The sequence below is a fragment of the Cryptomeria japonica genome, chromosome 3, assembly GCF_030272615.1.
Source record: "Cryptomeria japonica chromosome 3, Sugi_1.0, whole genome shotgun sequence".
Lineage (NCBI taxonomy): Eukaryota > Viridiplantae > Streptophyta > Pinopsida > Cupressales > Cupressaceae > Cryptomeria > Cryptomeria japonica.
The window spans coordinates 536,781,481-536,853,569 of record NC_081407.1 but is presented as its reverse complement, the minus strand read 5'-3'; the positions used below and the strand labels follow the sequence as shown (position 1 = coordinate 536,853,569).

The window sequence follows — 72,089 nt, the reverse complement described above, 5'->3', positions numbered from 1 at the left end:
TGAGTATGACAATGATATCTTTTTCATTTCTGATCATACTACATTACCTGACATGGATGCTTATAGAAACATTCCAAATGTTGAGCACATGGACACTACAAACAACAATGATACACACAATGACAATATGGACAACTTTTCAGTACATTCAGCATAAGTGGGAGACACCATTATGGATCCCCGTTTCAATCGATTGGTTGAGGAAATAATGAGGAGAGATAGACAATATTTCTTACAAGTGATGGCACAAAGTGGAGCCAAGATCCCTCATGATTTTGACATGTCTCAAATAATGGAAAATCGACCTTTGCAACAAACTCACTCCAACATGGATCAAAGGAGGCCTAATAGTGGAGGCAATAGAGGACCATATCTTGTGCCTGAATCACCATCATCTTTGTTTCAAAAACCAAAGGTCCCATACACACATGGTCAAGCATATGATACTCACCTTCGTAAACCATTATGGAAGTCTTATGCAAAAAAATATACTTAATCACATACCAATGCTAAGGACCAACCACCAAAGCAATTGGATATTCAAAGGCATGCTCAAAATTTGGACACAAGGAAACCCCGCGTCAAATTTGGGGGCAACACACTAGAACAAACTCATGATATTCCCGTAGAGTATGGTATACATGGACAAAACAGATATTCTATTCCTCATCATGACTCTATACCAAATGGTCCATATACGCAGCATCGTTATATACCTCCTCCATACGAACATGTGTATGATCAATATCATCCATATATGCAACATGCTCCTCCTCCACACATTGGTTCAGGCATGGGGTATGGTTCAAGAAGTCGGTCTCCACCTAAGAACAATTCGGAACAACAAATTAAGGATTTACAAAAGAAAATGGAGGACATAAATACACCAAAGCCAACTTACACAATGAGAGACATATGTCCCTATCCATTTGACAAAAGCATTCCAATGCCTCCATTTCCTACACACTTTGTGATGCCTAAGTTTGATAATTATAGAGGAAAAGGAGATCTTAAGGCACATATAAGACATTTTTTCATAGCTTGCATTGAGGTAGCAGCAGAAGAGACATATTTGATGAGATTATTCCCACAAAGCTTAGGTGATCAAGCTATGGAATGGTTCTCCCAACTTCCACCTAGAATTAAGTCATGGGGTGATTTAGCAGAGGCATTTATTCAACATTTCTCATACAACATAGAGACAGACATATCAGTCACTACTTTGTGCAACACCGAGCAAAGGGATAGAGAATCTTTTTCATCATTCTTACAAAGATGGAGGAATTTAGGCAGCAGATGCTCTTGTGAAATTCCACAAAAACAAATGGTAGAGATGTTCACCCAAAATGTTAACAAAGACATTGGTTATGACCTAAGAAAAGATTGTTTGTCCACCTTCAAAGACGTCATTGAAAAAGGCTTAGCAACAGAGAAGGTCCTAATTGAACAAGGAGTCATTAAGTTATTCAAGGAAAACAAAGATGACTTTAAAGGAAAAGACAAGCCAAGATTTTGGAATAAAAACAAGAACACAGTCAATGATGGTGTTGTGGATGCCAATACAGTGCGACCCAAAATCATTTTTTCTGGATCAAGCTCTACAAACAATCAGGTGAATACTCAAACAACTTCAAAGTCACGAAGGAAGTACACTCCATCGGGAGAACCACTAGAATCAGTTTTCAAGAAGCTAGTGGCAAACAAAATAATCACAATTCTAGATTTTCCTCCATATGAGCCAAAGGTTAAACCAAATTGGTGGAATGATGATGAGTATTGTGAATTTCATAAGAGCAAAGGTCATAAAACAGGTAATTGTCATCGATTGAAGAACATCATACAAGATCTTATTGATAGAGGTGACATTGAGATTGAAGGACACTCATCCAATCAAGAACATGAAATGTTTAAGGAACCATTCCCAAAGCATAACAAGGGAAAAGCTACAGCCATGGATGACCAAACCAACTATACCAGAGCATCCTATAACTATGATTCCACTATCAACCACATTTCGATGGACAATTACGTCTCTACCATTATCATCAAGGACAAAACGCCTGAGAATTCTACCCAAAGACCCAAGATCGTCCTGAAAGGAATTGGATCTTCTTCTGAACCTACCTCTGAATGCAATGTTACAACTCGTCGAGGTAAATTCACTTTGCAAGGTGCTCTGGCTAAAAACATCACTTCCTCATCAACCAAACCTGAATATGACCTTGTAGAACAGTTGGGGAAGACACCCGCGCTCATCTCCATCCTTGAGCTCTTACGCATATCCCTCGCACATAAATCCATTCTTGACAAAATCTTGAGAGACACTATTGTCCCTATTGATCTGAACGTGGACCAGTTTCAAGCCATGGTGGGATACCTTTCCGTTCCACATTCCCTTACATTCACAGAAGTCGATGACGCCTCCATAAGTCAGCCACATAATGCACCATTACACATTGAAGCCTTCATACACAAGCACCAAATAAAGCGAGTCCTGATAGATGGAGGAGCTGGTCTCAATATATGTACTTTAAACACAATAATACAATTGGGATATTCAGATAAAGCTGTGAATGCTACAAACAAAATTACCATCAAAGCATGTGCTGATGAAGAGCGTTCATCCAAGGGTACAATCACCTTACCTATCAGAGTTGGGCTAGTTACAAAGGATGTGGTTTGTCGAGTCCTAGACCTTGATCTCACATACAACATATTGCTAGGACGTCCATGGATTCATCAGATGAACGCGGTACCATCTACATATCATCAATGTATCAAGTTTCCACACAATGGAGTTGAAGTGACCATCAAAGCTAACCCAAATCCATTCATATATTGCAATAACCTACAACATAGATCAGAAATAACAATTCCAGTTAATAGAGAAGCAACTCCATCCTTGACATATGTGGATCCAGAATCCTTGAAACCTTTAGCATCAAAACAAACAGAGCTCAAAGAAAAGTTTAGGGTTAAAGACATGGGATGTGGTGAGTATATCTTTCATGTTGATCAACTCCCACTATCTCCTAAGACATTCAGTCAAAAGGAACAATCTATAAACAATTTGCAATGCCAAGGAATTGGGTGTGAACCACCTAGTGTTGTGGCTACTAATTCTGAATGCAAATCTCCTCTAGTGGTGCAAGCAACTCTTGATATCAATAGTCCTAAGAGTGGTTCCAACGAAGATTCTATTGAGCGTATCGCCATCCCTCTTGAGAATTCACATAGCTTTACCATTTCATCCACTCATTCCATTTCTAGTCCGCTCCTAGAGTTGGGTCAACAAGAATCAGAAAAGCCCTTACTCATTAGGGATCACAAATCAAGCTATGAAAAGAAAAATCAAAAAGTCAAAAATAAAGAGAAGTCCTTCAATCCAAATCAAAATCAAAAGCTATTGGACTCTGAAAAAATCAAGGTCAAGGATGAAAATCATATGAAAGCAAAAGAATAAGAGTTGATCTCCCCTAATACCAAAATAACTGGGGGCAAACTTTCTAAAATTTCAAGTAAAAAAGAATACTTGTTGATCCTTAGTCTCTATCATGTCATTCTACTTTCACTTTTTTTCACAATCATAAGCCTTCATCACTCATCCACTTGTTATAGACATCCTTTCCCTTCTGGAGATACAGCATGGGCCTTTAATGGAACTTCTTTGAAGGACTTTTTTATCAGGGATGCCCAAACTTCTTTAGGTGACACACATATGGGACTGTGTAGTCCACATGCTAGTAATTCTATCTCAGTTCCTTCATCAAGGAAGACAGTCACTCGAGCTATATATCATTCAGTCAAGGAACATTGCAGTTACAATCATAAGGTTCAGCCTCACACATTTGAGGTGGGTGACTTAGTTCTCACAGAAAATCCTAAAAATCAACAAGACAGAGAGAAGAAGGGAAAGTTTGAACCAAACTGGCTTGGTCCTTACATCATCACAACAACATATGGATCTGGTGCATATCAACTCTCAACCACAGAGAGTGAACCTTTGGAGGATCCTATCAATAGCATGCACCTTCGCAAGTTTCACACATAGCTCTTCAGAGTATCCTAATTCAAAAATACAAAAAAAAAATTCAAAATACAAAAAAATATCAAAAAATATCAAAAAATAAATAAAAATCGTTACTTGGTGAAAACTTGGCAAACAGGTGCCTTGTAACACAAAAAAAATTTGAAAAAAAAATAAAAATTGAAAAATAGAGAAATAAATTTGTCCAACGGTGAAAACCACTTTGGTGGCGCCCTGGGCAAGTACCATGGTGACCGGGTCACCGACACCATGTGTAGGGACATTGCTCCTCCCTCCTTCAGAATTCCATTTCATCCTTCACTTGGCACACACTCACGACCTATTCATTATAACAAACTTACCCATTCCCATCATGACTTGTTATTGATCTACTTAAGATTGCTTAGCCATTCATAATAAACTTTCCTTTTCACCATTTCCATCCATAATAAATCAGCTCCTATATGTGGCTAAGGCAAATCCTACGTCTAGTGATGGGTGTGAAACTGAGAGCATCACATGTTTCGAGGAGTACAGTTTCTTCCAGTTTTCTTCAGTCTATTCGCGCACAATCCACAATAAAGCAACATTTGCATCGCCAATCCATAATAAAGTTCTGTCTTCTCCGCAATAAAGTATAAGTTTCATGGATTCAGTCAGTTTTAGATGAGACACAACAGCAACAATGGGCTTCAACAAATCAAATCTTTCAGCAGACTCAGACAACATATGGTTTAGTGTTATCTATCATTTTTGTGAAAGTAAACATTGTGACCACAATCAAATAAGACTTATACAAGTGATAAGAGACACTAAACTTGGGGACTATAGTGAATGTTGGTGTCGAGTCTTGGTTTTATTTTGATTTTATCTTTTGGTGACATGTCTTTGAGCTTTTCCAAGATGTCTCTGACTAAAGATTCTATCTCCAGGATGTCTTTGACTAGAAAGGCGAGGATGGGATATCGTCACCTATTTTTCTTTGTTGTCTGTGGATTGTCTCTTAGTAATGCTATGACTTGTCCAAGGATATGAGGACATTGTGATTCTAGTGTGAACTGGGGCATTCCTTATTTGAGACTATCTTATCTCCATGCAAATAGGTACAATGACTTTCTGGGTCGAACATATGCCTTGATTGTCATAACCTACTTGCCATAATAAAGCTCAATGATGATAACGCACAAGAAGCTCTTTTCACTTTCATATCTTCTATCTTCCATTCCCCCTTTCTTGATTGACTTCCATCGTCCTTCTTGAGTCCGTGTAGCTTGCTATCACATGACTGAGTATAATGACGCGCCAAAAACATTTGTATTTCATGTAGTTGCACCTGCATTACCACATATAAGCATTTCATACAAACATACATATAGATATCACAATTGCATCACATCCTGCACACAACACATATTAGCACATTTTACATTTGCACTATCATATTCATCTGCATTTCATACATTCACAATTGCATATGCATAACATATTAAAAACATAAAAAATAAAAAATATTGCATTTCATTATGTACATATTTGCATCCATAACATAAGCATCACATAGAAACATACATCATGAAACATCTCATCACATAGGTACACATGCATATAGCTGCCGAAAAGATGAATCATCTCATATATATATAATCATAAGTGTCATAATACAATGATGTCAAAATCATATGGCTACAAATCACTCGAAGGTGTCTACATCATCATACAAAAATGGTACAAAACTGATACATAGGGAGCCCTCTAAGGCTAAGATGAACTCCCTCCCTTGGAGCTGCCTGGCCTCGACGGAGTCTGAGCCCTGGAAAGACCCGCCCTAGGATCATCTCTCATGTTCCCTCTATCTGGTGGTGGTGGAGGACCCATGACCCCACCACTAGACGCCTGTCTCCTGTGACTCCCTCTAGTGGTCGTTGCTGTCTGCGATGGTTTGCGGAAGCTCCTCGCCCGCTGCTCTGGTGGCACTACCCCATAGAATAGGTCTCACCAATAACCTATCTCCTCCCTTGCCCGTAGAACATAGGCGTATCCAGCCCTTGTGTCCTCTGTCGCCTGCCTCCCAGCCCTTAGTGCTGTCTCAACCTCAGTGTAATGCTGGATAGCCTGATCTCGCTCCCGCTCAGTGTCCCTGAGCTATCTCCTGAGTCGATCCCTCTTCCTCTCCAGCTCCTGGATCTCATCTGCCTATCCCTGGCAGATCTCCCTTAGCTCAAATAGCTCATCCTCCTCCTCCTCAGCCCCCTGTACCTGTGGCTCTACCTGTCCCTGCCCCTGTAATGGTGGTTGTACCTGTGCCTGTACCTGTGGCTGCCCCTGCCCCTGTCCTGGTCCCTGTACCTGTCCCTGCACTTGTCTGGGACCCTGCGCTGCTGGCACCTGTAATGGCAACCCACCTCGGCCTCTCACCACCCGAGTTTGTCTCTCCTCTCCACCCTCTCTCCGTGGAGCCACCCTCCTCTCTCCTACTGCACCCCACCTCCTCCGTCGACCTCTACCCCCACCATCTCCATCATCATCCTCATCCCCTTCGCCATCTCCATCTATCAACTCTCCTGAATCTGTCAGGCGTGGAAACGGATGCTCTGCCTAATATGCAGTATACTCTACATCCATCCTTGCATCCTCAATCTCAGTCCACATATCCCATGGCATGGGCACCATCTCTACCAGCTGCATCATGACCTGATCATATGATAACAGTGGTCCAAAGTGTGCCTGGTCTCGCACTGTCCGTGCATACATACCGGAACCTCGTGGCATCCGCTGGATCCTGCCAAACTGCATGCATACCCTGTCTACCAACTGCCTCTCCAGTACATAGGGCGTCCGCCCAATTAGATATCTGCTCCTTAAAGTGTATGGCAGATCCACTGCGTCATCCTCCCACTACTCACACTCTCGATACGACCTCCATATCACAATGTCAATCTCATCAAGGACTCGACGCCAGTACTCCAACCTGCCAATCCGTGGTTGTGATGTAATCATATCATATAAGTGCATAAAGCTGCGTCCGTGACCCCTGCCTCTAAAATGTATCGGTCGTGTCACTGGCAGATGCTCATATGCCCACACCTGTAGCAATGTAACTCTGCAGCCCAATCCTACGGATCCATGGTAGACAAACTGATGGAGCTCATAATATAAATGTGCTAGCATGCATGGTCCCCAAGCATATTTGGTATGCTGTGTCACCAGTGTCTCCAAGGTGCTCCCCCAGCCCACAGCCAACCCTCTTGTCGCCCTATCTGGACACAGGAACCCGCTGATCACTCCTCTTAGCACTGCTGGTAGCGCCAATCCTGTCACTGTCATGGTGTCCCAGGCGACATGTCCTGCCCTCATCTCCAATCCCGAATCCCAGAACACTCGTCTCAATGCCTCCCTGTCTCCATCTCGATTATAGGGAATCAACTCCCCATCAATCGGTATCCTCAAAATCCTGTACACATCCTCTAAGGTGACTGTCATCTCACCCATCGACAAATGGAATGTGCATGTCTCAAAGTGCCACCTCTCAGCAAGTGCAGTTAGCAAACCCATGTTCGCTCGAAACTCAGGCACATACATAATATATCGCAAGCCCATAACCTCAATCGCGACTCTGTCCTCAAATGTCAGCTGTGGTCGTAACCTCTGAGTCGATGGGAATCTCTCTCGTGATTCCAGCATAGGTAGATACTCCTGCAGTCAAGCAAATCAATCATGTCAGTCATAGTGGCATTCCCTGTTCATCACAAAATGCTATTTTTTATCTCAATACTTATGATACTCTATCCTAGTGACACTCACTGTTCATCACAAAGTGTTGCTTCTATCCTAATGGTACTCCCTGTTCATCACAAAGTACTACGTGTTTTGCACTCCCTGTTCATCACAAAGTGCTGGTCATATTTGCACTCACTGTCATCATAAAGTGCTGCTCTTTTTAGTACTCCCTGTTCATCACAAAGTACTATGTCTTGGTACTCACTGTTCATCACAAAGTGCCTTGATCTATCTTATCCTAGGGCCTCTTCTTGAGTGTATCCTCTTGAGTAGTTTCCTAATTGGCAACGTATGTTCTATCACAAAATTGTCAATCCTAGCCCTATTTGCTATTCTAGTCTTCCCTAGAGGACCTGTTTGAGTGTATCCTTTCAGCAACTTATCCAATCGACAACGTATGTTCATCATAGAACTGCCGATTTGCCCTAGAAGACATAAATGCACATTTTTGACACATAGACGCCTTTTCATTCACAGACGCGCCTCGATATTTTTTTGACATTGTTTGACATATTCTAAAATGCATTTATTGCGTTACCTAGCATGCATTTATGACAATAATTAATGCAACAAAGTACAAGGAGGTTTTATGGTACTCACTGGCTCTCCTGCATCTGCTGGCCTCTGAAATCGGCGAACACGATCGAATCTGTGAACCAATGCCATTGCTGCTAACTGCTGTTGCTCTCTACTCTCTCTGCACTCTGATCTCTTGGATGTGTGGATTAAAATGAGGATGTTTTTCCCTCGTGGTCTATTTTATAGACTGCCCTAGCCCTAGCCCTAGCCCTTGTCTCCCGAGTCAGTCTTCTTTATCCCGTGACTCTGTCACTCTATCCCATTCGGTCAGTCCATTCTAGCATTTCTCTCTTATCGAGCGATTGTCTGCGATCTTTTCAGACATTTTCGTCCAATCTCTCGAGGGGGCATATCATTCCCATCTTGGGGCAACTTTGTATCAGTTCATATTATCTTCTTTGAAACAATGCGACAAGTTGCATTGTCTCAAAGAGGGACAAAATGTAGACACCTAAAATTGTCATGTCTAATTAAATAAATATTTTATTTATTTAATTACTTTAGCCTAATTCTTCTATTAATTAAATAAATCTTTATTTATTTAATTAATTTATTTATCCTCTTCTAGCCTTATTTCTCATTAAATAAATACATTTATTTATTTAAATTACCCTTTTCCCAAATTAAATAAATATCTTATTTATTTAATTGATCCCACTTCCTCTATTAATTAAATAAATCTTTATTTATTTAATTAATTCATTAACCTTTTCTACCTATGACACATGTCATTCATCTCTTAATTCCTACACTACCTACCCTCTCATTATTTTATTATTTCTTTTACCTACCCTTTAATCATAGCCGACCATTTATCTTTTACACCTCTCAATCTTATCCCTCCATTTCATATAGTTTCTTCTATATAAGAGGATACTTCCTTCATTATCAACCCTAATCAATCTATGCATCCTGATCGATTGACTACACTCTTTCATATGCGATCAAGCCTACTTGCAACCACACTTCCGTTCTTTGTTGAGCTCTTGTGCACATAAAATCTGAGAGCAAATATATCAAGCAAGATCAATGGAGATAGGAAGAATGGAGATTCAAACCCTATTGGACATGTGATGGTATAATCTTTGTGATTTCATTTGATTTGCATTGTCTTAGGTAATCTTCATATGTTATGGTGGATCTTTGTTGTTGTTAGGCTAGGGTTTTGTGGTTGAATTCATTTGGTCTTTCAACATTGTTGTTATCCATTTTCACCATATACACAAACCACTTTGTAGACTTGTGATTCTAAAAGAACATCCTTGGAGTCTTTGAGAGGGGGGATCCAATTTCTTAACAAAGAAAGGGGTTTGAAGGCACATAGAAGACCCTTTTTAATAAGGATTTTGTAGATTTTTTGGGAGATGCATTCAACATAAGGAAGGGAAGCACTTTGGAGAAGTGAAGGTTGGGAAGAATTATTGTTGAAGCTAGAAAAGAAGTAGGTTTTGGCTTGGTTGAGAGCCTTAGATATTTGTTTGTTTGAATACCCGTTCAACTTGAAGACTTGACGAATATGGGATAACTATCGGTTTAAGTGTTCTTTGTCACAAATCCGATAGGCTCTTAGGGCTAGGGTTTTGAGGATGCCAACTGTTTGGCTAGGTTGGTGGTGGGACAAGGAATGGATGTATAAGTTCAATATGGGTAGCTTTGCAAAACACCCAATGACTAAGGGTTCCATTAGGTTTTCTAGTGAGAAAAACATCAAGGAAAGGTAACTGGTTATTAGATTCAAGCTCCTTGGTGAAGGATCTTCAATTTTGTGACCCAGATCAGTAATCAGATTTTCAGTATTTAATTGTTTGCTAACATTAAGTAAAGTAAATGATAGAATGAAAGTAAGTGCATAAGAGACAAACACAAATACCCTGGGAAAACCTCCAAGGAGGAAAAACCCAACACTAAAGACCCACAAGTCAGATTATGTATTCAATCTTAATTATATCAATACAATACTTAGCTGGACTCTTCAACTTCTTATCAGATCTGCTCCATTTAACATATCAGATCTGTCCTTCTAATTAAGCCAAGTCTGCACCAATTCTGCTCTCTAACAGAAATTAGGAACACAAAATGTCTTTGACCTTCTTGGATAAGTTCACCCAACTTTTCTTCTTAGTTTCACATACTTAGTTGCAGAAGAATTTCATTTTCCTTGAGAGAATGGAATGATGATTGAGTTTGACAAATGATCCTTATTTATATGGGCATATAACCCTAAGTCGCCCTTGAATGAATATAAGAACTTAGGCGCTAAGTTAAATTAGTGAGGTGATATTAATATGGGGCCGGTCCTATTTAGGGGCACGTTACCCTCTTTAGGTCTATTCCTTCACATGACCTTTAAGGGAAAGCCCTAGCCCAATAGGGGTTCGGATGTTTTCTTTAGGCAATCCGAACCCTCTTTCCTAGTTGCAAACAACAAAGGATATGCAAGAAGCTACATTGTTGATGTGCACATGAAATTCTTCTAGCTTGTCTACCAACAAACATTGGTATCATCTACATACCGCTACCACCACTGTGGCTTAAGGGGGCAAGACAAGAGTGCCATTTCCTCAAAATACTCCATACAAAGGTTAGCTATAATAGGTGAGAGGGGGGAGCCCATAGCTACTCCATCTACATGTTCATAAATCACACCTTGGAAGGAGAAGAATGTGGATCTTAAGCACAACTCTACTAGAGTATCAATCTCAACATTAACCTTGCACTTAACAATCTCAATAGAGTCGGTAAGAGGAACCTTGGTGAAGAGGGAGATAACATCAAAGCTCACCAAGATGTCATTACTTTCCAATTTAGCATCCTTGATAAATTGGATAAAATGAGAGGAATAATTGACAAAAGAGTCAGACGTACCCACCAAAGGAGAATTAATTTGGCTAGCTAAGAGGCTAGTTTGTATGTGGGGGAACCTATGTTATTAACAATGGGTCTTAAAGGAATGCCTTCTTTGTGAATTTTTGGAACCCCATAGATACGGGGGGGGTTACTTCCTTAGAGGGTAAAACTCATTTTTTAGTATCATCATCAAAAGAAGAGTAGGACAAAAAACAACTAATTGATACTCTCTGTTTATGTTGATTACTCTCAATTTTGCATCATTAGCCCTAGTTCTTGCATTTAATCATTCTATCTTATCCAATTACAAGAATTCAACTAAAACAAGGCGAATAAAATCTAATAGTTTGTCCAACCCTTTCCAATATTTTTGAGGTTGGGCCTATTGAATACTATTTCCCTTAATATGATGTTGTTGTGAATGGATTTGGTTCCTAGTTTGCATGTATAGAGTAGTCAAACCCATTTCCTCACCATTGAATTATTTTACTTGAGAATAAATAATGATTCTAATATAAATCAAACTTAATACAAGAGTGTGCCATTTGTCCAAATACTTATATTTGCGACATTCCATCATGATAAAATGAAAATAGAATAGGTATATACAAATTTTCTCATTACAATAAAAAACAGTTTTTTCTATTATTTTTTAGGTGGCGGTTTTGGTTTTGGTTTTGGGCAAGGAGGTGAGCCAACTCTTAAGTCACCGAGAAAGCTTCTAGCGGATGACTCCCCCGTCTCTATCGATGGAACAAGAGTTGAGCCATTGAAAACGATAAAATTAAAATTGAAGTTAAAGATTGAATTCCGCAATTGCTATTTGCTATTTTACGGGTGTCACCCAGGGTCCACATCATTGCATATACCTATTTCTGTCCGCGGTCTGTTTGAGGGCATGGGTATTCGTGTAGCAGCAGGAGGAAAGGCAAAATAAAGATACAGGCGTTATTGGAGAAACACAGAGAGAGAGAGAGAGAGAGAGAGAGGAGAATTGCGATGGCGTCTTCGGGAGGAGGGGAGTCATGGATGAAGGAAATGAAAGAGGCGTCGGCACTTGCTGATGATATCAGTGCGAGAATCGCAGAGCGGGCATCGCTGCCGGCGGCGGGGCCGGAGACGCAGCGCCATCTCTCTGCTATCCGCCGCAAGATCACCATTCTGGCCACCAGGCTTGACACCCTGGAATCCCTCCTCCACAAGCTTCCTTCCAAACAACCCTTGTAACTCTTCATTGCCTTTTTTAATGCCCTTTTTTCATTACAATGTGATTGCAGCATGTCCCGGACAAAGATCAGACAAGTCTCCTTTGCTTCAAATCCAATGTTGGTTCTACATCAGAAATCTATAGGAAAATTAATTCAAACAATTGAATTTTTTTTTAATAATATAATGATCTTACAATAGTACGTAACCAAAGTTACCAGTAGTCGACTCACTAGTTCTTCTGATCCATATAAATGTAGTGTTGATATTACAAAGCGTTTAAAGATTATTGATTTTAGTCTTATAATGGATAATTGAGGAAAAAAGAAACGCCTTAATATAGTTAAAATTCTCCCTCAATGTATTCAGAGGTGAGAATTCTGGGATTTACCATTTACATTGCTCAGGTGTAATCCCCTGCTTGTTGGGATTATTTGGCTTCCAGCAATCAGCGTCTATCCCCAGCACAAGAATTTCTCTAAAGCAGAGTTTGGACCTTGGGCATCCTAATAAGTGTGGGCTAGGGCTACTTCCGGGGGCCTCACCATCTGGAATACCAATCATCATTTGAGTGTCAAGATAATGTTCATATTGATAATTTGCTATTTATTTATTATCTCTTTCCCATCAGTCACTCGCAAAAGCTGAGAATTTCTGTGAAGCGGAATTTTGAACTCGGGTATCCTTATAAATATGGGCTAGAGTTGTGCCCCCGGGCCTCACCATCTGGTTTACAAATCGTCACTTAAGTATCACGATATACAAATCGTCACTTGAGTATCAAGATAGTCTTCATTTTTGATATTTTGTTTCCTTTACCAGTAGTTGCTCTAAGCCGCACTCTTCTTATTATAGTGAATCTCTTTTTCTTTTACACCAAGTAAGTTTGAGCATTGAAAAATTTAGTCAATTTTTATTATTTGTTGCTTGTTGATGGGTCAGCTTATAGATTATCTTCCTTATTTAGTTCTTGATTTCCCTCCTTTGATTCCTCTACCTAAACGAGCCTTTTCTTTTGGTAGGAAAATAATTTTTTATTATATTTGGCAAAATGATTTTATATACCACTAGTCGTTACTTGTTACCTCCTCAAGGAGGATGTTAGTCTGTCAGAATGGCCACCAACAAATGATATCTGAATCTTATGCAAGGAGGCATACTGCATTAATAAACAGTCTTATAGCAAGACTGGGTAGGAAAAAATATCAAATTTATCAGGTGATTCTCTAGGCTCTCTCATTTAAGCTTCCAACAAACCATATTGCCTATCACAAAGTCAATAAGGTTTTGTTTTTTGGTTCTACAACTTACCGTTTGGAGGTTTGCTTGCTTCTAGTATGTTTTTGTTGGTCTGATTTAGTGTTAGATCTGTTGATTGCTGGATATTTTTATAGACTTAGCTTACACAAGATTTGTTACTAACTTATTGCTAAATCAGATAACACTCTTTATCCCAATGTGAAATGGCATTGCTACCTTATACAGATTATGAGTATCCCTAGTATGTTCATGATTGTCCTAGAAAGATTCAAGCAAACAAATTTCTCGTCCCACTAAACATCTCGCCTAGAATTTTTTCCCTTGGCTTGCCAGACATCAATGATTGAATTAATATACTCTGATCGTTTTCTTTAATTATTATTATCAAAGTTTACTGCACTTCCTTGGTTCCCAGGAGGATTTATTTTCATGCCTGGTCCAGCTAGTTGCTTTCATCAGTATTGTCCCTTCTCTCTTGCACTTATAACTCATGCAATTGACCAAGAATGACTTTTAGTTTTAACAAACTACCTGCTACATGGTCAGACAACTCCGTGAGCAAGGTAGGTATAACATTTATTCATATTAAGGAAGGAGTAAGCCATGATGGTTGTTGTAATAGGATTTTGGTTTTCAAAGGTGTGCTGCCAACAAATTAATAGTCCGATTAGCTTGCTCCTTTCATTCATCTCTATCTTGCATTGGATTGTTTTTGATAATCAATCCTGGCAGGCATGCATGTGCTGCATGTGAAAGTAAGTAGCACATTACTCAACTCTCCAAGTCAGTATTCTGACCTTTAATTGATTTTTCAGTATGGTCATGGTATTTTGTTCGTTTCAAAGATTTAATATGTTGGACATGTAATCTTTGCATTTATCTTTTATGTTAGGCAGAACAATTAGTTATTCTATGCATTGGTTTATTTTTTTATTTTACACTTTTGCTATTTTTTCTATTTATATCCACACACTTTCCCGTATTTCCTCATCAAAATTTTGTCATCTCTTTTCTTCAGTTGACTTTTCTCTTGTACCTGATAATTGCAGTATGTTCATACATAACAAAGTTTTAGGTATATGATCCTAACTGGTAAACATTTTGCGGTCCCATCTTCCCGTGACAAATAATGTGGGAATAATATTCAAATATTGTGTTTAATAACACTGACTTTTAGGCACAAATTTATGGCCATCCCTTGCAATGGTTGACATCAGTGTTGATACTGCTTGCAGTTCACCTAAGTAAAATCCCAAGAATCAAGTAGAATGATCCTTAGATATAGGATGGTTGTCTCCAAAAGGGTTTAGCAAGTTGTGAAAAAAATTCTGGTGTCAGGCACGAGTAAAACAAGTTATAATAAGATGTATAGATTTTACTAATTCACTTTGGAAATTCTGATCAGGTTTAACTTCAAGTTTGAGTAAACTGTTTAATGGTAAAAAGAGTTATAAATCTGTTTTCTAGAGCAAGTGCCAGAATAGAATTTGGCTCAGTACTTACCGTTTTTGAGCTTTTCGCCTTTTGGAAAGTTCCTTTGATACTTCCAGAATTTATATTTATGGTTAACATTCTATGAATATATGTATGCAAGTTACATTTGACTGATGCTTTGTAATTTTATGCAGAACTGAAAAAGAATTACATCGACGACAAGACATGCTTGTCAATCTTCGGTCAAGAGCGAATCAGATGGCTTCTACTTTGAAAATGTCAACCTTTGCTAAAAGGTATTGTGGTCTATATTTTTTTTTTCACTTGGTCAATTGAGGCTTGTATAAGGGTCCTCACATGTCAAATTTATAAGTGATTATACAAAAACATCACATCACAGAAACATATAGATTTCCTTATGTCATTGCCATCTGTCCAGATTATGATACTCTTTTCATAGATTTGAATTTGCTCAAAAAATGGAGCTCTGTAGTCTAAACAAAGCATATTATAAGAAGAGAGCAACAGTTAAAATTAATTGCATCCTGTACTACGTTAAGAAGCTTGATATAAACCAGACCTTGATATTTCAAAATAGAGATTTAGAATTAGTATAGAAAATAAGAGACAACATCTAAAATGCTTTTGACAATAAAAACTCATTGACCATGACCAAGCATTGTGTTTCCTTCTGTTAATCTGCATAAAGCCAATGGGAGAGAAATTCAGAGAAGAACAAGATGTCTCAGTTTGATCTGAGGGAGAGCAAAAAGTCAAAGCAGTAACAGGATCCTGTCTTATTTTGTGAGGCAAGAGGATTCTCACACCCACTTGATGACTATGCAGTTTTGAAAGGGAGTTCTTCCACAATAAATGCTCATTGCTGGAAAAGTTTCCAAGCTGGCAACTCCAACAATTATGTTGAGAAGAATGACATGAAGGCATTGGAGGAAACTTCCCATATCTTTAGTATATTCTTTAACCTCTAATTGTGCAAATGATTCTTTAACCTCTTTTTAATAGGGCATTTGAGTGTTTTGCCAAGTTGCTCTGTGAGTGGTCAGAATTGCCATGTTTCCTCTTAAAGTTGTGTGGAACAATCTCATCTGTGGCTTACCTATTCCACAATCCATAAAAAAAATACCTTGTTTTTAACAATTGCTGCCAATTTGAATTGAAAATCCTGTATCGTGGCCTTTGTGTGTGAGCGCATTCTGCTGGTAACAACCTCCAATCCCAGCACTTGTTTAGCATCTGGTTTTGTTATCCCTGATGTTATTATGAAGCCCGTTCGAGACAGCTCCAACATATGGGCTGTCACAGGTGCAAGTATTATGTCAAATCTTTAGCAACAGGTTCAACTTAAATCCTTTGTACAAAACTAGGAAGAAGGCAAAAGAAGAAAGGGAGGGCTGAGAGGACAGAGAAGCAGAGAAAGAAATGAACAAAAAACTGAGAGGACAGTGCTAATAGTCTAGTTGCAAGCCTTAATGATAATATGGGTGAGTGTTATTGTAATAGCATCTTAGGGGTCAGAGCATTACCCAAAAATATTTCTTTCTTTTTGCAGGTACATTGGAGTGTCATAATCATTCTGTTTCTATTTTAGAGGCTAGTTTTCACCAGGGTTCATTCTAGCTGTTGTCATAGATCAGCACAACAGAGTTGCAATAGTGTTTCCATCGTGCAATAGTGTTCGATAAATTTGCCGATTTTTTCCTGAGTCCTGAGTTTTCAAAAATTTTGGGCCAAAAGAGTTATTGCCGAGTAAGAGTTTTTCATCTTTGCCGATAACTATGCTTATGTGGAGTTGTTGGTGCATTATTTTATTTTACATTTAGTTTATTTAGTTTATTGCATATTATGCACGGAGGATAGAATAAGCTTGCCTAGGTAGATTCTTTTAGTTTCCTAGTTTGGTGGAAATGATGTTTACAAATGTGACATCTTCCATTATCCCACATTGGTTGTACCTTAACATATCTACATGGTGTATCCTCTATATATCCACTTGTAGCTCATTGTTGAGCATCTTGTACACATCGATCATATATTGATCTTGCATATTGCAATCTATTGATTGTCTGATGAATATGATCTATTGTGCTTGCCTTTAGTCTCTCGATCTTTGGGTGGCTTCCATAGCAAAATCTTACATATTTAATTTTATTTTTCTAGTATTGGTGTCAAAAGACTGATCTTGATTCACTAGAGCTATTATTATATGAAATTGTATCCTCATGAGTGGATTCATGTCTACTTTTTACTGGTTTTCTTCTTATTCCTATTTCTTGTATGTTTATCTTTTGGTTTGGGAAGAACTGTCCTTTTCACTACTAGACATTTCATCATCATGTGGTTCTTTCTAATTCAAAATTTGTTTTCTAAGTTGTTCTTTGAAGCTATTTGAGCAACTGGCTAATAAGACCCGATTGGTACATTCAAGAAAATCATAAAGGGTTGTGTTATCCTTTTCTAAAGACATGACAAAATTGTTATAGTTGATGCACACTGATCTGTTTTTACAAAATGATCTAATCAGGATTCTATCAGGTCTAAAGGCATGACAAAATTGTTTTAGTTGATGCAGACCAATCTGTTTCCACCAAATGATCTAATGAGGATTATCAGGGATAAGATGGATAGAAACACGCATTGTTTATAACCAATATTCTCTAAACAATTAATCACCTTTTATAACTGTAGTGTGGATATCATGTAGAAAAATAATTATTCCTTTGCTAATATTTTTAGCTTCGTTTCTTACCATTCCATTTTCATTTTTCCATTATTACCTTAATGCGCGTCCATTCTTTAAGTTTAATTGTTAAAACTCAAAAGGGTGATGGAGACATGCACTATATGGACAACCACATTGATTTTATGCAACACATAAAGAATGAATTGAACTTACAAAAAGTGATTTGACTTTACTTAACATGTAAAATTGAGAGGTGAACAACTTGTGGAAAAATGAAATTACCTAAGGGTGGGAGGACATCTTTGCATTGACTAACTTACAAGAAAACATAATGTTAAAGTAGTGTTGTGACCTTTTCACACATCGCTCCATTGCAAACGGGGACCCCCTCTTTCTTGCTTCTCGCGTTGGTTAATTTAGCGTTTTGGCAGCATAATGGGTAATTTTGGCTTCCCGTGCCCGAGTCTCGGATTTTTGATCATGCCCAATTGTCGTTTAGGGTTTTTTGAAGTTATAGGATCAAGTGTGTTAAAATAATATTAATATCTTCTATAATGGTCATCTTCTATTTTTAGTTGTCGACTCATTTAGCTTTTTAGTTAATTAGCTTTTAAGTTTTATTTAGCATTTAGCTTTTTCTTTTTAGTTAATTAGCTTTTAAGCTTAATTTGGCTTTCACGCTTAATTTAGCTTTCACGCTTAATTTAGCGTTTAGCTCTTTCATCTTTTACTTCAACGTTATGTTCTAATTATAGAACATCGTCTTGTAACCTCTCTATATATGTGGGTATATCGTTCAATGTAATCATCCGATTATTGAATCATTCATTCAATTTATTTTTCATGGTATCAGAGCGGGTAGATGGGATTCTTTAAAGTTTGGCGAATTTTTTAATAAAAATTCATGGCCTTCTTTCGGGAATATTTTCCAGATTTTTTTTTATTGTTTTTTAAAAAAAAAAACGATTTTGCTTTTTTGAAGGCTTTTCGAGGGTTTCAAGGGTTTCTGGTTCGTGGGCGAATTTTTTATGCTGGGCAGCAGTTCATGTTTTTTTTAGGGTTCTGGAGATTTTCGGGCCTGCAACCTGGAGGTTTTTTTTTTGCAGATTGAAATTTTTTCCTAGGGTTTATGCAATTTTCGACTAGGGTTTTAACCCTTGAGTTCAAGTCGAAATTTTATTTTGGTTGCAGATTCTTGGTGGGTTTTTCGAGACCTCAACTGGGTCATCGCCATATTTTTGTGGGTGCATCGTTTTCCGTGCTTCGATTTTTGAGCCGTCAGATCTGCATTTTGATTTCAGATTCTTGGTGGGTTTTTCGAGAGCTTTTTTCGATTGGTCTCAGATTTTTTTGGGTGCCTCATTTTCCGTGCCTCAAATTTTGTGCCAGTGAATTTGCCTTGGAATTTAAAAACAGTCAACGATTTCTGCTAATTCTGTGGACGTCGGGAATTTTGGTGTTTTCTGGGCGTCGTTTATGTTGTACATCCGACCTAGGGTTTCTGCCCCTATTTTTTTTGCGTTTTTTTGGAAAAAAAATCATCAATATTTTTTCTTTTTTTTTTAACAAAAAAATCAGAGGTATTTTTTTATTTTTTGCAAATTATTATTTTTTTCTGATTATTTTCAGGAAAAATTTCATGTTTTAAGTTTGCAGAAAATTTTAATTTCTGGGTTTCTTCCAAACCTCAAAATTCGTGCCAGAATTCTCCTCCAGGGTTTTAGATTTTTTGTGCAGCTGCTTCTATTCTGATTTTTGAATCAGATTCTTCTGTCTCATGCTTTCACTAGGTTGACCTCATTCAACCTCCATTTTTGTGATGGCATCTTTGACCAACATCATGTTGGAACACAGTCAAAAGTTCAATAGCTGCCATAACACCTGGAAACAGTGCATGTTCACGATATTTGAATATCGTTACCTTTATCAGACCTCGTCTGACAGGTCCCAGGGTTTTCACGATTTTTTCTTGAAAAATTGTTTGTTGGTTTTTTGATTTTTTCCACAAAAAAAATCATGGGAGGGTTTTCACGATTTTTTCCTCAAAAATTGTTCGCAGGGTTTATAATTTTCTCTTAAAAATTATCTCATCTGTAATCCGCAATATCCGCAATATTCGCGTAAGATTTTATTTATTTGGGTTTTACCGTTTTTTTCCACAAAAACGATGATTTGTAACTTCAGATTTATTGGTTTTCACCTTTTTTTTCCTCAAAAATTGTTCGCAGGGTTTCGAACTTTTTTCCTTAAAAATTATTATCTGTCATCCGCAAAGCTTACATGGGATTTCTAGGTTTTCATGATTTTTTCTTCAAAAATTGTTTGCTGGTTTTTACGATTTTTTCCTCAAAAATCATCTGTAATACGCGAAGTTTGCGTGGGATTTGTGATTTGCGAAGTTCTTTGGTTTTGATCGATTTTTCTCCTAAAAAATCGAGCTTTGTTGCAGTCAGTTTGGGTCGCACCTATCAGGGCGAACATCTGCAACCGTGGTATCTTGCAGTCAGTTTTGGAGTTGGTACTCTTCTGCAAAAGGGTTTGCTGATTTTTTCTTCAAAATCATTGTTTCAGGCTTAAGTAATTCGCGTGTGCCCGATCTCTAATTCGCGTGTGAAGGCTACATTCGCTTGGATGGCTTTTGGTACTCTTGGTCATTTACATTCTGCAGATCCTGGGAGAGTCTCCGTAGCAGCAGAGTGTTCTTTGCATGTGTGATGATAACACCCATAGTGTTTTCTGTAGGGTATTGAGTACGATGACCGTTAGGGAGGGTGTTAAAATAATATTAATATCTTCCATAATGGTCATATTCTATTTTTAGTGGTCATCTTCTATTTTTAGTTGTCGACTCATTTAGCTTTTTAGTTAATTAGCTTTTAAGCTTTATTTAGCATTTAGCTTTTTCTTTTTAGTTAATTAGCTTTTAAGCTTTATTTAGCTTTTAGGCTTAATTTGGCTTTCACGCTTAATTTAGCTTTCACGCTTAATTTAGCGTTTAGCTCTTTAATCTTTTACTTCAACGTTATGTTCTAATTATAGAACATCGTCTTGTAACCTCTATATATACGTGTGTATATGGTTTAATCTAATCATCCAATTATTGAATCATTCATTCAATTTATTTTTCAAAGTGCGTAAAATTCAAGATTTTAATGATCCTAATTTTTTCTAAGTGTAGACCTTTTGAGCGTTAACATGTTTTGAACGTTCTCATCGGTCATTTTTAAGTGCCTAAGCATTTTAGGACCTTTAGGAGTTGTTTTCTCGCTCCTAGGAAGTTATTCAAGTTGATTTTGCACTTTATCTCGATAGGTTTCCTTGTTTTCGCTCAAGTTTTGGTAAATTTGCTCAAGTCCCGATGCGTTTCATTGAAAATTCTAAGTGTAGATGATTTTGAGTGGTTAAACTATTAAATTCCGGATGAAAATCCATGTTCTAAGGGTCAAGATGTCAAAATTCCTGACGGGAGGTGCTTTTCCCCCCGCATTCCTGATGACCCATGATCTTCCCCCACTGAAAATCCTGACTGGTGGTGGGTTTCCATTGGATTCCGAATAGACCTAATTTTTCTCCCACTCATTGTCCAGACATGGGGCTATTTTTCACTAGGATGCTCAAAATTTGACTGTGTGGGAATTCTTCCTGACAACCCACGATTTTCCACCAGGACTGCGGATGACTTTAATGAGGACTAAAATGATGATTCTTGATGCCTATCGATTTTCTACTTGGGAATTTTAGGACAATTTTTTATTGGATTTTAATGTGGATAGTGATTATGGACCCTAGGCGAATTTCCACTAGGGATGATTTTGAGGATTTTGTGTCCGGATAGCTATCCAGACAGGGATCGATTTTCCCCTGGAGTATTTTTATGCAAGATTGATGAAATTTTTGATTGGGATTTTTATCCCAACATGGGGCGATTTTCCCAAAGAGGATATTTAATTATTTTTAATGATTTTTATTGGGATTTTTATCCCAATTAAAATCGATTTTCCCCTTTGTGGTCATTTTTGATCAAAATTTCAAATCTTTTAATAAATTGGCTCAAAATTTAATTGTTTTTATAAACATCAACGATTATTTAAAAAGTAAAAACAATTAATAAATGATTTGCAATGAAATTTAAATGATTTTCACCTTCTAGAGGCAAATCAATTTTCCCTAGGCAAATATAAGTAACAAAGTTTTATCCCACATTGCTTGTGTGGTGAGAGCTCAAGGCAAAAACAAGTTCAAAAGAGGGTGTACAGCAATATTATAATATTATAATTGCTGATGGTGATTGCTAAGTGGTGAATTGAAGACATTTTGGTGGCTGATTGTGACTTTTCCAGCTAGGCGATTTTTTTGCTAAGTGTCATTTTGACACCATCTTTCAAGTTGGAGTTGGTTGCAGTTTGAGGTTATTTTCTGCCCAATCAAACCTGGGCTATATTTTTTGACAGCCATTGGAGCAAGTTTTAACTCCATTTTCAGATTTGTGTGATTTTTGGAAGGTAGCGCCATAATTGGAAGAGGACGATTTTTATTTAAAAATCATTTGACACCATCTTTGGTGGATTTCCTTCATTCTTGGTGGCTGCCATTGTCATTCATTGCTGTGATAACTTCCAGATCTGAATTTGACGCCATTATTGCAGCTTGTGTGACTTCCATTGTTGGCTGGTAATTGATTTTCAGACTTAATTTTTCATTGCCCAGCCAATCCCAACTTAGGCGATTTTGTTTGGAGGTGTTTTAGAGCATTTTCAGACCTTCTTAATGCTGTTGCAGGTCTGAAACTTCATTGTCAAGGGCTGTCATCAGAAAACATCATTTCCAGCCACCTACCTTTTTGGGCGATTTCACTTGGAGTGCATTTTTGCACCATTTCTTGGCAATTTTTTGAGTTTACTATCATTCCTAGAGGTGCTGGTAAGTCTGAAAACTCCATTTTCAGACTTGTCTAATGACTGAAAATTCACTTCCAGCGCTACATACATGCTCAGATTTATCATTTTTTGCCTTGGGAAATTTTTTTTCATCATAAATTTTGTATAACATGCGATTGCAACACTATTTTAATGACTGATTTATAGAGTTGCAGGTTGTCTTTAGACTTCATGGCAGCCATTGTTGACTTGGGAAGGTGTCCTCAAACAACTTTTGTGTGAAAGCACTACTTTTCACACCTTTCCTAGTTCATTTCCCGATTCGGTATACTCCTTTGCACTCTAGTTTGGATAAAATTTCTAAGTATAAGGAGGTGTCTTCAGACTTTGCTATGTCTGAAAATTGATGATTTTAATGAATTTCATGAGGGTTTCACACCCTAATCTTGTCATATTTTCGTTCTATTTTCAGAAATCATTTTAAATATGGATAAAATTCTTGATTTCCATCCATAAACTTGTCTAAATCATTAAGAAATCAGAACTTATTCAATTTTGAAAATTGTTATCAGGATAAATTTTCCGAAGTGTCTAACTTCCAGCTTCATACAGGTGCCATGTCGAAGTAGGGAATTAGCATGCGGAGGGAACAACAGAAGATAGTTGAGACGGGATTCTATCCAGAATCCAAGATGTCATCCAGATGGAAGGAGATTACAGACATGCACATGCATTTTCTGAACATGGGCCAGATGCGATAGCGGATGTTCGGAATTGGAAGCCAGATTCCTTCCCCAATTTATGTGAACATTATGAAGAGTGGCATTTATTAGTCCGCTGGATTTCCGCAGTCCATACAGTGTAGCGAGCTAATCTTGGAGTGTGCATGATGTTATGATCCTCGCCCCGAATGATCAAGACTCTTAAGGGTGCCATCATTGTTTACCTTGCTGAGGATGCGATGGCTGAGGTGTTTGGAATTCCACATGGAGTAGACATGAAAGATAGAACCAAGGATGAATATGAAGAAAGATATAAGAAGAAGATGGATGCATGCAAGACCGTAGTAAACAAGGAGTGGATGATCGATCCTAGGACTCATCATTCCATGGTTCCCAACACACTCGTGTGCACAGATTCCAAAGATGAATATAGTGATTTAGTATTCCTGCTTAATTGAGTGATGGGGATGCCGCAGGGTGCAATATATGATGGGTGGATGTTCTATTTCATCTAGGATTGTCTGAAAGGAACGTTGATCAATTGGTCAAAAATCATAAGTGACAATTTGGATTTTCAGCTGAGGAATGTGGAGAGATCCAAGTCATTCGCCATGACTTCCTATTTGGTGTACTTGCTTGCACGATTTGTTACCTACAAAGGATTGATATGCAAAGGTGAAGTCGGGAATGGACAAGGACAATTTAAGAGTTATGAGTGCTATCCACAGCTGAACATGTATCAAATTGAAGATTATAAGAGTGACTGATGCATTCACTATGTACATAAGGCGGATGTTGCAAGGCGGAATCCACAGGAGGTTGTCCAAGGAGGCGACAGAGCTGGTAGAGAAATATGGATCATGGTACATGCAATTTCCCACTTTCACATACCTAAGGATTCATGGATTTCAATCTGAACCTTACAGGCTTCCTAGGTATCCTATAGACAAATGATATTACTTGAAGTGGTGAGACAACTTCTGGAGTTTGATTCTATCCAAAAGGACAAACATAGAACGAGCATGCCATTTCCTATTTCCGTAGGGAAGACATTGGAGGTTTGCTAATCTGCCGTAGCAGCTAGCACAATAGTTGAAGAACTTGCCTTCTATCGATTTGCAACATATAAGAAAAGAGAAAGGTTTGATCCGGATAAGAAAGTTGGGAGGATCAGGGGAGATAAGTTCATCCACAAGGTAGACATAGAGGATTATTGGGCAAACCTGATGGACAAGAAGGCAATGAAAAGAAGAATGTGGTTCAGAATGTCAGTGGATTTTATGAGGAAGTGTGGACTTTTCTTCGTTCCCGATCAGATATTATATGACAAGGATCATATGCATCCACTATATGAGAATGAAATGAAGAAGGCGATTTTATTGCCTAATTGGTTAGATCAAGAAGTGACAAATTTGAATGTATTGATTAGAGAGGTCTTGAGTTTCTCCCGAGGATGGGTAGACCATCAGATGAACAAGTTAGTTGACATGGGTGTTGCCTTCACTTATGAAAGGATGAAACGGGAGGAATCCGCTTCCGAAGATGATCAAAGGACTATTATTGATATCAGGATTTATGCGGATGAGGAGAGTCAAGCTCCTAAACAAAGGAAGAACACCATAGGAGAAGTCAAGGCTAGAGGGAAGAAGATTGAGGAGGTTAAGAAAAAGAAACAAAATTCTATCATCTCTTCACCTATCATTCCTTCACCTCCCCTCAGTGTCTCATCAATCAAGGAAGTTGAAGTGCCAGAACAGAACAAAGAGTTTGAACAATGTTCCAACACAGAATGTTCATGATTTTTATGCCACAACTACATTTGCTCCACCTAATGAGGATGATGATCAGCCGGGATCTCCTATTGTCCTTTTGGAGGTTAGTTTGGGGAAGAATCTATATGATTTGACCAGGGATAATCTTGATGATGATGATGTTATCTCGGCATTGAGAGGGCTTGATCGAGAGATATGCCTCGATGATGGTATGGAGATGGCCGCTATTCCTAATTGGCTGATGAAGAGTATGGAGAAAACTAAGAAGATGGTAGAGGCACAACCTATTGATGACATTGATGACTACTTAGCTAGGAGCAATAAGGAGAAAGAACCTAAGAAAGCTGAAATCTTATCACACATAGCTAGATATGAGACAGGAATGTGGATTGCGCAGGTGGCTGTTTCTATTGGAGATGTGGCAACGGACATTGCTACTCCCATTGATTTCCAGATTACTTCAGTTGCCCTTGGCCGTACTACAAAAGACAGGAATTCCAGGAGGTTGGTGATACCCTCAAGGCAATCAATGCGAGATTGGATAGGGAGATAGAGAAGAGAGAGAAGTGCGAAGAAGAGAATATCAGACTTAGAGAGTATATTTCAGGGAAAGGAGTGAGAATTCCACCCTTATTTCCCCTGTTGCAGTTGATCGTGGACTACATACACATTATGAGGCAGCGAGAGATTCACTCTCGGAGGTGGAGAAATGGATTGAGGATACAAAGAGACAAGCGGATGATTTCCTTACTCATTTTGTCTTAGGCTTTTGACAGGACAATAGGGCTCATATTCAGGATATGGTATTTGGAGAGAGTTTGGGAGGAATTCCGACCTATTCAGGAAAATATTATTCCATGCCTCAGAGCTTTGAAGAGGATTTCTATGTCCACATTGATCAGGGAGAATATTGTGCATAATGGAGACATACGATTTCCATGGTTGGTATTGTTCATTGGCCATAAAGAAATCAACTTATGAGAGCGCACAAAAGAGTTGTGCGGAGATGGAAGGATCCATTCATGATATTCAGTCGAAGATCCTTGCCTCAATTGAGGAGTTATTGAGAGTTGATATCAGTGAAGCCAATGGTTTATGCTTAGCGGAGTTGAGAGACAAACTGAAGTTCATGTACTTCAATTAGTTGGACTCTTTGAACTTGGTCTCTTTGTTGATTCATGTTCACAATTCGCAGAAGCTCGTGCCAGATTGGGAGATCACCTTGTATGCTTGCTCGGATGTGTTGGACGTGATTGAATTACAACAAGATACCTTACCCAACATTTCCATGGAGGAGTTAGATTCTGTATTGGCTAGATTCTTGGATTATGATGTGAGAGAAAGAGATGCAGGGCGAAATTTTCTAGAAGATTCCCTATTTGATGACTAGGTATCTTTCTATTGGGCCATATGTTGGTGGCTCCATTTTTGATGTAAACCCTAATTAGGGCAACTCTAGGGTCTTGTTGGCATGATCTTGGCCCTTGATTTTGATTTAATCTTGGCCATCCATTTTGTATGAGACTATTTATACCTCTTTGCGTCTCATTTGTAAGAGATATTTTTGAGAATTGTTGGTAGATGTTGTAGATTTGAATATATATCATTGTTCGACTTGATGGTGATTTTGTTTAAGTGTTGTTTTGCATTCAAGGTTCTCAATTCCTCCAAGTTATATTAGAATTTTAGATTAGAATCTGCTTTCAATGTTTGTTAGATTGAATGAAAGGATTGTTGAATGTATTTGTGTGGAATCTATTTATCCATACCACTAGCCTCTTGCTGATTGTAAGTGTGCCGTGCATGGTCAACTGGAAATTTATGCAAACTTAACTTCGATTATTATACATCTATTGTTATGCATCAACTTGGATGTTATTAATGTTTGATGGTAGTAATTTGAAAATCTATGAAATACACCTTAGATGATTGCACTAAGCTTGTGTCAAAATCTGTTCCACTTGATGGTGAGACCTTGCCTAGTTTGATTCCACTGAATTTGTTCCTCTCTTCCAGCATTCTAGGTTTAGAATAGAATTCCTAACCCTATTCTCTTTTGCCCCCTTTTTTAGAAAGTCTTGTTAAGATTAAGTCAAGAACTACATTGCCAAATCCTAAGTTATCAGCACACCCATTCCACATTCATGATAAGTGAAGTTGATTTGAACAATTGTGTAAGTCCCCAAGTGAAAACAGTAATTCACATCGACCATTGAGTTACCCACATGTCAAGACCTGACTGTAGAAACCTTGGAATCATTTTAGTTGATCTCATCGTTAGCATCTGAGGTGATTTTGTTCAAGAGAGGGTAAAGTACTTTGGTATTTTATTTTGATGCTTGCATGTGCATAAAACACATATCAACAAGTAGCAACAAATTACAATAACCAATGCTCCAACTCTCAGTGAAAGTTATTAGCTATTTGTTTTTTTTTCTATTCAATGTTAATTCGCCTGAAATCAAAGAAGCAGGAATCACCAAAAATGCGTGATTGATCGTCAAAATTGCAAATCGTCACACTTGACGATTTTTTCTTGGAAAAAGTTGTGTTTTTTATATAGAATCGCGATCACTGTTTATTGACTGATTTATTTGGGTTTAAAGGCGTTAAAATCGTGCTAAAATTGTGTTTAAATCGCATTTGAATCACACGCTGCAATTATCTGCCATTTTTAATCTGTATTCTTCATGATTAGGGTTTCCGACATTTTTTCTCCACGTGATAGGGTAATTGGGGCGCTCTTCAATGCAATGCACACGTGGGGTTACTCGGTGCAATCAGAAAGATATTTGTATAGATCGGGAGGGACATGGCATTTGTTCATCGCAAATTTCCATTGTCTCGAGACTAATATTTCCAATGTGAACTGTAGATGGACTCATATTTCAAACTTTTTTTAACTATAGGTATTTTAAATTTAATTTTTTCATATACTTTATATATTAAATATATTTAAATCTTTTGACATTTAGTAAATTATAAATATTTTTAATATAAGCTCTTTCAAATAAAAGTCGTTTAATTTGAATATATAATTAATTATAATTTTTTTTTAGTATTTTAAAATTTAATTTAATGACATTTTTACTGTAAATAATTTTTTTTAATTAATTAATATTGATATTTATAATTCAATTATATAATTTTAATAACATTATCGACGATTTTAGCAACTATCGAGTGCAGGGATATAGTTATGAACTGCTTGCCCGAGAACTCTAGCAGGTGTGCATTAATTGGGGTGGGCATAACTCCATCCATAACTTGCCGGCCTCGTAACTTTCTTTGCGGGGGCAGGATTCGAACCTGCAGTCTTCAGGTCATGAGCCTGACGAGTTGACCAATTACTCTACCCTGCTCCCTGAAATGCCGCCTTCCCTCCTGCATCTCGATTCTATACGTAACATGCCCGCAACGGCATCTACCTTGCCCCCCTGCTGCCCCAATGGCTAGTTATATATATATATGAATTCATATTCAAATCTAAGGCCTTGAACCCATACCTATTCTCTTATCAGGACTAGTGTTGTGTCCTATCCCTATGAAAAATTATACTAAATATTGATGTATTCTTAATTTTTGACATTAATATAATATATATGTATATCTGCACAGAAAACGCAGTCCAAAAACTTAATAATGTACTAAATTGTTTATCAATTATAGAATACCGAGTCTATATATAAAACAGTGTTTAATTAATTTAATTAATTAAACATTTATTAATTAAAATGAATACACTTCTAAATGTATAAACAAATTATAATCAGAGCAATTACTATGAGAATCGGGCCCACATCTATACATGCTAATAATTCCTAAGTAATTCGTCTAGGCAACTATCTGATATATTTTGACTACTGTTAAACACTAATAATAATTTTATGCGAGCAATTATCTGACCGTAATTCTTAACCATCGCGACTGAAAATGAAAGTCACGTCTCTTAGTAGTGGCAACTATAAAGTATCGCCTCAGCCTCATTCGGAAGGGAAGAAAAATAATAAGAGAAGAGGACGGAGACTTTACATTCTGGATTCGAAACAACAATAAACCAATGCACCAGGTATGTACGCATACTCAGACTATTACGGGAAGAATTGAATTTAGTGTGTAATTTAATTTATTAACAGCATCAATTCCACTTAAAGGGTGATAATCGAACTGATAGTAACGATTCTGATCTCTGTATGTTCAATAACAAATATATATGCTGTCTGTAATCAAATTGCTATAATACGATACGAATTATGGGATTAGATCAGAATTAAGTATATAGCATAAATACATCTGCATATAATCTGATGCGTAGGATTTGTCTCCATTGTCATAAAAACAGTAACAGTAAATGAATTAAAGTTAAATTACAGTCTGCTTATTAATTTGACACTGGCTTCTGAGTCATTTCCTTTCAAAAAAATACATTAAATTGGGAAGAACTAATAAATGCACAGACTAACAGTTCTCAACAAAAAAACAGAATTAGAACCATGCTCTGTTCCTATAACTATAAAACTAGTTTCTACTGTTCCAAGTTGCCAGTGGATCTGTAGGGGGGTGGATTGCCCACCCAAGTACTCCACCTACTGAGTAAGAATGAACCAGTAGGCCAGGAGGGCAAGTGACTGCTCCTGGGCTTGGGTTTGGCATGATGAACCACCTCTACCATTCGCTGTCTTTCTCTGGGCAAAGTGGAAAACTGATCACATCATTAATAACATGGCTAAGTCTAATCCAAACAATCACTGATGTTCCGCTGTAAATGTTAATGAACTCTCTGTTCTCCGATCAATTTTCTGTCAGGCATGTAAGTGCATGTTTGTAACCGTTAAATAGGACTTCTTCCCGTTTTCTGATATTTTCTATCTCTTGATTCCAGGCAACTATATCTGTGTGTATGTTAAACTAAAGGGATCACTGTCATTGTTCACATCGGTTCTGCTGTGTAACAAGTAAATGTGAATTTACTGTCTTTGTTGTTAATTTGTCTTTATTTTACAATTATGGATTAAACAATTTACTGTTTTATGAGACTATTTCTCTATGATTTAACCAGGTCCTGCCAACATGTAGGAATCATTAATGCATAGGCGGGGTAGTAAAATGGGGGATCAATTGAGTAATGACTTTAGGGCATTCATGGAGCAAAATGAGAAAACCAATCAGTTGAGCCTGCAAACACTCCAAAATTTAAGCAATAACAATTCTAGAGCTATCCAAAGTAATGGTTGGGACACAAACTCCCATCATTCTGAAAATAATCAGGGAAATATCAGTGCAAACACAAGACCCACAAAACCATCTTTTTTACCTAGAGAGGATCATGAAGAAGAAGAAAATAACTCCTCTTCTGATAATGTAGATGAAGTACTGAGAGCATATTCAAATCTAGATCCTGAACTAAAAGCAAATGTATCTTTCAGAGACTACCATGAGGCCAAAATGAGAGCTATTCCCCAAATAAAAAGGAAAAAATATGGTGATAAGGACCTGTTGTGACCATTTCACACATCGCCCCATCAGAATGGGGGCCCCCTCTTTTTTTTTTTTTGGTCTTGCTTTCTTTTTGCTTAGCTTTTTCTCTGCTTGTTAGGTGTTTTGAGTGAGTTAGTGGTTGCCTAGGTTGGGTAAGTTAGGGTTTCCTTCGCAGAGCTTGCCTAGGGTTCCTTTCAAAGCCAAATTTGACCTAAGCTTGGGAAAGTCATTTGTTTTGTGCCTAGAGCCCTGATGTAATTTTAGAGTGATCTTGCCTTTGAAAGATTTAAAATGTATATTTTGCAAAGAAGTTGAAAAGTTTGAGTCAGGATGAGTCAAGGTTGTGAGTTGTCAGGCCAGATTCTTGTCTTTTGTCAAGTTAGAGTCAATTGAATGAAGCCAGTGATCAAAGTATAGGCTCGATCAAAGTATAGGCTCGAGAGGCGAATGTTAGCAGGAACGAGCTTGGAGAGATGTAATTATAAGGAGTTGGCTTGAAAATTTGAAGGAAAAGATAAAGATGTGAGCTAAAACATGAATTTCGCTCTTGACCCTTCCAAAGGGTCTAGAGCGAAATTTCTAAAATCCCTATTTTGCTCCATGTTTGAAACCAAGATTTTTTGCTCCCAGGACATGGATGAAGGAGGACGGATACATTCTTGCCTTAGGAAGTGATTTGAGACAATGAAGTGATGAAATTTGAGCTAAAACATGAATTTCACTCCTGACCCTTCCAAAGGGTCCAGAGAGAAATTTCCCAAAAGGACCTAATTCTTCACCTAAGTCATTGAATGGTTGAACAAATTTGCAAGGATATGGAAGGAAATGGATCTAAGATCAAGTCTAAGGCAAAGCCAAGTCAAATTTGAGGTGAATTGAGCCTAGAAGAGAAATTTCGCTCCTGACCCTTCCAAAGGGTCCAAAGTGAATTTCTCCATAAGGCATTCTACCTTGCCCAAAACTGTGAACTAATCCTTGTCCCAGGCATTTTTGAAAGCAAAGTTCTTGTTTTGATAGGGAAAGGTTGGAGATGAAGTCAAGATTTGAGCCTAAGCTTGAATTTCGCTCCTGACCCTTCCAAAGGGTTTAAAGCGAAATTCTTGGGAGACCTTATTTCCTCACTACAACCTTGAAGTAAACATCACTTTGAGGGTAAGTTGACTTGATGATGATAGAGGAAGGTTTGAGAAGTTAGATCCAAGGCAAAGAAAGGAGAAAGGGGGTGTGAAATGAGCTCAAAGACAAATTTCGCTCCTGACCCTTCCAAAGGGTCTAGAGCAAAATTTCCCATAAGCACTATTTTCTTCCTTGATTAAACCAAAATCTTTGTTCCTTGGACATAGTTGGGAGTGGAGTGATATGTTCTTGCCCTAAGTAGTGAAGGAAATTAAGGATTTTGTCCAAAATGTGAAATTCGCTCTTGACCCTTCCAAAGGGTCCAGTTTTAAATTCTTTATAGGTCCTGTCCTTGGCCAAGGCCTAGAGCGAAATCCTCCTTTTAGGCCTTCTTGAGGGTCAAATAAGTTTTGTCTTCATGAGATAGTGATTGAGAGTTGAGAATCAAGGTAAAATGAAGTAAGAAGAAGGAATTCAACCTAAAGCATGAAAATCGCTCCCGACCCTTCCAAAGGGTCCAGAGCGAATTTCTCCATGGAGCAGTATACCTTGCTCCAACCTACAAGCTAACTCATTCCCAAGCAATTTTGAAGGCCAAAGGCTTGTTTTTAATGATTAAAGGATGAAGAATGGAGCTTAGTGAGGGAAAAACAAGCAAAATACAAATTTTGCTCCTGACCCTTCCAAAGGGTCTAAAGCGAAATCCTTTGAACTCCCTATTTTTCTCCTTGTTTGAGCTAGGCAAAAGGCTAGTTGTAAGGTCATGATGGCAAGAGGATTGGAAGGTTAAGATCAAGATTGTGAAATGATGAAAATGTGAAGTAGATTGAACAAAATAGTAAAAATCGCTCCTGACCCTTCCAAAGGGTCCAAAGCGAAATCCTGAGATGGCCTAATTTCTTGCCAAAACACTTTGAAATGGGCATCACTTTGAACCTAGATGAGCAAGATTGAGATGGGGAGAGGACCTAAAAGCCAAGCTTAGAAGTAAAGTTGAAGGAAATGGTCAAGATTTGTGCAAATAACAATTTCGCTCCTAAGGGTCCAAAGCAAAATTCCCAATAGGGCCTGTCCTTCAAAAGGTTCACAAGCGAATTTCTTCAAGACACATTACTCCTCTCCTAAATCGCTCATCAAACCTCATTTTGAAGCAAATTCACCTTGATTAAACGCTTATCAAATTTAAAATTCAAAATTTCACCCTTTGGCGCCAAAGTTTTTTTTGTATGATTTTAACAAAGTCGGCCAGCCTAAGAGGGTGAGTTAATGACTTTTTTTAGTTATTATCACAAGGTCAGCCTCTTGAAGGAAAGGGTGGAAGCGCCTATAAAGGAAAGATGAATTTCAAAACCATTAATCATTCATTCACACATTCTTTTCTAAGAGCGAATTCAAGGAGCAGACCTAGTAGGCGAATTTTTTCAGCAGACTGCATCAAGTATCAAGGAAGCCGATTTCAGACCTGAAGATGGAAGGTTAATAATCTTCATGAACCAGATTAGACAAAGAACAAACTAGAAAGAAAGCAGGTTCCAGCAGGTGGTGGGCGAATTTCAAGTTTGAAAAGGCGAAAGACATATCCTATCAAGGCAGATTTAACCTTTCAAAACTCAGACCTGATCCTCTCAAGGACAATTCAGAAGATCAGCAAAGGCGAGCTTGAGGTGCACACCTGAAGCTTTTAGTAAAATAAACTCCTTTGAACATCACTTGGAAAGAAGGCGAATTCAACAACAATTTCCCCTTTTACCCATCTTTTTCAGGTGGTTAGAGATCAAGATTAAGGTATGCGCAATCTAATTTTTTTGAAGGTGTCTTGAAGATCTGATTCATTTCAATATCAATTTTTTTGGAGTTAAGTCTTCATGATTTGGCTTGATTCATAGGTGATATCAATTTGAAAATTCATAATTTTAAAGGTTTATCATTTTATTTTCAAATTGAAGGTCAAATTGTTCTTTTAAGGTCTCGAATCACCTATCTAGGTTACTATACCTAAACTTAACTTAAGCCCTTTTGTAGGTAACAAATGGCAGCCCCCAAGGCAAGTGGATCCTCTACTCGGCAAGCTCTCATTAAAGAAGATCAAAAGAATGACGATTTGGAGACAAGGATCGCGTTCAAATGGAGCAATATTGGAGACACCGACTTAGGAAACTTCAATGTGAAGAAGTTTCGAGAAGCACCCTACATCGGCAAGCCATCGCCCATAGCCAAGAAGATAATTGAGAGTGGGATCGTCAAGGCCGCAAGCTTCCCTCCCGCAGTCAGATGTCATGAGCTGATGATCGAATGTGGCAGGCACTATGATTCACATTCAAGGACAATTGTAGCCAAGGATGGGACTATCCTCGCCTATCTCTCAAAGGTAGCTATAAGTGAAGCTCTTCATCTTCCAGAACAGAGAGATATGATCTACAAAAGCCTAGAAGGAGCCAAGTCTATCTACAAAGATGATCTTGATACTTGTCTAAACTTCATCAATAAGAATTGGTTGCTCAAAAGTAGGCCTCGCCTAAATAAGATACCCAATACACCTCATAGAATTGATTTCCAAGAAGAATTCAGAGACTTGATAACCATGCTTAATCGAATTGTAGGTGCCTCCCAAGCCTTCTTTTTCGACAGATGGATGTTCTTCTTTATACAAGTGATCGTTCAAGGGAAATGAATGTTCAACTGGGCCAGGATTATCAGTAACAACCTAGATGTGCAGTTGAGGAGGCTAGTCCCTACTAATTCATTCCACATGAGTTCATATGTTATATACTCTTTAGCCAGATGCTTTGAATATGCAGGACTACCACACAGAGGAGTTGTTGGGAGAGGACCCGGAGAGATAAGAGTATGTGATTCTTATGCTCAATTGCATCATCCACCTAAGAATTACTACAAGCTAGTCAACGATACTTTCACACAATGCATATCACCAGGACATTACAAGGAAGGATCCACCATCGACTATCTCTAGAAGTACAAGAACTCTTGAAGAAACATGGTGCATGGTTCATTCAATTTCCTAAATTCACCTACATCAGGATCCATGGATGTCCTTCACCTCCTTATATGTTGCCAAGGTATCCTACGGATAAAATAGTACTACTTGAGGTGACTAGACAACTGGCAGCTTGTGCTAAGGCATCAAGACATAAGCATGGGAATGGTATCCCTATACCTATTTCACTTGGAAATTCAATTGAAGTATGTCCTAATTCTCAAGCAACCGAAGATGTAGAAAAGGAACTATCTCTATACTCATTCACATCTTTTGCCTCGAGAGAAAATTTTGATCCAAATGGTCATATGGAAGAAACAGTTGGGAAGAAGTACAGGCATGTGTTTCAAGTAGAGGACTTCTGGATGAATGTTCAGGATGATGTAGAGGTAAAAAGAAAAATGCACTCTAGATTACCTTTGGATCTTATCAGGAAATGTAAAGTTTATAGAGTAGCAGATCAAGCACAAGACAGTGGTAGATATCTTCAATCCTCCTATGAGAAGGAAGACAAGGAAGTGAATATAGATTGGGATGAGCAAGAAGTCATAGACTCAAGAGCATTGATGGATCCAGTCCTGAGTTGTACTTGCAGATGGGTGGATGTCCAACATCGAAAGTTGAAGGAACAAAACATAGCTATGACATTCAACTTAGAAACAAGAACGGAAGAAGGAGAGGCGAGTGCAAGTGAGAACACTTTTCATTCTAAGGGGTCGAAGAGAAAGGAGGGACCTGAAAAGAGAGAATTGTCCAAGAAGAGACAAAAAGTGAATCCTGATCATCCATTGAGTACTTCTTCTAGGCATGAAAAGGAGATAAGTCAAGGAGAGGATCAAAGAGAGAAGGTGTATGAGATAAATGAGTCTATGGAATCCACAATACAAAATGACAAACAAGACAAAGGACGAACACCTCAACACTCATCAAGTCAGTCCCTTCCTCTCCAAGTTGGTGCTAATGAGCAACAACAAGAAAAAAATGATGATGAAGCAACATCTCCTTTCAGAGCCGAGAAGCCTTTGCCTGAGGAAGTACAAGTAAGAGAAGGAAAGTCTTCCATTCCAGATTGGCTTAGGGAAAGACTTACAAAGGTAGTTGTGGTTGAGGATGAAGAGAAAGTATTTGATTTGGAAAGTCATTTAGGCAATTCTCAAGAGGAGATTGAAAGGAAGAAAGCTACAAGGATGTCAAAAGTAATCAGAGATGATGCAGGATCTAGAAAGATACAGATAGCTACACCCACAGTGGACAAGTACGATGATGAGATCATGGCAGAAGAATATGATTTAGAGACATTTGATCTTGGTCCACTTACCTCCGAGCAAGCCATGGAAGATGTGACTGATTCAGTAAGGGCAGTTAATGATAAACTAAAAGAAGAAATGGAAAAGAATAAAAGGTTGGAAAAGGAGATTAACGCTTGGAGGAATTATTTTAACCACCTTAACCAGCCGTTAAGGCAACAGGATCCAGCAGTTTCACCCTTGCAGGCACTCCCTCTTGAGTCAATGAATCAGGCAAAAAAGATGAAGAACTTAGCCCAACTCATGGATACATGGATTGATAGATCCTACATGGTAGCTAAGGAATTTGTAGGAAGAATGATGAAAACAGTCCACAGGGCTATCCAAGTCCTTGAGATCATTCATAATCTAGTGGTAACTGTCGATGCATTCACTCACACTAGAGACATTGTCATCCCAGTATTGCAAGTGGTAAGAAGGACATCAAGACAGGTTTTAGCACAAGAGAGGATAATTGATGGTGGAACCCATAATCTCCTACAATGGTCAACTTTGCTCCAAATGAAAGAAGTTCTATTCAAGGACATCAATAGTAGGTGCAGTTGAGTTGAGGACACTATCCATCCTATTCAGGATAAAGTGTTTGATGTATTATGTGCAATCCTTGATAGAAGGATAGAGATTGAAACAGATGTGGACGTCCCAGAATTGGAGGACAGGATCAAGGTCATCTTTTGTAGAGAGGAAGACATAATCACAGAAGAGCAACGAGATCAGATTTATACTACTATGTTCCTGATCGAGAAGACGAAAGAGTTGTGGGAGATGACTCTTCTTTCGGCCTTTGATGAGGTCCTTCACTTGGAGGAGCGAATGAAGAACCTGCCTGAGATTCCCATTGCAGAGATCGAAGGGATTACGTCCAGATTCATTGAATATGCCAAAAAGGAACATGGAAAAGGGAACAAAATTCTAGATGAGAAGTTGTTATGAAATGATGTGGCAATTCAATTCCTATTGGACGATGTTTCCTCGTTATTTGTGCCAATTTCTATTGGCTATGTTATGATAATGCTTATCTGATTAGGGTTATTTTTGTAGCAAACCCTAATTAGGGTTTAGGTGTCAAAATCTCAACCCTTGATTTTCTTAAAATCTGGGCCATTCATTGTATTTGAGAATGCTATATAAGCTCTCACTCATTTCATTTGTAGGTTAGAGTTAAGAGGAATAAGTTTATTAGCAACAGAGAAGAAGAGTAGTTATACAAATTTGGTTAAGAGAGAAAGTTGAACAATTGTTGTTTTATTTTGCTATGAGATCAATGAAATATTGTAATCTTTGTGGCTTCTTACATGGTTGTTCATCTTCTTGAATCGCTCTTATTGAAGATAATATTTAGATGTTAGAGTTATATTGAGTGATAAATGCTATGTTTGATCTTTTAGTGAAGCTCATAGTCCAAACCACTAGCCTCTTACTGATTGTAAGTGTGCCCTGTGTGGTCAACTGGAGATATTGAAATTGTTTAGAGTTCAATCATTATTTGAATACTGATATGTATCCTATTGATAGTATCTATGCTCATTAATGATTCGAAAATCTTTGAATTCCCTTAGAAGATTGCACCGATTCCAGTAGAGTAGTTGTTTCATGGCAATATTGAGATTGGTAGAGTTTCACTAAGATCACCCTCCATTTAGTCATTCTTAGGCTTAATTTAGCATAGCCCTCTCGAATCCCCTATCTTTTGCCTTTTTTGAAACATCAGTTAGTATTAGGCAAATCCAGTTCCTCATTGGAAAAGAGTTACAAGAACTAGCTTTCATAGAAAGTACGTAAGGCCCCTTGATGAAACAACAAACATAACGAACACTGGTGCTTATCCACAAGTAGAGAACCTACATATTAGAACCTTGGAGTTGCTCCGATTGATCCTTAGATGAAATCTTCAGCATTTGGGGAAGCTTTATTCAAGAGAGGATAAGGTACCTTTGGGTATTTTATTCTGTGTTTGATCGTGTACAAAAGACACATCAACAAGACCTTAGGGAAAGAATAAGAAAGATTACCATTCCTAACTTTGATGGTTTAGGAAAATTCTCCGCCCAGTCATGGGTTCAAAAACTTGACACCTATCTTTCCCTCAGCCCTATGACGGAAGAAAATGCAATCAAATTTGCAGTCTTACATCTCACTGGGGCTGCACATGATTGGTGGCACCACGGTCTCATCACCCTAGGCCACCAAAACATCACTTCATATGAAGAGTTCACCCAAAAGATTATCAAGAGGTTTGATCAAAAGCACCCATAGTGGTACTTTAAGGAGTTGACTGGATTAAAACAAGAGGGGACGGTGGAAGACTTTGCCACTGAGTTTCAAAAATTAGCAGTAATGGTACCAGAAATTTCACAAGAGAGGCTTACCTATCTCTTTGTGGAAGGGCTAAAAGATTCAATCCGTAGTATAGTAAGTGCCATGGATCCTAGCAATCTAGAAGAGGCGATTATGAAAGCAAGGAAGTTTGACACCCCTTCGTCTAAGGAGAAATCTAAAATATTCTCACCTTATACACATTCAAAAAATCAGCATAAGGGAGGAAAGTATAAGAAAGAAGATCACAATGCAAGATCTTACCAATATTGTAAAAAACCTTGGGAGAGGGGGCATACTTGTGATGAATATCAGAAGCAACATGATGAATTAAAAAGGAATAAATTATATTTCAAATGCAAAGGGCCTTGGGAAAGGAATCACCAATGTAAAAAGGTCCAAGTACATCAATTGGAAAGAGAATTGGTTAATGATACAGAAGGAAACCCCACAAAAAGGACGAAATATGAAAATACTGAACCTGTTACTCTAGCAACTATTTCACAAAATTCTGAACATAGACCGCTCAAATTTAAGGGCACCCTTCAGGGGCAAAGGGTAATTGCTTTGGTTGATAGTGGGGCATCCCACAATTTTATCAGCAAAGAACTAGTGGCTCGAAGGAAGTTAAAAACTTAAGAATTTGAAGGATTCAAAGTAGCATTAGCCAATGGGTTCATAGCCCCTTGCAAGCAGCTCATTCCCCAAATGGAGCTCAACATGGGGAATCACACAATCAAAGGCGACTTCTATGTGGTTACCCTTGCAATGATGCCATCTTAGGAAGGCCTTGGATTCATTCATTAGGCCGCTTCATTATGGATCTCCCAAATATGGAGATTTGTTTTCAGCACAATGGAAGGGAAGTCACACTAAAGGGACTACCAGATGGAGCAGCCAAGGTAGTAACATGTAAAAAAGTGGAAAAGATTCTTAGACATGGGCAAGGGGAATGGATTGCTCAATGTCTGATCTTGGATCAGTCAACCCCACATGACAAGGCAATCCATATTGACATCCAACCAATTTTAACAAAACACAAGAAGGTCTTTGAGGACATTCTAGTAGGACTTCCTCCCAACCGAGGTTTTGAACACTCAATTGAGTTAGAAGAAGGTGCTAAGCCAGTAATCACCACACCATATAGACACTTTCATAAATTTAAGGAGGAAATTGAGAAAACCATGAAAGCATTATTGAAGATGGGTCATATACATCTAGTCCGTTTGCCTCTCTAGTATTATTGGTAAAAAAGAAGGATGGGACAATGAGAATGTGTGTGGATTATAGGGCATTGAACAAAAAAACCATTAAAAATAGGTACCCTATTCCACGAATTGATGAACTGCTTGATGAGCTTCATGGAGCCAAATATTTTTCAAAAATTGACCTAAGGTCAGGGTATCATCAAATAAGAATGAGGAAAGAGGATGTGCCAAAAACTGCCTTTTGTTGTCACTTTGGGCATTTTGAATTCTTGGTGCTACCATTTGGCCTCACAAATGCCCCAACAACATTTCAATCTTGCATGAACCACACTTTTCGCAAACTCCTAAGGAAATGTTTACTTGTGTTTTTTGATGACCTCCTTATCTACAGTAGAACTTGGGAGGAACACCTAAAGCATATTGATGAGGTACTGAGTATTCTTGAATCAGAGTCACTGTATGCCAAAGCCTCCAAGTGTGAATTTGGCTTAGAGGAATTGTATACTTAAGAGTTGGCAAGCCTTTTAATTGTCTGTTTAATGTTACCTCATGACATATCTGATTTAAATAAGAAGTGCAGATCTGATTATGAAAGGTTGTTTCCCTTTCAATGGGCATAAATAATGAAGAGTTGCACTCTTTCAAAGGGTGCTAATGGTGAAAGGTTGTGTCTCTTGCCAAAGGGCATACATGATGAAGAGGTGTGACCTCTCCCTCACATTGAGAGATATAAATGAAAGGAATCAAAAGCCTCCAGTAACATCAACATCAATAAGATCAGATCAGAACTGTTATTAAGTTACAGGCAGTAACATCCTTGTTCTTGGTGGTATGCATGTGGATGTGCTTAATATGTATGCTTAATATATGAAGCCTAATAATGTTCTTATGCAAAATTTAATAGTAGTATTAATATGGACTGCAATATGTATGCCAGCCATATTTAAATTACATACATGAGAAGTTAGTATACTTATAGTTTAACTCATGCTATTATCAGTATTTAAGAAGATGGGGATGAGATGTTCCAAAGAGGGGCAGTCTAGATCCAATCAATAGGTTAAGTCCCAAGATAGGGTGGGGATCAGCGACCCATAAGCCTTGAGGGTATAGACCCAAGATAGGTAAGGGCTTGGATCTGTAAACTTTGAGGGAACCTATTATATTTGGTCTCTAAGTGATTTGGTAACATACATAGACCCTTCTCCCTTTTAACTGAAGTAGTAGCAGGGTCTGATATCTATTAAGAACTATGAATAATGAAATGAATCATCTAATAAATAAATAAATAAGCACTTGTTAATAACTAATAAATTGAAGAATATCAATGAGTGGCTTCATGATTAGTCTCTCAATCAATTTTAGTATATTGAAATAGATTAATTATGTTAATCAAGTAAGGAACATTACATGTTGTCTTCATTTTTGAAAATTAAAAAACGTGACAACCCCTACAACTTTTTGCTTAAAATGCGTCATTTTTGTCTCCAAGGCACGTTCTACGAGGTGAAAAACTCACATTTGTTAGTGTCAAATCATTGGGGGGTATCTTTGGCATCATTGTCCAAATTTTGGTGAGTTTTGGTTTTCTTTTTCTTAGCTTTTTGTACAATTTCGGGTTTCAGAGCAGTCATTGCAGGTTGAAGATTTTACTTTTAAGGCACGCTTCCCAATGCAAAATTTTTGCTTCTTGCTAGACTGGGCTAATCTTCGGTCCATCCTCAATCCACGTTTCAAATTTCATCGTGTTTCGAGTTTGTTTGCTATGTTTTTTCTTCAATTTCCGGTTTTTTCTTCCTAACTGCAGGTGGGAAATTTTCTTTTGATTTCAAGTTTTAATTTTCTCTTGTTTTAGTGTTGTAGGGAAATTTTAAAACAATTACAAGTGCACTTTATTTAAAACTTGTCACTTTTAACTTACTTTTTATTTCCCCCTTGCTTTTTATGTCTTTTAAGTCATTGTAGGAACTTTTTGGACAAATTGCAAGTGAATTTAAAATTATAAGTTTAAAAAGAACTTGTAATTTCTTTTAAAAGTTCCTACTTACGTGATTTTTAGTTGTAATAGGGATTTTATTTACTATTACAAGTTTTTATGTGTTGCTTTTAGTTGTAATAGGGATTTTATTTCCCTATTACAAGTCTTTTTGAGTTTTTTTAAGTCTTTTATGTTTTATTTTTACTTGTAATGGGAATTTTATTTCCCTATTACAAGTTTTTAAGTTTTTATTTCTTTTAAGTTGTGCTTTTTTTAAACTTGTAATGGGGATTTTATTTCCTTATTACAAGTTGTTTTGTTGTTTCTTTTTGCTCTTCTTCCTCTAAAACCCAAATTTGCCTAAGTAAAGGAAGAATAATGCAATTTAAAACTTGTAAAGGGGTTTTTAAAACCCGATTGCATCTTTGGAGGGCACATTTTGCTTGTAGTTGGAGATGAAGAACCCGACCTGCACTTTTTTTCCCATGAATCCGATTTTTGTGGCTTTCTTCCCCTAAATCCGTCCAACATTCATGCTATGCTGTTAGGAATCGTTGCTTATTGCCATGTTTATCAGTAAGAATGGTTTTATGAAACACGTTTTGCATTTACAAAGACATTTTTGGAGACGTTTTTGGAATTCGTTTTTGCTAGTTCTTGCCACATCTTGGAGCATGAAATTCGCCCTTCTTGCCACATTGCAGACACGTCTTGCATTCTCCCTTCATTGATGAGTGTTTGAAGTCAAATTTACTTCTCTTTCGATGCCGTTTTCGGAGGAGATTAAATGCAAAACAAATTTACTTGTTGCAAGGAATATCAACGTGGTGGCTCTTTCATCTATTTATAGAGCATTTCAGTTCTTCCCAACCTCATTTGTTTTGGTCTAGGGCCTTTGACCAAGCAAGGATTTGGGTTTCTAAGTGATCTTCCCAAATCGATAAGTTCTTTGAATGCAATTTGTAAATTTGCATGATTTTCCCCTCTTTCAGATTTTTCCCATTCATTTGATTTTGAGTTTTACAAAGCTGATTACAAGTTGAAGTTTTTCCTTCTTTCCAAAGTTGTCAAGTTGAAAATGTGTCTTTTCTTGTCACATAAAGTTTGCCATTACCGGTCAAAATTATTCTTTCCATTTTCCCCTCATTTCAAAACTCCATTTCATCCATTCATTTCACACCTTCATTCATTTTTCCCATTTTAAGTCTACTTGCAGTCGGAATTTTAAAACCCGATTGCAGTTGTGTCTTCACTTGCAGTCAGCCTTCGAGAACCCGAAATTGCTCCAAAATGCACTAAAAAACACTTGAAAATGAGTCTTAAAGGTCCAATTACAAGTGCAAACTTGTAGTTACCCATTACACATATGAAGTTGCATGTTTGTTCTCCATATTTGCAAGTCAATGCTTTTGTTTTTCCACACATGTAATGCAGCTTCTAGAACCCGAAATTCACTTGTGAGCTCATTTTTGCATCAATTTATCCCTTCCCTTGCCAGTCTTGTTTGCACACACGACCTACCAAATCAATGGATTAAGGTATGGGCCTTATTTTGCAAGCAGATTTCAAGATTGGAGGATGATACAAAGAAGAGATACAACAACAATTCATGGATGCAAATTATAGAATGCTTTCAAGACATAGATGGTCATGACATGAAAAGTGGAAGGTAGCCCTTTCCCTCCTGAATGAATGGGACTACCCCAAGCAAGAAAATAAGATTGAAGTTCGTTGGCGAAAGACATAAAGACTATCAAGGGTGCAAGTTCTTGTTCCGATTCGAGATGTCTTCACCGATCTAGAATACTTCAAGTTCTAACATTTTGCAGCAGCATGAAGATCATCACAGACAAAGGATGATGTAGTTAGAGTCATGTTTTCGGACACACAAAATAATTTCAATTATGCATTTGTAATTTTGTTTTGACAAGTTACATGTAAAAAAAAAACAAAAAAAAACTTGGTAATTGCAAGTTAACTCATCACTTGCACTTTTGTAATTACATGTAAAGCAACTACAAGTTGAGTTAGATTAGGACTGTAGTTGGAATAAGTCATAGTGGTTGAGAGAATTTATCAAGTTAGTTAGGATCCTCCCACCTGTTTCTTAAATTTCCTCTCCTGTAAATACTTGAGGGGATCTATTGTAATTTTTATCTTTTGGCAATGCAACAAAATTCTGCCAGTTTGTATGTGCACTCTAAGACTTTGAGCTTAGATGTAAATCAAATTGCTTTCAATAAAAGAGGCAAGTTGTGTTGAGACTTTGTGCCAATTCAAGTTGTTATGTGATGACATTTTCTGGAGTTGATTGTGATTTTTGTTCTATTGTTCAAGAGAGATTAAAATTCAATCTTGTAGACTTTGAGTTGCTAATTGTATTTAGAGTTATATGGTTGGTTTTTAGATTTGGTCTTGCAGACTTTGAGCTGCTTATCATATTTGAAGCTAGTGTGGAAAACTCAAGTGGGAAGATAGCTTATAGACTTGTGCTGCTTCTATTTTTAAGACTTGTGAATGTAAGGTGAAGTGCTTCATGTAGTTAGACTTTGAGCTGCTACATATTGTGCTTAGTTAGCAGAAAATCATCTAAAAAGGTTGATAGGAGAATAGATAGTTAACGACTTTGAGCTTTCTTTCTATTTTCCCGTCCCAGGGAAGTGACAGAGGTCTTTGTGCTTTCATGGAAACTTTGCTTCCCTTTACGTTCCAAAAATCCTACAAAAAAATCTCATTTCTGTATTTGCTGTTATTTATTTCCAATTGCTATTACTTTTCTGTGAAGAAAAAAGAGTATAGTCTTTCTTGAAAGAAGAAGAAAGACTGTTGTCCCACCCATATTAGATTAGTTTAGTTTGTAGATAGGGGGAGCCTTCCCTAAATTAGGAGAGCATCATACTCACACATTGTGGCTGAAACCACAATTTTGCACATTCCCCAGGTGTACAAAATTTTCAATCAACAACTAGCAACTTATTTTTTTTGTTGTTTGTTTAAAATCATTTTACCTTGTTTAGAAACTTCTAGTGGCATTGACGTCATGGAGTTTAGTCTCTATGCCAATATATAAATTTCATGTGAAGCATAACTATGGAATTTAAACTTTTTATGACTTCAAATGTTTCGTTTGTAGGTTTTAATTGTTAGAATTTTAGGATCTTATTTGTTTCTAATATTATAATGAAATCCATAATGATTTTATTATATTAATGTTATATATAATTATTAATTAAAAAATGAATAGAATTTTGACAACATTCAAATCAGAAAGTGTGAAAGTCAAGTGTTTTCAAAAGGTTTGGGGGAGTCTTCGAGCTTGGTTAAAAGCAATAATATTATGAAAAATTGTGTGCCCCATGAAGGTCCATGTGTTCTCAAGGGCTTTAAATTAGGCTCGGTAGGGACTCCACCCCTCGGCCTTGCCCTATATCACGAATCACGATAAGGAGTGAGTCAAGGCGCTACCTCAGAACATTACAAGTGACGCTGTTCCTCGACCCTATGGGGTCACTATACCCAAACTTTCATGAGGAGCACCACCCCTCAGGGCATTGTGCTCAAACCCCTGTGAGAGTCATTGCCCCTTGACCATGTTAGGAACTGCCACCCTAAATCCCTATCTCTATGCTATCTTAATGTCTTGAAATTAAAAAATAGTAGCTTTTTCTTTTCTTCTTAAAGTTTTTTTTAGATTTTTTGATAATACAATTTTTTCCCGATTTTAAAAAAATTTCTTTTTGTTTTGCTGATTTTTTCCCTAAAAGACTTTTGCTGCTATGGTTGAAATGATTATTGAAGTCCTTTCAAGCACAATGAAGTTGCCATATGTTTCCTTTATACAGTGGAAAGAACAGAGAAAAAGCACTGTGGAATATCATGCACTTTAGACAATGAGTGCAAGTCCACCTACAACTGTGATAGGTTATTCTATCAACTTATGAGTTAACATTTAAAAGAAAATTCTAGAGGCAAAGGTAGTGGGTCCACCTGCAATAGTATACAGAAAAGCATTTCAGTGGATCCCCACAAAGATTGTTATGTTCACATATTTTATGTTACTACATTTATTTATTCTAACTCTTCATTTTAGCGGCAATATCCTGTATAGATTATGATGCATAAAAAGGTGTTTTAATCCAAAATGCCTCGAAAGGAATGAAGTGCTAAGCTACACCCCAAGCACAGGCTCTTACTATATATTTCTATTTAGAACGTTGTGAAAGGGTTTTATATAATTTCAATGGTCAGCAAAAAGGATCAATGTTATTGAGTATTGAGCAAGGCTGATGAAGATTGATAAGGATGGCTTTACCCCAATGCTTTAAATTTTTATGTTGCCCTTGTTGAAAAATATAGCTAGAATCGGATTCTAACCTGATTAAATTTTAATGTTGCCTTTGACAATTAAAATTTAAAATATATTGTGATAATTAGAGCGATCAATTATGTTATTGGGCTGTGCCCAAACTCATGTAACTTGTAAATGGGGTAGGCCCAATTTGGGTGGTAAAACACATATGTATTTGAATATTCATAAGTATTGTTTTTGGCGGCAAGATACAAGGCCGACTTGGGAGATAAGAAGACTTGTGTCTTGTATATTACAAAGGCATATTGATTCCTTACAATATAATCACAATCAGCGAATGATCTCTGCATATATGCGATCTGCCATCAGTGAATTTGTAACATTGATTGGTGAACATAACGAACTTGTTATCCGCAACTTAACATCAGCGATCACTGGCGAATATACCTTGCACTTCAGCGAACATCATTGGAGATCGCCGAAGTGTTATTTGTCATTATTCGATCAGCATATACTTCAGTTCTGGTTGGATCATTGTATTGTGGATTACATATGTGCTGAGCGTGGATATTGAATAAGTCTGCCCCTATATTGATTGCCTAAAAGTTCCAGATCAGATAAGTTTATTTTCTATGCTCTAAGTGAGCTGAATTGTACATGTAACACTACTGATTATAATTATTTTGATCTGGATCTTTGTTGCTGGGTTTTTTCCTCCAAGAGGGAGGTTTTCCCAGGGTAACCTTGTGTTTGTATGTGTGTGCATTTGTCTATTTCTGAGTTTTGTTAATTCTGATTGCTAAAATTTTAACAAAATTAACAGCCCTCAATTTGGAGTTAATTGTCTAAATATCTTACCATATAAATAGGGTCAGGGTCAATAGCAGAGCTGCTGTTAATGGAGGGTTGTAAATGGAATGTTAACTGATTTGGTGTGTTATTTTTATCTGTAATTACATAACTTAATACTATTGCTATAACTGTTCAATCATGATAGCAAATTATTAAAATTATTTCTGGTTCTGCTTCCAAAATGTGATGGGCCAAATTCTAAGATCATTTCAAAACACGTATAAAGAATAAACTATAATAGCTATATATCAAATGCAGGTAACAAATAACTACCAATTGACAGTTTCAAATTATTCGTTAAACAATGAAAATATTCATTTGAATTTATTTAAATTTTTTATAAAAAACATATCTGTTCCTGGATTTGACTGCTCTATTCTCTTGATCAGATGCAAGGCTTATCAAGCTATGGCAACACTTCAAGAGGAAACAATATTAATGATTCAATAACTGTCATGGCAAGGACATTCTAAGATATTCCATGTATTGTTTGCTGGACATGCCCTGCATGCCTCTTCACTAATGTCAACCTCTTAAGCTTGATATGCCTCTTACTAACGTCAATCTTTTAAGTTTGATCAATCACCCAATGAATCTCCTCAATGCAAAATCAAATCCAGGTTTACAAGTATATAATATCTTAGGTGGTTGATCAACCAACATACCCACTCATTTTAATTACATCTTTTGTAACAAATGGTGTATTATATGTTTTATTTATCACACATTTCACTTACATCTTTAATAAATGGTATATTGTATGTTTCATTTATCACATTTTAATTTGATCTTTTCTTTTGTTGTACTTTTCATATCATCTTAATAAAAATATTTCGCTTTTTTTTCATTTTCCGCCTTTTGGTAAAAAGTTTTGTAACACAGTGCATGTTCAAAATTAAAAGTGCTACGGAGTGGTCACTATTAAAGTTTAGGCTAACACGAAGGATTTGCTTTCAAGTTGGCCACTTTGGATGATTTTGTGTTCTCCATCCTATTAAATGATATTTACCTAAAATACTATCCAACATATTCGCTCATTATAATTGCATCTTTTGTCACAAATGGTGTATTATATGTTTCGTTTATCACACATCTTAATTACATCTTTCATAGGAAATGGTATATTATATGTTTTATTTGTCATACATTTTAATTTAATATTTTTTTTTGTTTTTACTTTTCACAGTATCCCAAAATAAGAATATATTGCTTTCTTTCCTTTTTCCACCTTTGAGTAAAAAGTCATGCAACACAGTGCACATTCAAAATTCAAAGTGCTATGGAGTGGTCACTACCAAAGTATGGGCTCACAAGAAGGATGTGCTTTTAAGTTGGTCATTTTGGATGGTAAATGATATTTACACAAAACGCTATCCATAATTCTGGTAAATATGTAAAAATGAAAATATTTAAAATAGGTGTACATCATTTGTAGTTCTATGTGCTCCCCTTTCATTTTGCTGTATTCTGCTTGTTTGCTAAAGTAAACACCTATCTTTGAAGTAAAGGTGACATGTTCCAATAAAGCACAATCAAACCTGTTCAGCTGTCATATTGACTACCTCCTTGACCATGTTCGCTCCTTTATTTCCACACAAATGGCATCAGTTTGGAGCAACAACCGAGCCAATAGGATTTCCTGCAAGAAAAGGAGTCATGGCTGTACATGCATGTGTGTCTAGCCTACGATCTCTCACTAATCGTAGAGTGCACCCACTGCTAGACATTGCATTATTTGCTCCTCTCTCCTAGCATGCCAAGGCATAATGCTAAGTGTTTGGGATTGTTCTAAAAGGAGGGTTCCTCTCCTCCTTTTGGCTACCAAGACCACTGAAGTCCTAAGTACTGAAATATTGAAGTGCTATCATGTGATCAATATCACCTCTAAAGTTTCTAAGTGTTCAAGATTTATTTTGACATGCAGATGGCTTTGCAAAAAGCTTCCTCAAGTGCATTTGCTTCTAAAGTCCAAATGTGTCATTTGCAGAATGACTTAAGAAGCCTAGCAGGTCAGTGTGTCTAGTGCCCCTCCAAAGGGTACCTATTTGGTGTGTGCCCCAACTTTGGCCTCAACCTCCAAAGTAGCTGCCCCTGTTTTTGCTCAACAAACCATAGTTTTGGTTCAATTTGTTCCCAGAGGGAAGGAGGTCTTTTCCCTTGTTTTAGCTGTGGATGAGTTGGCTGATTTCCATGATCCCATCCTTCATTTTACGACTATGTCACTTAGGGGCATCAATCAAGGTTGTTATGTGAGCAATGCCAAGTTTGTGTCAACAATTTCAAAAAGCTCTTGGGGTTTTGGCATTGTCTCAATTCTTCCAAACCAAGACTATCCTCGGGCAAAACTAGTAGAGCTGTGTGCTAGTTGTCTTGATAAGAGGTGCACCATTAATAAGAAGCCTTTCCTCGACATCTTGGAGGAAGTAGTTTTGATAAGAGGTGCACCATTAATAAAATAATTGATAAGTTTTGAGAGATAAAAAAATTTACTTTGTTTGGCATATCTTGCGATGGCATTACTCTATCATTAGAAATGGGAAAATTTCCAACAAAGGGATGAGAATGTCAAGAAAGACACCCTCTTTTTATCAACAACTAGTCTCCATGCATTGTTGAAGTGGAGGTGGCTTTCCCCTCTTTATGTTCGAATTTGTTGTGCTGATTATGGTAGCTTTTGGTGGAGATGTTTTGATCTTGTTCTTGTTAGACATATGCAAAAGGCAGCTTCAAGCCTCTTTTGTGAGAGATTGATATTCAAGGTTGCACGGGTACGGGAGTACTTGGAGACTTTGGAGATTGGTGCTGGTACTGGTACGACTATTTTTTAAAAATAGGAGACGTGGGTACTTGGAGATGCCAATTTCTTTTAAATATAATTTAATAATTTATAGAAATTCTGAAAATATAATGACATTGAACATTAAATATAGTATAATCATTTAGTAATGGCTGTTGCAACGTTTTAAGAAATCCTTGTGACCTGCATTTGTTTTGAGCATTGTTTTTCTTCCGTTTGTACTACATTTTGATTATTTTGTTGTCTGTGTTTTTTTTTAAACATTTTAAGGTTTCCTTTTTTTTTGTTTGGCTTGGAGACGGTGGGAGATTGGTGGATACGTTAGCGGGAAGTCTCCTCTCTATGGAGATGTTTCCAACCAAGTTTCCGGTGCGGGATATGCGTTCGAGTCTCCGGTACGAGTACCCATGCAACCTTGTTGATATTTCTTTTTTGAATAGATTCTCACAGTGCTGAATTGTCATTATAAAATCGAAGATTCTCTAGTAGAGGAGTGAGAATTTTTTTAGATTCCACCAAGAAGGCCACCTCTTTCTATCAATGATTGTTCTCCTAAGATTGCTAAAGGGGAAGTAGCTTTATCCACTATATGTTTATATTTGTTGTTTCAATATGACAACTTTTTTTGGGGAGATTTTGATCCAATGATGACTAGATATATGTAGAAGGCAACTTTATGTCTTTCTTGTAGGAGCATAGTATTTCTCTTCCAAATACACTAAAATTAGGCTTTAGGGTTTTGATAGAACAATCAAGTAATTGCCAACTTATTGCATAGAAGGAATCTTTGCTCTCAAATACTATAGGCAAATCAATTCACTGGAACAAAAGTTTAGCACAATGAGTCCAAATTGTACGAACCCTCAAATGTGAAGGGGCCGCATAAACATGAAGAAGAGGAAATGCACCAAAGAGCTACAATTGACACTCACAAGCGTTGCACTCTAACAAAGCAATGAGCATATGATCTTGATGGATCTTTTGCATAGCTCCTTGAGAAGCACAAGGTGTCCAAGTTTTCTAAGCATGGTTGTAGGAACATTGTTGACAAAGCTTGAAACCTTAGAGGTTGGGCTAGACAACTAAGCAAGGCTAGGTCTCAAGGTCAAGGAATATGCCCACAAAGCTAGGTCTCTTCTTGAGTACCACACCTATGAGAATAGCTTAAGGAAGCTTTAGGATGGAGTTATTGTTAGGCTATGGTCTGGTGGCAATTCTTGTGAAGTGGGAGACCATACCTTGAGAATAGCTCAACTTATCAAATCTCTAAAGATACAATGAGAAAGCCTAAGGAAGGTTTATGATGGAGTTTTTGTCAAGTTATGGTTTGGTGTAAATTCATGTGTGAGCTAGGAGACTACACCTTGAGATTCAATTGATATCCTTTAGACAAACAATTTGTTGAAAGGTATGAGAAGCACAAGTTTAATAGGATAAAGTGCCACGAAGCAAATAGAACCCAGGGTAAGACACGTTTGCCTTCACATTTCTGCTCCGCAACTATAGAGAATTTTATTATAGAAGTTGAAAGAAAAATTGCACGGGAGTTCCAAAAAGAAGTTGCCAAAGAGTCGAGGATTAAACTAATAGGCATAAATGCAAAAGCCCATCCCTAAGGGTCTTAGACCTCACAAGAGGAAGTTCTAATAGAGGCACACATTGTGACAAGAAGTGCGCCTTAGGGCCTTTGCAATTAGGTGAACTGATTCCAAATGCAAAAGGAAAGATGTAATGCGTTCCATGCGTTCATTGACTTGCTGATGGGAGAGTTTGGTCATCAAGAAGAGCAATAGGTTGTTACCTTGAACTCTGGTTCCCACTTTTATTTTCAAAGAAGAGAAGATTAATCCCAATTAGTGGTGGGTTCATTACAAACTTTCAGGAGATCCAATATCAGAGAAGAAGAGACATAGACATCTTGAGATGAAAAATCAGACGGGAATTGATTAGTTTAAATTTTTTTTAAGGTAGAATAAAATATCGAGGCTCTCCCTTAGTTGTCCCACAAATGCTCTCGAGAGCTTGAAATATAACTTTTGTATATTTTACAATAGTCATCTCCTCTTTTTTTCTTTCCATTCATCATCACTCCCGTGCATTTACAAATATCTTTAGTGAGAATGGCTTCCATTTACATTTTCACCATAGGATCCACTTTCTTAATGCTTTTCCCTTAGACCTTGGCCACCCATGAAGTGGTTGTTGCAGATGTAGAGGTAGGTGAAGGCATTCTTCTTTCTCCTTCTTCATTGTCAACTCCTCATTCGTTTGGTTTGGTTTGCACAACTCAAGCTCCTAACCTTTTTCCTTGGCACTTTATTCTTTGTTCCTAACATTCTTTGACATACCCATGCCCCACATACATTATTCCTCAACATGAAGTTCCAACCCTTTCAGTAGCTTTTAGAATTTGTGAAAATATTGATACGTGCCTATTTTTTGGGATTCAAAAGTGAAGCCTGCTTGTGGAACCATTTCTTTGTTGTTTTCCCTTAGCTTTTAATTTCTAAAGAGGAAAATAATGATGCTTAGAAATAATTGCTTGCCCTTGGAAGGCTCACCAGGATCAAAGATTATTTGTTGTCAAATTATTCAAAACCTGCCAGAAAATTTGTAGAGCCTCTTCTCATTTTTAAAGCTTGTTTCTTAACAGGCATGTGGTGTATTATTTATAGTCTGGTAAGATTGTTCTATGAAAAATCAAATTATGTCAATAATCTTGATACTGATTCTATTGTAAGAAATGAAAAGAAAGTTACTGATGGTTAATGTAGTCTCTTTGTTGCTGAAACCAAAATCACATGACTTGGACTTAGGGATTGCTTAACAAAGTTCAGAACTCGATAAGTTAAGAGCATTGCATTTAAATATCTAAAATTTATAGTAAAAAAAAGGATGTTCAACAAAATAAGACCAACATTTTGAAATATACAGAACCTTGCAATGGAAAGCTAAGGATGTTCCTTTGGATGCTAAATCCACCATCAAGAAATCGTATTGGACATAAGCTAATGTTAGTACTAAATGTATAGTTGATAAAAGACTGAAGTAGTGAATAGCTTCCCTATAAAAAATTTGAGGCGAGACCTAAAAATTAGTCTACCCTATACCAACATATGAACTTCAACAAACCTGCAGGCTCTGTAAACTAAGGTCATTTATATGGACAGTTAAAAAGTTTGAATAGTTCATTGTTTCTCCTGTAAAAACCATTAATAAATGTGTATGTACTACATGAATGTTGGACTGTGGCATAAAGAGTTTGAAACAGAGTCCATGAAGCAAAGGGATGCTTACTTATTCCCATTCTGAACTAGCGAATTCCTGAGTGCATGAATTTGATTACCCGGTTTTTGACAAATTGAAGTTATCTATTTTTAGACAGGTTGCTTTTAGCATAAGTTACCTAGTCTCTAGGATAGATTCAATGAGCGCAGAAGAAGTTGTTTAGTGTTGGCTTTGATTGGTGAGTTTTGCAGTGATATATTGAAACTGGGCATGTTTAGATGACGCTTCCACTAGTGGGTTGGCTTTCTTCTACCTCCACGAAGACCAAATGTTGTTGATCCTACTATTTCTGTTTGTTCATCTTTCTAGTGATCACAATAACATTTTTTGGTTTTGAAATGTTTCCTTTGCATCTCCCTTTGTGGTTGAGGGGGCAGCATCCCTCTGTGGGTTGCCTCTTGCTCCTCCCCATTCTTCGAAGTCAATAATTTTGTCACCAGGGTTCGATAGCACAAACAACTCCTCCTTTGACCAAGAAACTTGCCAAGTGTCTCATTGTTTTAATGGTACAAGTTGGTTCTTCTGCTCCTATGAGGCATCACAATATCTAGATTCTACAAAGAACAGAGAGGTATCCACAACTAGCCCCTCCCCACCCTGGAGGAGGGAACCAGTGCACAGCTTGGCACTGTGCCACCTTAGATGCAACTGGCTTGTGTACATACATCCCTTCTAGAGTACTATAATGCTACCCACAGTCATGGAGTACAGTGAATCTACACATATTTCTTGCTGTTTGCAGATTCTCATAACATTTCATTTCTGTTGATGCTCATCCAAGGCATTACGTGGGGTCTTTTCCAAGCTTTATCATTATGTACTTGACTCTTGTATAGAGTTCACATTTACAATAATAGACAAAAAGTTTACAGTTGCATTCGTAACTCTGTTTTTTACAATCCAATTCTTCAATCATCTTTAAATTTTAATTCTTCTCTAGTAATATGCTTCTGCGTCACTAAAACACGTCAATGCTACAATTGATCCCCTCAAATTTATCAAGTTCCAGATCAATGACATGATTCATTTTTTACGCCCTCATTGTGGCATGAACATCTTATTTATTATAAAAATTCTGAATATTTGAATAGAAGCATGACTAGTTTTTCACTTGTCTACCCTGGCAATGATGATGTCATTTGTGGTTTACAAGATAGGCTGCTCACCAGGTCGGCTGGGGCAATGCCAGCCTTTAAAACTCACATTCAAGAGTCTTGATATGAGTGTTCTAAAATAAAATTTAATAAATGCACTTTTAAGATCAGTTTGTTCTTCTCCATTGACAGCGGGCAAGTTAAGGACAGAGAGGGATTAGGAGCAATCTATATTAATAATGCTAACATAGCCCTTGTTGATATCAGAATTTACCAGGTTCTGTTTAAATACAATCAGCACTGCAAGAAATCACAAGCATGATATTAGTCAATGTTTACATAATTACTAGCAATTGCACCTTTGTGTGCAATGGGTACGCTGAAAATGTGTGGAAGGTCAATAATAATTTTTTTTTGTCTATTCTTTGCATATTGAGAAGGGGGGAGAGTGAGAGAGACAAGGATAAGGAGATAAGAGATTGGGGATAGAGATAGAGATGGAGATGGAGATGAAGAAGGAGATAAAGATAGGGGATAAAGAGATAGGGGAGAGGAATAGATAAAGATGGAAGAGACAAAGATATAGATAAGGGAATAAAGAGGGAAAGATAGAAAACAAAGATATAGGACACAATATATAGAGAGAGGTAGAGAGATGAAAATATACCAAGATAGAAATAGGGGACAAATTAGAAGAAATATGGAGAGATGGAGATAAAGGAGTGAAGAGATATAGATATAGAGGTTTAGAAAGAGGGGGAGAGAGGGAGAGAGATGAATTGGTAAATAGTGGGAGACATGTCTAGATATAGAGGGGGGAAGGGGAAAATAGAGAGAGACATGAAGATGGAGGGAGGGAGGAAGAGGGTGAGAAATAGATAGAGAGATAGAGATGGTTAGATGGAGATATATAGATGATGAGATAGAGTGATGAACACATTAAAATCTAAGGAGATATGGAGGGGAAGAGGAAGAGATACAAAGAGATGGAGAGATATATAAATACATAGGAAGTGATAAAGGGATATATAGATAAAGAGGGAGAGAGAGATGGGAAGATATAGATAAAGGGGGTAAGAGTGAGAGATAAAGGAGATGATGTAGATAAGTAATAGAGATAGTGAGCGATATATAGAGAGGGGGGGGGGGGGGAGGGATAGATAGAGACAAGAAAAAAGAAACAAGGAGTGAGTGTGTATATGTGAGTGATAGAGATATATAGATCTAGAAACGAGGAAGAAATAGGGAGTGTGTGAGTGAGAGAGTGAGAGTGAGAGAGATATGGAGATAGTGCTAGTGATCCAAACATGATTAAAACAAAGCCTCTAAATTAGGAAAGGTAGAGAGAGAGATATTGGGGTAGAGAGAGATTGAGAGATAATGAGATACACATAGAATGAGAGATAAAAGAAGAAATATGGAGATATATAGATAGAGAGGAAAAGAGATATAGATATAGAGGTCTACGAAGAGGAGAGGGAGAGGGACAGAGAGAGAGATGGATGGATATGGAGAGACATTTCTAGAGAGAGAGATTCACAAAGAGAAATAGAGGAGATAGGGCGAGGGAAAGAGAAAAAGGGAGAGGCAAAGATATATGCCAAGAAAAAAAGACAAAGGTAAAGATATATGGGAAGACAAAGGGAGATATATATAAAGATAGAGAGATAGATAGGGGATAGGGGGAGTGAGGAATGTGTGTGTGTGTGTGTGTGTGTGAGAGAGAGAGAGAGAGAGAGAGAGAGAGGAGGGGGAGGAATATAGATAGAGGGAAATTTATAGAGTAAAATGCCTATAAATATATGTTTGTAGTCACTAAATTTAAAGTTTAGAACTTACGACTCAAATTTGTAATGAAGAGGACATTAAGTGGCCTAATCCTAGATATCAAATGATGTCGACGTGTGGATCATTTTAGATTAAAATAGGATATAATAAAATTTGGATAACAAACTCTAAATACAAATTAATATAAATACCAAAAAACAAATAAAATACAACTTTATGGTTACAATTGATATATAAATTTTAAAATTAAAAATACGAAATATATATTTTTATCCCTTACATATAAAAACCTAAAAAAAAGAAACGAGACAAAATAATCTTTGAACCAATGTTTACACTTTTAACAAAATATTGAATTATTTTTAGTTGACATGCATAACCTTTTTTTATTTTATTGTCACACATGCACAGTCCTTTAGTGCCCTTGTCCAAGTATACTTCTTAAGACAAAATACATTCTGAGGAATTTTGTAGAGAGTGGGGCAAGCTACTTAGAATTTGCATAGGTGTCATTTTTCATTGAATATGTATGATGCTCATAGAATATTTATTAGTTTGACTTCGTTGCTACTAATCTATTTTAGCTTCATTATCATTTTTCTTGTTTATACTTGTTTCTAGTCTTTGAGAGTCTTAAATTACACTATATGCCATTATTTTCCTTATATTTGTTCTTGCCTTAATTTAGTTTAACATATAACTTTATTACCATTGATAAGTAAATAAATACAAAATAGGATTGAACTAATTTAATAATTATTATATAATATTAAATAGAATTTAAATAATATCTATTATTGATTACTATAAATACAATTAAATTTATATAACAAGGTTGTTTCTATGATTATAAAATAAAATAAATATAATTTATAAATGATTATATATACTAGATAGAATGTAAAATATTTATTATTGCTAATAAGAAAAATAATTATTTTTATGTTAATTTAATTCTGAAACAAACAAACAAACATTATCTGCTCTGTTCTTTTACAATTCAATTCTGCAATCATCTTTATATTTTAATTTGTTCTTGATTAATATGTTTGTGCATCACTATGACATACCAATGCTATAATTGATCCTCTCAAATTAATTGGGTTCCAGATCAACAACATGCTTAGGTTTTTATTCCCTTATTCTGACATCAACATCCTATTTATCGTGAAAATCCTGAATTTTTTGATTAAAATCATGATTGGTTTCTGTCTTGGCTGCCATGCCAATTTTGATCTCATTTATGAGATGCAGGCTGCTGACTAGGTCACCTGGAGCTATGACAGCCTAAAACCCACATTTGAGAGTACTTCTATAAGTGCTCATAAATGATCCTTATTAAATGCACATTGAAGATCAGACTGTCATTCAACATTACCAATGATGCACTAGCTACTAGCCAGCCAGCCAGCCCCCTTTTCTTTTTTGCACTCTTAACTGCCAATATAGAGGGAGGGCTAGCCCTCTTCTTTTAAGTTAAGGACAGAGGACGTAGGAGGCTGTCTGTAATAGTGATGTTAGCACAGACCTGTTGATGTCAGTGTTAACTGAGTTCTGTCCAAATACAATCGTAAGCACAATTAACTTGACCAATAATTAAAATGAAAATCACAATGATTTAAATAAGAACACAGTAGAGCATGACCATCCTTTGGTAAAGGCACTAGCATTTTGTTTTAGAACATCTTGGCTAGAGAATATGATTGTGACCTTTAATTTGACATAACTTGAGACATAAAGTGCTCAGATACTCTTAACATGACTGTTAATTAGTTGGTATATTGGTATTGATCATGACAACCATAAAGTGGTCACATGAAATATAAACTGATAATTCTCAATATTTTATTATTTATAGTCATCAAAAAATATTGATTCAGTTGAATTCACTAACATGAAACTCAAATTATAATTTGTAATTGATCCAAAACAATATGATCAATAGCTTGACATCACTGACAGCAACATTGACAATAATACATTCACACAAACAATTAGAAAACCCAGTCAACTTCTTTATTGCACATTTCCAACCCTTACAGACAATGGTAGAGGAGTACAATTTGGGAATTTCCTATAAATATCTACAACCTGAATGAAACACAATGCTTTTCCACCACAAGAATGGCATGACATGTTAGATAAATTAATTACCACATCATAGAGCGAGGATAAATGAACTAAACGACATAAGTTGTTGAGTATTTACTTATTGAAATTTTTTAATTGTATTTTTTATGGATACCTATCTTATATTTTTTTGTAGTCACAACTTGGGAAATACAGGGTTGTTTCTAAACCATATTAAGTTGTTTTAAATATGTACATCTTCTTGATTATTGGATTGGTATTACTCCATTGATTCCAACATAACAAATGTTGAGCAGTTATGCATCCATGCTCCAACAAAATTAGCTACTGCTCTGACCTAACCATCTTAGATTTGCAAATCACTATTCTACTTCTATAACTCTTTTCTCATCCTTGTCTCCTGAAACTTCTTAATAACCAGGGGTTGTAGCTAACACCTTACTATCACTCTTTAAACTGGATGTTTCAGAATAATCCAAACCCAGGGAACAAGATCACAGTAAAAGCAATGTATGTGGCTTGTGTAAAGAAAGTGAAACCATTATAGTATATATTTGGAATCTTCATAATCTACAATGTAGTGGAACTAATATAATTTGGAGTAATGACCAATTTGGTGAGAATTGGTAATTACTAGTTATCCACCTAAACTTGTTGGCCACTTTACACTAATCTAATAAGATCGGCAATACCTCACAACAATCATCTATGATTGAAAATTTTTCATTTGACCAATTTAATTGTTATTGCTGAAATCTTAAGCTCTTTTGATTGGAGTCCGCTGCCCTTGATGAGACACTTTTTGCTATTTAACTATCATCGTGCTGCATGAACACATCTTGACTTTCCTTTGCAGTTAAGTTGCCTACTGTCGCTCCCTTTGACTGCTGTGCTTGTTTGGCTGAGCTTTTAATGCCCTATTTTGATCAAGGAACAAACACTGTTGAATTTTAATATTTACTGTTGTACAAGAGTTGATCGAAATAAATATTTGGTGATTTTAGCAACTATTGCTTACAATTTTATAATGAAATCATTGAATGAGTTCCCCTATATAGTATAGACCATACTGTTATTGGGTGTGTGGAAATTGTTTCACTGAGAATGTTGGTTAGTGAAGTGACAGAGAAAGCTTTGCATTAGGAGTATGATGGTGATTATTGAATACAACAGAGAAGGTTGTGTTGTTCCTCATGAGTTTGTGTTTTGCAGGGATGATTTGCTTGGCCAAGATAGTAAACAGCTTTCAGAAATAAATAGAACCTCTGGACTGGACAATTATGGTCTTGTTGGACTGCAACGGCAAATTATGAAAGGTCTAGTTGTTAACAACTTTTTGTTTATATTTTGTCATTAATACTGGTGATGCACCTAACACCATCCATAAATCTGGAGCAGAACAAGATGAGGGTCTTGAAAAACTGGAGGAGACTGTAATAAGTACCAAGCATATCGCATTGGCTGTGAATGAAGAATTGGACTTGCAGACTCATCTTCTTGTATGATCTTATTTGCACTTCAATTGATTTCATTTTAATGGATTTGGTTTACTTGCATGGGTAGAACACCTAATGATATACTAAGTGTTATAATGTTGAGTGGTATTATTTAGTTCTACTTCTCATGTTACCCTATAATCTTGAACAGGATAGTTTAGATCAAGATGTTGATGCAACAGGCTTCCGACTGCAGGTTTGGTTAATTTTCAAAATTTGTATTAAAAATAAACATGTTCTCTTTCACTTAATAGTTTATAATCTTCAAAGTTTAAATCATTATGGTATTGTGTTTGCATAGTGTAAACTCACTTTTCTTAAATCATACAGCGTGTACAACGTAGACTGGCTGTGCTGAGTAAGAAGGCAAAGAGCAGTTGCTCATGTATGTGCTTGCTTATGATGGTTATTGCAATTGTCGTCCTGGCTGTGGTGATTTGGGCACTAATTAAGTTCTTGTGACTTGGGGAACAGCTAAACGTGCTTGTTTGTCTCCTGACAAAGTGTGTATATTGTAAGCCAGGGGGAGAGTATGTTTTTTTGCAATTTTCTTGAACCTCGTGTGTATGATAAAGGTTGTCCCTTATTTGGTCAACTGCTCGGTCTGTTTATTGTATTTATAAATTATAATTTGAGAGTCCTTTAGAAACTGATTCTATGAGATTCTTACATTTGACAATGGCCCATAAAGCCAGTTTGCTTGTGAAATGTTTGTTCATCATTCTTGTTTCAACGGATTAAACATTTAAAAGAATGCATTGTCATTTGGTAGTATTACTATTTATAAATGTGATGCTTGAAGATGCATCTATTACCCTGGGGAACTAAGTTTGAAGACTAAAAATGTTTAAGAATAGTAGCTGATAATCTCCTAGAATGCCAGAAAGTTTATTATAGTCATAATGTTTTTTGATATTCTGTGAGGTCAGCGGGGCATTATCACTATCATTTGAGGCTGCTAATTGTTGATGGTACATTGAATGATTGAATTTTTATCGTGTAAAGATTATGAACCCAATAAATTTCCTTAGCTGATTTTTGTTCATGTTAAATGTATTTTACCAGGAAATAGCCATTAAACCATCCTCTAAAACCAATGTATAACCAATAAGATTTTACAGCACATGGGATTCTTTGAAGAGCTTATGGAAAAGACTTTGTTTTTTCATCAATATTTCAGATCAGTTCATCATCCATCATCATGTTGAGAATCGTAAGATGAGATTTAACATCAACATTGTGGATCACTCTAAACCTAAGTTACCAGATTCTTCTAGTTTAGCTCGGGTCCTGGTACTGGTACTGTTCGGGTACTGGTACAGTTCGGGTTCTTCCTAGGCACGTCTTGGACTCTTCCTGGGTACTTGGGTTCTCTATGGGTTCTTCTGTGAAGAACCCACAGAGAACCCAGGCATCCGAGAAGTACCAAGGGCCATACCCAAGCATAGTTTCATAAACTAAAACCTCAGTTTCACTCCCACAACTTTGTGACAGCATTTTTTATCAGAATATGCCAGCAGGCAAGCAATTAAATATTATTTCAGTTGCTTTTGCGAGCTATACACATGAACACAGGGTTAGTAAACTTTTTATCAGCAATACTGAGATTGATTTCAGTTGATTTACATTATGCATACGTAGCAGCTGTTTGCTTATGTTTTGTGAAATCACTTTCCTTGTTTTGTTAATGATTTGGCATTCTGTCAAATGTTTGAAAAATGAAATTAAACCAGCGTCTACACTTGACACAGCTAGTGTTAGTGGCAATCCAATTGATTGTGGTTCAAATGAAATTGAACCAAATGTTGATATTGACGTTGACACTTAAGATGAAGAACTTGAATATTAAAATCAATTATAATTTGAATTTTCATTGTGTATTGACATTTTGAAACTTGAGTATTTTCATTTTTGCAAATTATGAATGAGATATCAAAATATTCCATTTTTTGATATTTATTGGCAATTATGGATTTATGAGTATCACTCTTCTTGTAGTTATACAATGATATAGTCTATAATATTTGGACATACATACAAACATATATATATCCATACCCGTACCCGAATCGGTAACTTAGCTCTAAACCCTTATGGAGATGAGAATCATATGACAGAAGATTTCTCATCTCAATGATCGTTCATGGAGTATGATTGAAATGTTGATGCAAAAAATGAACACAGTTTTTAAAGTCATCAAGGATGGTCAAATAAATGGTTCATGATTATACCAATCATTTGGTTGGGTCATAGATGATAATTTTACACAGGTATTTTAAAGAATTTTTCGTTGGTAATCCTGAACTGTAAAATTGGTTTCTATCAAATGGTATGGCCATTAGCGGAGTCCTTGGGGAGCTAATAGGGGCAATAGAACTTATCATAAGTAATGATTTAGCTCTTTAATATAGGTTATGGATTTGGCATAAATTTGAGACAATACGTCTAATCTATTGAGGGAGTTGATTGGCTCAATAAAACATCATTTCGATGCTGCATGTAACTCTGTATCCCGGAATTGGATTTAGTCTATTTCACATCTGTCATTGTAGGTCTATCATTTTGACATCAAATTTTTTCTGGGACCTTTTTTAATTGTAGTTCTTATCAACAAGAAGTATTTAGGCAACGATTAGGATAACAGTACTCCTTAATTCTAGTATGTTAAAAGTCATGGATAGGTTTTATTAAGTTATTATAGAATCCATTTTAAGGCTGTAAAAAGGATTGGAAGCTTTATATTGTATGTGCTTGTAGAGCTTATAGCTACTTGAAATTGCTTCCACGTTCTCTTCTGTTGGTCAACTCTTAACCTTTTTTCCACTGATTGGAACTGTATTTCTATTTCTTGTCTGTTAAACAAATATAATTTGTAAGTGTTTAGTAGTGTGCGAACTTTGGAGAATGATCGTTTTGAAGAATTGACGAGGAATTGTACTTGAATATTTTAAAAATGTATTTATTAATATTTATTGATTATTTCTTTTTGGTAAGGAAATAACCAATACATCATCCTCTTAAGCCTATGTGTAAGTTGCTTGGATAAGATGGAGGGGCGTACATGATGGCTTAATACAAGGTTTCTATGGTGAATTCTATGAGTGATATTTGTGGTTCACATGATCATCGTGTTTTGAGTCTTCGACAAAATAAATGATAAATATTTAAGTTTTCAAGGTACATGGGATTCTTTGAAGAGCTTTGAGGAAAGTTTTTTTTCAATTTTATTTTTATTACTCTACGGAGTCCTCAATGACGAAAAACATAAGATCCAAAATTGATGTTGTGGATCATTCCATGAACCTCGTTAGGATGGAAATTGTATGACAAAAGATGATCCGATCCATGAACCATAATGAGACTTAAAGATGATTCTCAGATGATTCTCATCTTAATAATGGCTCATGGATTGTGATATTGATATGAAATGTTGATGCAAAAAATAAGCATGATTTATAAGGTTCTTAAAGAAGGAACATAATAAATTGTTCATAATTGACTGGTAAATTTGTTTTCAGAAAAGTGATTAATAACAATTAATGGGCTATGTCATAGATGATAATATTAATTAGGTATTTCTTTTTAAAAATTGTTGTCAATATTGGATTTTAAATGATTTCCATTATATGTTATGGACATTACTGCAGTTTTTTGGGATGTTTTAATCTGTTTGTATCTAGTTTGGGAAAGTCATGGAGTTTTAGTCTGTCTGTTTGTGTAGTAGTTAGGGAGTTAATATGGTCAATAAAACATCTTTACAATTTTTTTTGTTACTTTACAGCTTGGATCTGTTATTGTAAGTATGCATTCTTCTTGTATTGTAATTCTTGTCAACAAGTATAGAGGTAATGATTAGGATAAAACAAATTTTAGTTCTAACATGCCAAAACTCTTTGAATGGATACTATTCTAAATGTTTGTTAGAATCCGTCGTTAGATTGTAAACTCGAGTCAAAGTTTTACATAATATGTGCTTTTGGAGCTTATAGCTACTGGAAATTATTTCCATTCTCTTTTGTTGGTTCTCTCAAGCTTTTAACCATGGAATGACACTTGTTATCTATATTTCCATTTCGTGTCTGTGAAACACACAGAATTTGGTGTAAGATTGTATTTGCTTAATTTTAAAATCTATAATATATTTTTTATTTTTTGAGAAAAAAAAAATATGCTCATTTTTATCAAGATTGAATATAAAATTATTTTATTATCTACTCGAGAAACATATAATTAAATTTCATAATATATGAAAAAAATGTCGAAAATAATAACTTAAACTAAGAAAGTTTCTCCAACTTAAATTAAAACACTTAACATATAAGCAAGTTTGAAAGTTGAAATGTAATTACTATGTGCTTTCTATTACTTATTTTAAACTATGAATATTAAGAGTTTGTTAATATATGTTATTTTAGTATAACCAACTTAGACAATATCAAGTGTCATAAATTGTCTTGGTTAAGTGACATCAAAATATGAAGAAATTGAGCATGAATAAGAATGAAACACAATAGAAAATATGGCCAAACAAAGAATTGTGGTTTGGGGGAAAATGTTGGTGTGAAGCATAAGAGACGATGTATTAAATATAACAGAAATTATATGCATAGGTCGATATGAATCTTAGCATTTCCTGCTACATATTTTTGATTATTCAGATCGTTAAAGACACAAAATAAGAGCATACATATGTATTTTAATTCCCCATCAAACCTGAATTGTCTCACAATGAGCTGTATCCGGGGATATATAGACCTAGATGTGAGCTTCAATCTCAAAGCTATACAATTAGGATTGCAATCCGATCACAAAAGGTGGACAAGTGTCCAGACGAAGAGTATCACTCGTAAGCTCACTAATGAAAAGGAGTGAACAGAATGATCAAAGACAAACAACTAGGGACCCATATGCTGTAGTGAAGTCACTTTACAATCGAAAGTGAATACAGTATTATTCTCTTTTACCCTCAATAACGTGAGTGGGTTGACAAATTTAACCACATGGTAGCATCTCATATTAGTTCACTTTACATTAGAAGCAATCATGCACGATAATGGATAAACCCCATTACAAGTCAGAATCCTCTTCAATTATTTAATAACTTTCAAATCGTAGTGGCTCTCCATTGTTTACAAATTTGATAGGTGTAAGTGGTAAATTTTTTTTTCTATTAGAGGAATTTATAATTTCTTCCAATTTTCAAAATATGATCTAAACGCACAATGAATCTTTAATTGTTCTCCTGAAACATGATGTTTTTCTATTCTCCTGGTTAACATTGTGGGCTTGAGACAAGGTTCACCATCTTCAATCAACAATCTAAAAACCATTGATTTTCTATTGGTTAAAATTCAACTCTTGGAATTTGATAGGTTGGTGCAACTAAAATTGCCCCATGGAGCTCCAGATCTCTTTACATAAGCTTGTTTTGATCAAATCAAATCATTCGCGCATAGCTGGAGGGAAGCCAAGATTAAATGTTAGCATAATCGTCAAATTCATATTGGTGGAGTAAATTCAGATCAGTGAAGAGTAACACTATCAATTAACCCAAATTTATAATATTCAAACAAGTTTCTTTTTATTGGAATAATCCGTTGTGTTGGTGTTGGAAGAAATTTTGTGAATTGTACATCTACGAGTCCATTGATAGAAAATGCAATTGGCGCTTCACCCAAACCAAAATGTTCTAGAAATCTTTATTCATCTTCCTCGAGAAGGATCCTCTTATATAGTGGTGATCTATGATTTTCCTTAAATCATTAAGCCGATGGATTCAGGTAGTTGTGGTAAGCTAACACTTTTTTTCCATACTGGAATTTCATCTCCTATGATAACGACTGCTGTTAATTCCTTGGTGAGGGTGTATGCGAAAGGATTGTTTAATTCGTTGTCCATTTAATATCAAAGTCATAGCCTAAAGACTCAAAATACCATCGAGCAGTTTTCCTTATGCTATATACTATGCCTTCATTAGTTTCTTTCTTAAATTCCTCATGGCTTGACTATCAATTCTGACAGTAAAATGCTCAGGTTTGAGAAGTATTTTAAATTTCTCAATTCCTTATTTTATAGCTAGGATCTTTTCCTCATAAATGTGATATCTAGATTCAATATTTGTAAAAGTGCTTGATCTCTTTATTAGGAAATTATTATATTAGAAATGTAGACTATGTATTATTTGAAGCATCAGTACATAGGATCAATGGCATTCCTGCATTTGTTATTTGATGAGATGGTAGAGTTTTGTATTTTTTTTTTAATTCTCTGTAATATTACAATAGCCTTTTTATCCCATCCATGATCTTTTAAATTATCTTGTATCCCTTCCCCGTCTTTTGCCAAATCTTCATTAATTTGGTAGAGATATAAATCAAACAGCCCACGAAGCTTTGATTTTGCTTTTTATCAGTTAGAATAATAGGAAATTATTGTATTCGTTGAAGCACATGGGGTTGTAATTTGATATTTCCCTCATCTAGATGAAGGCCAAGAAAATCAAACCCAAATTTGCCAATTTGCATCTTTTTGGTTGAAAGACAAATTCTTTTTCTTTTTTAATAGCTACAGAACTGTTCAAAATGATTTAAATGCATGAGATTCTGAGAATATCATTATAAAACACATTGATATCATTATATAAATTGCATAACATTATTTAAGATTTCTTAGAGCTTGGTCCATTCTTCGCTGGAAATAAGCTGGAGCAATACATAGACCAAAAGGCATTACATTCCATTTGTATAGTCGTTGAGGAATTGAAAATCATATTTGCAATCAAACTTTGATTATACTTTCCTAATATAACTAACTTTTCGGAGAGAAAATATGAAATAATAAAATAAAATTAAAATTGTAAAATCTTTTTAACTCCCCAAAACTCTCAAAAGATAATATATAGAAATCTTGTTGACAATGCACAAACCATTTTGATTGGTCACCGAACATTACCAGAATGGTAACTAGTAGTGTAGTTAGGTCACATATGGGAAAAATCATCCAAATTAGGAACGATGGTTGGGTTAAGTAACATTTTGGCTAATGTGCTATCTTGTCACCACCGTTACGGATATAGGCACACTCAAACCTATGAAATGAAGCTAGGTGGAGTTGATGCCTAGTACCCGCAACAACCAAAACATGCAAACACGGGTGCATACATATACATATACTGCAATATAACTGAAAGCATAAATAGTCATTCCCCAATTGGGGTCACAATAACAATCATGGTTAGTAGCATCATATCTCACTAATACCACATATCATCAACTAGATACCATTGAGTAATCACATAACATCCATATAACCAAAATATCCTCATAATATATCCAGACATCATCATATAACATCATGTCACAACATCGAAGAGTCATCATGCATATATGATCATCACTGAGCTACCATTATAACCTAACACCCACATCCACGATGATATCATATGAACAAAATAATATAACTATAAGAAGGATGCATCTCATGGATGCCAATACAAAACAATGATATACTCATAGTCACAATAAAACATATGAGTCAATCTTGGATCCAAATAAGCAACTGACGAAATGCAAACAAGAGAGGTATTAAAGGTGGTTATTAGAGTAAGAGTGAAACTAAATTCAATTTTGGGATCGTGGATGGAATTGAAAGGGATAATGGGACAATTATGGAATTTTAGAGAGATGGAATCTTTATCAATGAACACCAATGATTGGATGAGATTAGAGGATTGACCTCCATTCATTTTAGGGATTGTGTCTTCATGATTTAGACCGTGCTCTTGATATTGATCTAATTATGATGATGTGGTAGTAGTTTGCATTCAGAGATGGGGAATTCTTGGATTGACTCAACTTTTGACATGATATTAATGTATTTTAAATAGGATTTTCTAGAGGGGGCTTGATTGATGATGAAGTACATGATGGTGTTTGGTCTATAATTTCTTGTTCATAGAAAGGATTTGTTCAAGAATTTAATTAGCTCAAAATTCATGATTATCCATTATGCATAGCCCTTGGAAGTAATATTAAGAGAGTTGGTATGTTGTGGATTGTTGTTATAAAGGTTCAAGGGATGAAGGATTAGAAGTATAAATGGAGGCTTCTTGTAGACATGCTTCTCCAAGATGACCTATCATGAAATCATATGAGACAAATATTATGTCTATGGATATTACTAATGTGATTATTTTTGGATAAGCCATATATAGACATGGATGAATAATTTTGATCATTCTTGGGAACAAGTTATTGATACACCTAATTTCTCAATAGGTGAGGTGGATGTATGACCTTCCACTTCAATCTCACCATGATCAATAAGATCTTGGATGCATTTTTTGAGTTGTATGCATGTTCAGATGGTGTGGCCATTGATGCATTGACACTCATAGTACTCCTTTTATCTATACCATGTAGGTTTATGTTTATTCTTATCAAAAGCTATGGTGTACACAATTTTTCTTACATTTTCTTGGATGAGTTTTTTTGAATATTACTTCTATAGTTTCACCCAAGGAAATGTAGCTATGTATTGGATGATTTTAGGTTTTCAATTTCCCTTTTAGTATTGCAACATGCATTTGTGGTTGGATATTATAAATATTGGTAATTGTCTATTTAGGCACTTATTGTATAGTTTGGATAAGTTTGAAGTAATTATCCCATCATTGACAATATTTTATTCTTAGTGCAAAAATGAGGTTTTTCATTAGTTTTCTTGTCATTTTATTTGTCTTTGTAATGGATCTTGATCAAACCTTTTGTAAGAAGGGATTTATTGATTGTGGTCCCCTTGTCTATAATATCATCAAAAGTAGATGCATAATAGAATTGAATATGAAAGGACAATTTGAGATCGAGATTTGTGAAATTTTTTGACAAGTTGTTTCTTTGGTATAGGCCAAGGAAAGAAATCCATCATTAAAGAAAGGAAGTGTAGTGTCCTAAATTGTACTTGCCAAAAATGTTGTCCTCACTTTGGTGTTCCATCCTCCAAGGCCTGAATAAAGCACTGATTTTTCTCACACCAACTATCAAACACAAATTTTCATGGCCTACATTGTCTCCCATTGATCCTGGAGCCTTGATTTCCAAGACCATGGCGCTGGGCGCCATGGTCCTTTCAAAAAGGGCCCATTTTGGGGCCTCATATATAGTCACCTAATTTGGGTGGGGAGCTAGATCTCATGTTTTTGATTAAGTGAAAACAGGTTTTGAAGGGCCCCTGATACCCTTTACATCAAATTATAAAATAGACATAGCATCGAAAGCCCAACAAGATAGAATAACCAACAAAAATAGGGACTACTCCAAAAGACAGGAGGCAACCCAAACAAAGAATGGGACAATAAAACTAGCCCAAACAACCAACTACAAGGACCCTCAAGATTTGCAATTGGCCTTGTGGGAATGAAGGGTCATATTGAAAGAAGGCTTGGACGTCTTTGAATGCTTCCCCTTTACAGTAATCCATCCTTCTTCAACTCTAGCTGCCACGACTGTCCAATCCAAAGGGCCCAACACTGATCTTTCCAGACTGGAAAAAAGAGTGTTAGCAGAGGGAGCGACAACCGTCGCGGGCATTAAATCACAACCAACAGATGGGGCAGAAGTTGTGCCAACACACAATGAAGCAACCGACATGGTAGGATACAACGAAGTGTTTTCGGCAGAAGAGACAACAACAACCTGTTTAACAATATCTTTAATCACAGGAACATCCGTAGTGGTGACTGAAGGATTCGTTGTCAATAAAGAATCCGAGCCAGCCAAAGTAGAAACCCCAGCACCCAACGACTCTTTAGAAGTCTCCGAAGATTTCTTAACCGTGTAATGCTGGAAAGAAGCCCCCAAACACCATGAGGCAACATGATTTTTCTTCTCAAGCCCACAATTCCGAGCCGCATGACCAGTTTTAAAGCATCTACGACACTTGAAAGGAATACCTTCGTAATCCAGAGATTGGACCCAACTGCCAAACGAGGAGTTAATGGCAATCTCACCTGGCAGTCCCTTAGAAACATCTAGCTCAACCAAGATGCGAGCAAAAGTAGTATGGTAAAGCTCAAAGGAATCATTATCCATTGAAGCTCCCAATAGCATCACCAATCTCCTCAAAGAGACAGTCAGCCCACAGATGGAGAGGAAGGTAGGGAAGCTTAACCCAGACTAGAATTTTGTTGAACTTCTCAGAAAGGGGGTTAAAATCAGTGTGCCAAGGTTTGGCCAAAAGCGGCATTTTATCTTTCTCATAGAAAAAGATTTCGCATAAGATTTTTCTACTATCCTTAGCATTCTCAAATTTAGCAACAAAGAAACCTTTAGCCATAGGGAAAATGTGAACAATACCCGAAATGAGAGGATCCTACTATTGGGAGATCCAATTGTGCAACTTCGGGAGGCTGGGCCAGAAGCCCTTAAGTCTACAGATAATGCTATGCTCTAAAAAAACTTCACATTGTTCTCTATCTCCCGATCAGATGCCTCATTCACATTGACGGAGGCGACACTAGAGACATGGATAAACCGTAAACCATCCCCTATGCGTAAAGAAGGATCCTTCGAAGTGATGCAGAGGCCTTCTTACACCTAAGGAAAAGTCCAAGAGGTTAGGGTCTGACCCTTCAAATGACAAAAAATGACCCTACAAGGAAGGACTCCACATCTTAAGGTTTTGAACTACTCTCCACCACTCAAGCCTAACACCTACTCAAGATGAGTAAATGGCGTCAACTCCTAACATGCCTCACCGGTGACTCCTTCTCTTAGGGGCTTTGGAATTTGTCCATTCGTGACTACTAAGGACTTTTCCAAGAATTGGTTTAGGGTTTTGTCTTCAAATCCTTATACCTCCTTTGGAAACCTACCCCCTAGGCTAGTAGCCCTATTTAGCCAGATAATTGGTCTTAACTCTAAAATATTCCACACACTTTGAAAAAATACTCACCATTCCATATACCCTTTGGGAGTTACACTCATCCCCAAAATGGGTGGTCAAGATCTGCAACCTAAGGGTCTGAACCCCTTAGAAGCCTAGAGACCTAATTAGGGCAATTAGCCCTAATTTACAAAGCAACCCCTATTACTAGTATCCCAAATGAAAAAAAAAACTTTATGAGCATGTGGGGAATGGTGAATAACCTCTAATTCTAGGGTTGCATTTCTGGAATCCACCGCCATCAGATTTTATGATGACTGTTTTAAATTTGCTTAAGGTAGTCAAATAGAGATGCCTACCTAGTTTTGATTCTTTCTCCTCACAACCAAGTCTCCCCTGCAAAAACCCATGAAAATCCTAAAATACATAGGCCAATCCTGCACTCCACCAAAGGAAGAAACTTCTAGTTGACTAGAATGCAAGATATGACCATTTTTGGCTAAAATCCTAGCCAAACCCTTACTTTCTGGGCTACAGTAAAAAAAATGGAGGGTTCTCACTACACAAAAACAATCAAAGCCTCAAACCACCACTAAATCAAAGCTAGTTCATTTCTCCATCTACTCCATGAATGGTGTGACTCAATTCACTCCGTACAAGATCGTACAACTTCTGCAAACTCAGAATTTCTGGGAAAACTCAATCTTGTTTCTGTCTTATTGCTTCCAACTTCAAATCACAACATCACCTCCCTTGGGAATTGTGTCCACAAGGATTATAGACCTCTCCAACACTATCCAACTGAATTTGGAAGAGGTTGGAGCCATTGAGAGGCTTACATCAACCACCTTTTGAAAAGTTGCATTTTTGCATAAAAAGTTGTCAAACTCTCTAAGGTTGGGATCCACACACTTGGATCAACCAAACAACCCTAAAACATCCTAAAAACCTATCAAACACAAAGCCAAACATTCTACTACCCCTATTGACCACATTGTCCCAATTGGCTTATCAAATTGCCTAATTAGTGACATGTGTTTACATGGTGGGGTCTTTATTGAATACATGAAACTTGCATAAACACAAGACACTAAGACAAACACTATGATCCTAGTCTTCATCCTCAGAGCCATTATTTTCTTGTTTAAGAGGTGCTCCTGCACCATGAAGCCCGGGCATAGTCTGGGCGTAATCCACCAATGGCCATCAAAGCCCAAGATGGGCCAGCGCGAACAGGATCAACCTTAGCTCGATACGATTGGGTGGGGATAGCAGCAGTAGGCGACGAGAGTTGTAGGTTGGAGGCCATGGTAGCAGGGAGAGCAGGCAGTGAGGGAGCTATATTAGATTTTAATTCTCTGTAATCTTGTTATTCATGACCTCATGTTGACTGATGTCGAAAATTCAATTTATTTTTCAACCAACACGTATAAATTCATTTTAAACCTAACAAATTCAAGATCTCAATTACACTCTAGCAAATTCAAGTGAGCAAGCTATCGGTCTTCTATCAAGCATTGGAGGAGAAGTGAAGTCAAGATTCAAGCATTGTAATGTCTTTTATGAAGACAATCTATATGAAACTCTAATTCCTTTGTGGAGACAAACAAAACTTCATTAAAGGTATATCATTAGTGTTTTATTCATTCTCAGCCTTTCCCTCAAAAGGAAAGTATTTTACTGCAATACTTCATTTACATTTTCAATTCAATTTCATGGTAAATTCCAAAACTAAGGTTTGACCTAAGGAAAACCCTTATTCTCAACAATTTCCCCCTTATTTTTGTGTGCAGGAAATAGGTACAGAGTTGCGTTCAGGAGGATTGACATGATTTGCAGAGATGAATAGGTTCAACTTTCGATGAGGATAAATTCAGAGGACCATGACAAATT

The 72,089-nt window shown here is 36.7% G+C and overlaps 1 protein-coding gene and 1 non-coding gene across 2 annotated transcripts; one reads left to right on the top strand and one right to left on the bottom strand.

Moving 5' to 3' along the window:
* The first annotated feature begins 12,066 nt into the window (after positions 1 to 12,066).
* LOC131075082 (syntaxin-52) lies at positions 12,067 to 60,118 on the top strand. Its single transcript, XM_058011898.2, has 6 exons — positions 12,067 to 12,453; positions 15,325 to 15,426; positions 59,032 to 59,135; positions 59,218 to 59,318; positions 59,467 to 59,511; positions 59,646 to 60,118. Exons 1-6 carry the CDS (start codon positions 12,230 to 12,232, stop codon positions 59,775 to 59,777), a joined length of 708 nt encoding a protein of 235 aa, XP_057867881.1. The 5' UTR covers positions 12,067 to 12,229; the 3' UTR covers positions 59,778 to 60,118.
* Positions 28,491 to 28,564, bottom strand: TRNAM-CAU (transfer RNA methionine (anticodon CAU)). Its single transcript has one exon. It is a non-coding gene; the product is annotated as a tRNA-Met (tRNA).
* Positions 60,119 to 72,089: the final 11,971 nt, after the last annotated feature.

What these genes read in the sequence shown, in the direction of transcription:
- LOC131075082 (XM_058011898.2), top strand. Translation starts at nt 12,230, where the DNA reads ATGGCGTCTTCGGGAGGAGGGGAGTCATGGATGAAGGAAATGAAAGAG. An exon ending in CTTCCTTCCAAACAACCCTT is followed by an intron (nt 12,454 to 15,324) that starts GTAACTCTTCAT and finishes AATTTTATGCAG; the next exon opens with AACTGAAAAAGAATTACATC. An exon ending in ATGTCAACCTTTGCTAAAAG is followed by an intron (nt 15,427 to 59,031) that starts GTATTGTGGTCT and finishes TGTGTTTTGCAG; the next exon opens with GGATGATTTGCTTGGCCAAG.